The sequence below is a fragment of the Eriocheir sinensis genome, chromosome 46 (assembly GCF_024679095.1).
Source record: "Eriocheir sinensis breed Jianghai 21 chromosome 46, ASM2467909v1, whole genome shotgun sequence".
Taxonomy (NCBI): Eukaryota; Metazoa; Arthropoda; class Malacostraca; order Decapoda; family Varunidae; genus Eriocheir; species Eriocheir sinensis.
The window spans coordinates 10,814,532-10,886,620 of NC_066554.1; the positions used below are offsets into that span (position 1 = coordinate 10,814,532).

The following is a 72,089-nucleotide window of genomic DNA, read 5'->3' on the forward strand; positions in this document are numbered from 1 at the left end:
TACCTTACTCCTCTCATAACTCTCTCTCTCAGCCTTCACTGGGTGTAGAAACAATTGCCATCTTGTACGTTTGCGGAGAGGTTTGAGGTTTAATTTAAATGCCACTGCAGCACTAAAACTTCACTAGCCAGTGACCCAAAGCTGAACCTTGACCTTATAACATGCAGGGTGATTTTCTGGGACTTTTTTTTTTCGGGGGGGGGGGGGAAAAAGTGCTGTCAAATACAGTAGTTAGTGAATCTCCAAATTTAACACATTCATGTATATGATTCTAAGTTGTTCAGGTATTTTCATCTATTATTTTGAGTCTTGGATTTTGAAATGGGTGAACTTTTGTGGAGCGCACAGGAACTCATCTCAATGTCTATTATGGAATTAAATGGGAAAATTCACTTACATTAACAAATTTCTGCTTTACTACGAGCAAATGTTTGGGAATGGAAACCACTTCTGAATTTGAGACTTGGTGTAGTACATGTCTGATACTCATATCATACCCGTAACAATATGCCCCCCCCCCCACACACACACAGGGCCCCACTGGCAATCAGCCAGCCTCAGTGCATCACAGTCCATCTTCAAGTGTGCTGTGCAGCTATACAGACAACGTGCAGACAACATACACAGTAAAAATTCTATACTTACGTATATTAGGTTCATCGGTATTATTATACGCATTTTTCTTTTTAATTATCGCCGCTTATAATGGACTTTCGGCATTAACGGACGAAGTTACCCCCATTTAGTCTGTTGTACCTAGGGTTTATTGTACTTCTCTCTGTGACGATTGAAGCAGGACTGGAGTGAGATTGCTGGTGACATCTACACTGGTGGTTCATTATGGTCACGGTCTGGTCAAGATAACTTTTGAATGGATTGCTACTGAAGCATGACTGAACCGTGACTTGACCGTTCCTGCCAGTGTGGATCCTGCTATTCAAATACATGTAATAATACATGACGGGACCATGAATGAATGGTGACTTGATCATGACAATCCCTCCAGTGTGAATTGTGCTTTAGTTAACCCGTACTCTCATTGTTTGTGGATATTTGGGTGATGGTCTAGTTGTACCAATCCCCTCAGTGATCAGCAATCGTTAAAGTGCATACATACATACAGTAAAACCCAAACTATCTGGCCACTGGGTATCCAGAAACCCTAAAGATGCAGCAAAAATCTGGTTGGTCAAAGATTGAAAAAAATTCCAAGAAAAATAGTTGAAAAAGTATAAATATCAGGCATAACATTTGAAATACCTGCGCCACACTTCAGCCACCTCCAGAGTAGGCTTACCCTCCCTACAGTTAAGCCATTAGCCACACAGCATAGTGCATCGTTGCTGGTGGTCCATTAGCGGGCATGGGATCACCTATGGTGGCAGCAGCAGTAGCAAGATTTGCCAAGAGGCTGGCATTGGCTGGGAGCTGCACTGAGGCATTACTCAGGGGGATGTATGGTCGGTTGAACAGTGTTTGTATATAAGGGGGCCATCATGGTTGGTGTGTGTGGCCAGTGTCACTTAAGCTACATCTTACTTTCTATAAAAGTTTTGATCAACTACGATTTTTGTTTCCAGTAAAGGGTCACCTGTAAGAGCAGCGGAGGGAATATTGTTTGTGAGCTGTCTGTGAGACGTCAGCATTCTCTCCTGCCTCCATGGCAACCAGTCCCCACCATCCGTCACTCCCTATCTTCACTCCATCCTGCCGCCCTGACAGAGGGATTACCATTTGTGCCAAAATACAATTATGGAGAATAATTATGGTAAAATGAAGATGACTGTGACAACTTTACTTTGGAAATAGGTGTATTCTTTTTTTCGTAACCCATTTGAATCGGTAGTCTTGTAAGCCTTAAACCTTGATATATTTTTAACATTGCCACACCACAAAGTGTTCTCGCCACAACCCTGCTGTAGTTTTTGGATTGATACATCGCAACACAGCACAAGTAACATAACACTGGAGTAGGGGAAACACATTAACACAGCACATAACATTGAGCTTTGTGGGCTGTGTACACACAAAAACACTAGTTCATTATAAAAAAAAAAAAAAAAAAAAATTGTGTTTTGGCCTATGGCTCTGGTATGGTAGGCTTTCATGGTGGGGCCTGGTGGTTGGCCCCAGCCCGTTATTGCGCAGGCAAGTGTTTAAGTGGCACCATTTTGGCCCATGCTGTCCCCTGAAGCTCATCTTTGATCCTCATTTTGAGAGAATCTAGAGTTTGGGTTGATAGGTGGTCTTCAGGACAGCATGTGGGTAGTCTTAGGCCACTCAGCGATGACTGAAAAATTACCAGCTTGTTTGTCACAGCAGGCAGGACGTGAACCTGCATCCTCCTGGACACCACACTAACACGTTAACTGCTCAGTCACCCCCCCCCTACACACACACACACACACACACACAAAGTGTGTTTGATTAGAGCAATGTGTTAACATAGCACAGCACAAATAATGCAGTGCACTGGAGCACAGGAATTTCAGTAACACAACACAGTACAGTGAAGCTTGTGGGTTGTGTACATGACATGATGTGTCCACAACATAAGACTGTCGTGTTTAAACTCATCAGCACAGTACAGAAACATTGCTCAAGAAATGGTGAAACAACAGGAACAAGCAAACACTAGAGAGAATGAGAGAGAGAGAGAAGGGGGGAGTTGTCACCTTTATATCATACCAAAAGTCTCTCTCTAGGTTTGGATTATACCTTATTTCACTATGCAAATATGGGAAGTGCTCTAATTATATTTTATTGAGGGGGAGGGTGCTCTCATAAGTCGACAATTTAGTTAAGTCAGTAAGGCTACTGCCCTGATTATACCTACTGAGAAAACTTTTACTGTATTGTTCTTTTCAGGAAATCATTCACACTCCTATAAATCTGAATGTAATAATTTCTACACTATCTCTTACTTGACACTTTCATGCTCTCAACTCTTGGACCTCCACCTCAGTGACATTCTTCTGTTGTCCACTTCATCCATCGAGTCAGACATTGAAACACTTCTTCATGGCAAGCAGCACCACTTGTCTCACTGATCTGTATGTTTTTCTGTTTTCACTTTTTTTTTTAGGGTTCTTGTTTCTCACTCCAGCCCACGGCCTGCTGCTGAAAGTCTCATCTGGCCCTCCATTTGAAAAGGTTGCCTGCCCTTGGTCTATCACAACAGTTGATTTTCACATATTCACAAACTAAAAATGTGCAGGTGCCACATCTATCAAAATTCCCGCTTTGTTGGTAGACAGATGAAATTAACCCGTCCTCTGCGATTGGTACGGATCCGTCTTTCATTGGTACCTGGTTACTTATACTCCCAGGTTTTTCTCTGCCTCTGTGGTGGATAGTGGAGTGTTTCCCATGTGGTATTGGTATGCTGGATATCCTCTCCCAAGGTACAGGACTTTATATTTTTCCTCATTGAATTGTAGCAGCCACTTTTTGTTCTATTCCTGTAGCTTGGTGATGTCTTCTTGAGGGAAATCCGCAGTCAAGGGGTTAAATGGACTACTATAGGAAAAAACTCATCTAGCAAAATGGCAGCTATTTTTGTATGAACAGGTGTAAATGAGGCACAAAGTGTAGCATCCAGATAAAATTCATATAGAGGTAAAGTTGAGGGCATAGACCATAGCCCTGTGTGGCCTCGGTGCTCATCTGTCTCATGGACCCTGATCTTGTGGTAGGTAGGAACCCATTACCCTGGGACATCTGAGCTACCACAGTTTACCTTTCAAAGATTTTTCCCAGATACCCACTTATCAATCAGCCTGTAAGGGAGGGTGGGTAGCTAGGTGGGGTACATACTGACTACCCTGGTCAGGATTTGAACTTTGGCCCATTGATTCATAACTAGGCATGCTAACCACTTAAGCATGCAGCTGGATATTAACCCGGTAGCAGCGGGGATCATGTTTCTTAACCCCTAAAGGGCCGGAGGCGGCTATAGCTGCTTTTCCACTGAATTATAGCCGCTTTTTTTTTTTTATTTATTTATTTTCGCAATTTTGATGACCATTCGTTGGCAACACTGCCAGAGATATGTTTAGGCTACTGCTTCAGAATCTTGCCGCTCTCTGATTCTGCCAGCAGACCTGCCGAGACTACAATGACTCCCAAATATATATATAATTAGAGTATTGACTTCATTACGAATTAGAGCATGCAAGAGCCTCGCAAAAGTCTCTCTATTTCTCCAAAACCACAGCACATAGAAACGTTTTCATGCAATAATTAAAAAGAAGAAGAGTTGATGATGACTATGACGACAAAGTAATTTGTTATTGCATTGTAGTTCAGCAGAATCAAGTGTGTGAATATAGGCTATTTTCGGTGTTTGGTGCTGAGGTGCCGGTCCTGTGGATGTTGTAGATGACCACCCAGGCCGGCCCTTTAGGGGTTAATGGTCCCTCTAAGCGAGAAAAATGAGAAAAATTCACCTCTCACACAAACCATTTCATAATATATATCGAAGCATTTGTGACCAGTTTATGTATCATTTATTTTGGGGGGTTTGTATCGTGGCACAAATTTGGCCTGTCGCTGCTACACGGTAAAGCCACAAATTTGGCCCGTCGCTGCTACTGGGTTAAGCATGCAGCTGGATATTAATTCCATCCATATTGCATCCATACAGCTGCCCAAAGAATCTTAAAAAATTTTGAAGGTTTATTCAGCCTCTGTTAATGTGGAATAATAAGATTTTCATGAAAACTTCTCCACAGTTATTTTAAGTAATAAATCTTTGTTTTACATGATTTTTTATCCATTTTATGTAGCATAATAATTTTATCGGCCTCATGTTATTTTTATTTTATTTCAGGTGATCAGCTTCCAGGAAATCTACACAAAGAATTAGGACAAGTATACAGCAGTGCCGGAGAACTTCTTCGGCATTTCTGGTCGTGCTTTCCTCCTAGGACTCCACAACTACAGGAAAAGCTCCATAAAATGCATGAAACCCTCTGCCGTTACCATAATGTAACAATAAGACCATTCCAGGTGAGTGTTTATGATCTTCATAGAATATGCTTACAATACTCCAGCTATTCTCTTTTTAACCCCTAAAGGTCGGCAGGTTTGAGCTTGTACGAGTTTTTTCCCCCACCCGCGCGCTACGCTGGAGTACGGCTGGGTGATTGGAAATTGCCGATTTTCACTCTATTACCCACTGCGCTCACTCTCAACCTATATACTGTACTGACTTGAGAACACATCATTACCTACCTTCAAGTCTTCCTCTTCTGAATGAGGCCAACCAGAAGTCTCTGCCCTGCATGTGTGCAGAGATATGATGAGTATAAGTGTAGTAACTTTCCTGTGCTTGAGAACTTATGTGTTTGTTTGCGTGTCTTGGCTATGGCGACGGGCTGGTGCAGGGTGAGTGCTAATACCACCCGCCACATCAAGGTCTCTAAACGTGGTGAGAGAGAAAGAAGAAGAGAGGGAGAGAGAGCATTGCGTTCGTCGGGCTGAGGGGAGCGCAGCGATCCAAACGCCCGAGAACTTAAAAAATCACTAACTCATTATCACAAGCAGGCAGTAACTGGCTACTGAGCGGGGTGAGGTATTCATACCCACTGATAGGCAGTGTAGCCAATCCAGCAAAATAATGCTCGATTGGGCTTCAAATATATATTGATGGTATACCACGTCAGCTGACCTTCTAGCCCAGATGGTATACCACGTCAACTGATCTCTACAGGTTGACGGTATAGGAGGTGCTTAGGATGGGAAGGAGGCCTGCATGGAGACTTTCCTAGAGGGACCCCTGGGCTTGGCTTCATAGGGTGGGCGAGACAATGCACCCCCTCCAGTGTTGTGTTCCTGACTGTCCCCCTATTCCTAGCTGTCCTGTGAACTGGGCATGCTCAGAAGCGAATGTAAACAAACAAAGACTTGTTGATAAACAAAGCTGTTTTCATGCATCCTCCGACAGCATGGCTTTGCTCACTTCTCTTGCCCCCTACCCCCCCTCATAAACCCATGATGCCATCTAGCCCCCCCAAAATCTGCCAAAACTATGGGCCTGCATATGCACACCAAGACAGGTTTGTTTTGAAAATAGTAAGATGCTGTTTCCTGTAAATTTACCCATGAATCACTGCATGAAGGCTATTTATTGTCCCTTCACTTCTCTTATTACAAAAACAGAGCACCGTACAAAAACAGAGCACCGTACTGGATTCATGAATGTTTTTCAGATGAAAGAATAAAACAATATCCCTCCCGTGATTGAAAATACTGGGGGGACAGGAATGTACATGCGACCAGCTGCATACATGGGTCTGTGTTCATAGCAATCCACCTTTTTGTTTGTAAAGGGGGACAGCCAGGAACAGAGGGCAGCTAGGAACACAACACTTGTTTATGCCTCCATTTACTGATTGATATCCAGTCCATTGTCATGTGTTTACTTTGTTGATTGTGCAGATTAACAGAGGACATTTTGGTCAAAAGAAAGGTGTTACAGGCCACTTGGTAAATTTTTTGCATGGCCTTTTTGATCATATTAGAGGGGTATGGTAGACCCCACTGATGTAATTATGATTGTCATCAAATGATATTCACTTCATATGATCACTCCTTCCAACTTTATTAATAAAATACTTTCTCTTTTTCAGGAAATGGCAGTAAATGACTACAATTGCAATAGCAGTATCCTGGATCACTTAATAGAAATGTTTCACATTGCCAATACAAAGTTTGAGAATTGGAAAGCACGAAACTGCAGGTGAAATTTAGTATTATTCATTTAGGTAGTTTTAAATATTTATAAAGTTAAATTTTTAATAACGAACAAAAACTGACCTCTACCTCATATGGTGTCAGTGTCTTAGCTTACTAAATATGAGCAAAAATAGGCACTATTTTTCACCAGTTTCAAAAGAATGGATATGCTTGACTAAGGTGATCCAGTCTTGAGGAGAGGTGCAACAGTTTGAGCCTGTTGGTGCTGGTGTTTCCTTGGTCAGTATTTTACTCTTATTAACAATAATTCTGCAGCTGATGTACAGTCGGCCCCACACATTGTCCCCACTACACCACCAGGTTGTACTAACATGAAACCTCCACTGATGGTGAGCGACTGCTTCAGAAAACAATTTTTTCTATTAATAAAGGTAGCTGGACTAATATGTAACACACAAAAGGAGATAAAAAATAATAACTTTTGTGAACTTGCAACTGAAAATCACTCATTTAACAAGTACTTGAATTAGAGCCAAAAATCAGGTTTCATCACTAGTTTTCAACACTTTTATGTTACAGCCAAGCTCCTCCAAGATTATTAAACCTACAATATTGGCTGAGGTCTCATTATAAATAACATGAAGTGTAGATTGAATTAATCAAAATAAAATGTTTATCTGTTTAGGTTTTGAAGTTATGACCCTCTAAATATTGAGAACCCCAGCAACCCCATTTTTTAAAAGTATTATTTTGTACTCAAATATCTATCACTTTGAAACAAAGACTGCTGCCTAAAGTCTCGTTCATCAATAATAGCTTAAATTCTACATTGTTTCAAACAGAACCTCAACCATTGTTGCAGGTATAATGGATTTTGAATTTTTGTAGCTAGAGAAAAGCTTGTTCAAAGCCTTAGAAGTGTTTTACAAACAGATGTTATGTGCAAAATAAGCTGATTTTTACAAAGTTAGGGAAGCCTATTGGGGTAATTTTGCCACGGGTTATATTTTTTTATAATTTTGGCACACTGCTAGCTCAATTAGTGAAAATTCCGGGATAGTTTGACTTTTGATCTTATGAACTAGTCACTCCCCTTATTCTACACTTACTTTTCAAGTGTTTCTTGTTGCAAGTGGCTTGTGTCAGTGCTCAAGCAGCCTGATGTATGCATCATTGTTATACATCACATTTTTACTAAGGGTTGAAGTGTGGGGCCTCTGTCCAGCTATTGTTACCTCTGAAATGTGTAATTTTATGCTCAAATTTTCATGCTTTGGCACCTGTTTTGTATATGATTGTTGGATGATAAAAGTGGATGAAACTTGCAGGGTATAATAGTTTGTTGCTAGTCAGCTAGATTATTCCCAAGGTTTTAGTAAATTAGGTGTCTCTGATACTTAGAAAAATCATAAATGATATGCCATATGAAATTTTAAACAAAATATTATTTTTAAAATAAACTTTTGACAAAAATCTGCCCCAAAATCAGTACACCTAATAAAGTTCATTTTGATAAATTTTCAAGTAACCCAACCTTCCCCCCAAAAATAATTATAGATTTAACCCAGTCTCGTACACCTCTTCATGTATTGTCATAATTCCTTTTCCTCCAACACTACAAGGTTTTTATTTGCTCAGATTGGTAGATATTATAAGTAAGACTTTGGGGCAGATTGAGCCTTAATTCTGCCTTGAGCTCAGTGCAGTGGTGGAATAAGTGATTTGTGTGGGTGTGTATTCAAACAGGTAGTCCTTCATGGTGTTAGCTCCTGGTTGGGGTTGGATCATCAAAGGAAAAGTACATAACTTGGTTTATGGGGACGTCCTCACGGAACAGTTTACTAGCAATGTGACTGAATAACCACAGCAACCACATTCTTTATTCACTTTGTAATGCTTCAGGAAACACACTTCCCATCTTCAGACTATAAATATCAGGTCTTACCTCTATCAGCACCAGGCACCAACTAGAGGCAGTACATAATTTCCTGACATTGAGGTAAACATATCCAGTGGTTCCCTTGAATACTGGAAGAGAGGCGAGCAATAGGACTGGATGGAGTCTCAGGTTTTATATTGAAAGAATGCAGAAATCAATTGGTTGGACCGATATATGATATCATTAAATGCTCATTATCAACTGGTTAAGTACCAAAGGAGTGGCAGAGGGCTGAGGTGGTCCCTATATATAAAAGTGGGAAAAAGGAAAAACTCTGAACTACAGACCAGTTTCATTGACCAGTATAGTTTGTAAAATATGTGAGAAAGTGATGAAGAAACAATGGACAAAATTTCTAGAACACAATATTATTACAGAAAAAAACAGTATGGCTTTCGAAAAGGGTGTTCATGTGTAACAAACTTACTGAGCTTTTACTCAAGAGTGGCAGACATAACACAGGAGAGGGATGGATGGATAGATTGCGTGTATTTGGACTTGAAGAAGGCTTTCGACAAAGTTCCACATACAAGACTACTATGGAAGCTGGAAAATAAAGGAAGATTGAAAGGGAAAATGAAGAACTGCATGGAAAGTTACTTAAGGGGAAGAGAGACGAGAACAGTGGTAAAGGACATGAAATCGGAATGGAGAATTGTAGATAGTGGAGTGCCTCAAGGATCGGTATTGGCACCAATACTTTTCCTAGTATATATAAATGAAATGATATGCCGGAAAAAGTAAGCAGTTACAGAGCCTGTTTGCAGACGATGCGAAATTGCTGAGACATATAAGAAAGTAAAGTGTGAAATTCTGCAAGAGGACCTAAATAAGATTTGGGACTGGATTATGAAATGGGAGATGGAGTTCAATGTGAAGAAATGTCATGTAATGGAAATGGGAAAGAGTGAAGGGAGACCAAAATGGACATACAGAATGGGAGATGGAGAAATATTAAAAGTTCAAGAAGAGAGAGATCTGGGATTGACAATACAAGATAATCAACCGTCTGAGAGTCATGTAAATAGGATATTCGGTTATGCGTATTGAATGGTAAGAAATATAGAAATAGCATTCCACTACATGGATAAAGATATGATAAAAAAGATGATTACCTTTATGATTAGACCAAAGTTGGAATATGCAGAAACTGTGTGGTCTCCCCATAAGAAGAAACACTTAAAAAAACTAGAAAGAATACAAAGGATGGCAACAAAAATGGTTCCAGAACTGGATGGATTGTCATATGAAGAAAGGTTAAAGGAAATGGACCTGCCAACATTGGAACAAGAAGAGAAAGGGGAAACCTAATACAAATTTATAAATTATGGAATAAAATGGAAGAAGTAGACAATGAGGAGTTACTACTAAGAGAAGGAAGAAACACCAGCAACACACGAGGACACAGTTAAAAATTGAGAAAAGGAAGATGCTTGAGAGACAATGAAATATAGCTTCCTGCAAAGAAACATAGAGGTTTAGAACAGACTAAGTGAGGATGTAGTATCGGCGAAGTGTGCACAACTTTAAGGAAAAGCTGGACAAATACAGATATGGAGACGGGACCACACAAGCGTAAGCCCAGGCCCTGTAAAACTAAAACTAGGTAAATACACACACACACACACACACACTGTTTTCACCCGGCCGTAATGAAAGGGTTAATTACTGAAAAACCCGGGCTCATTAATGGCCCACTTGTTCCATACGACAGCCCCTTGTGTTCAGATATTCTAATTCTTAGGTTCCTGTGTGTTCAACCCACACACCCGATTTGGCAATCAGGACAACAAAACAAATAAACATCATCTGAGCACAAGTTGCTGGACAACCTATCTTTATATTTAAAAAAGAACCAATCATGTTAGAATTTGTAAAAATAAACCTAAAAGACAATTATGGAAACTGCTTGTGAAAAAGTCATGCAGCATTTTCCTAATTTTATAACTAAATTGTCCTTGAAATGGCAGTGTAAAAGAATTAAATATATAACATTAAATATAGCATATAACCAGAACTTAACAGCAATGAATCATCATTTAAATTGAATACTTTGGGTTAGTGTGGGTCAACAATTATTTTTATCGTGGGTTTTGCTTTTATTATCGTGATCTTTTGGTTATTGTATTCAATAATTCCTGTTTTGCAATGCTATGAATAAGGTCTGGGAATTAACATTATAATTTTTAGTTTCAGCTCTTTATTGTAGTTTTAAAAATGGAACCACTGGATCTGCTTACCTCAATGTTTGAAAATTATGTACTGCCTCTAGTTGGTGCCTGGTGCTGATAGAGGCAAGACCTGTTGTTTTTACTCTGCTTTTAACATTTTTCAGTCTGAAGATGGGAAGTGTGTTTCCTGAAACTTTACAAAAGTGAATAAAGAATGTGGTTACTGTGGATATTCAGTTACATTACTAGGAGGAGTACAGTATTATATGGTGTTTTGCATTAGTGATTTTCATAAATAATAAGCCAGCACTTGAATAGAACAGAGAACCAACAATTAGTCAGGCTCTCCAGTACAACTGCAGTGCCCCATGCAGCTTGCAATCACCATATTAAGAAAGGTATGTGTGGTGTGTTTGTCTTCCTTGGGCTCACCAGCTTACATCTTGAACTTGACTTCCCCCACCAGAATAAACAGATAGACTTCCCACTGCCAGTGACTTTGCCTGAGCCATCAATTGTTACCTTTCTTGCCTCCCTACACCAACAATAGTTCAGCATCTCAATTTACGAGTCAGTATGCCTTGTTCCTTTAAGAACTGATTTTTTAGAAAAAACGGAAATAAAATATTTTTGTAGAGAATATTTCTGTATATATTATTTGTATGAAATTTGCTTATAAACAAATAAACTATAAATGGAGATTTATATGTTTGATATACATTAGTTGGTAACTAGTTTTATGAGTTGCAGGCATATGCCTAAGAATGTTTTGTTCATATTATCTTTCTTTGGACAGTTTGTAAGGATTCATTCTAGTATCAAGTAACAAAATTAATGCTAAATGACATTTCATAACAGACATAGGAGCAGTTTCATAGCTATCAGCAAAATTAAATTGCGTTGGTTTTAATCCTCAAGGAGCAGCCAGTTAATTTTGAAAATACTTGACAAAAAAAAAAAAAAAAAAAAAAAAAAAAAGCTTTGTCAGATGCTGTTATGAGTGTGGAGTAACCAAAAGCCAGCTTCAAGGTTGAACAAAGCAGAGATGGGAGTGCTGATCATTGAAGGGAGGGCCTATCGAGTTATTTCCTTGAACCGGTAGGTGAGAAACTCAAATTTTGTTTAGCATCCAAGATGAAAATTGATATATCTTTAAGCAGGGCTTACATACATTTAGTATTTTTAGTACCTAAAGATGTTACTGGTGAAATTTCAAGGTCTTTTTTACCCTTCGTGTTACAGGAGAGTGACTGACAAGAGACTGACACCAGAGTGGAACTGTACCTTCATTACACTGTAGAACTGGGACAAAAAATGCTGTTGTCAGAAACCCTGACACTGACATCTTTATGATTCTTCTCTACCATGCTCACACCATCAAGCTAACTGTATACTTGGATACAAGATTTGGCAAACATCAAAAACTTTTTAACCTCTGAACTGGCACAGTCTATGGGTGAAGACCACTGCGCTACTCTTCTTGAGTTGTGTCTTTACTGGGGAAAACTGCACCAGTACCTTTAAAGGGGTGGGTGGCAAAGGCAGGGGCCCGGAAGAAGTTGGAGAATAGCAAACAAATATAATCAAACAAAATAAAACAGGTTTCACATTGCCTGCTGACTGGATGTCAAACCAATTTATTTGCCTAATGTACAAACAAAGTTGTGAGTCTTCTGTTGATGTGGTTCGTGCAAAGCTGCTTCGCAAGATGGTGGGGGGGACAAAAAACTCACATCAAAATCTAAGGTGGACCTGGCTCGTCTTCCTCCATATATATTGTATGAACCACTGCGCTGCCTTGTACAAGCAAGCTGCTGAAAATATTTTAAATGCCAAAACCCAATGATGATGGCCGAGGATGGATGAGGACTGAGACTGATGTATTGGAACCTGTGTGGTCTTGCAATCCCCTCCTACCTGTGTTGTTGATTGATTCTTGTGATTGTGAGGAGGAAGACAAGGAAGAAATGCAACAAGTGGATGAGGCTGACTGATGTATTTGATGAAAGTGATGACTACTTAAATTTTGAGGATGGCTATCTTTGGCATCATCATATTTTTTTACAATATATCTTCCTTGGCAGTTAACTTGTACCTGACCTTTACTTTGTGTTTAAGACAAGTATGAGAATAAAACCTTTTTAGAAAAAAACTGGAAAATAAATGACATAAAACTTATTTTTTCATACTTATCTAATATAATGAGGAAGGGCCCCCAAGCCCCTCTTTTTGTTTTGGGGGTGGCCGGGGTGGTGCAGAAGCTGCGCCCGCCCGCAGAACCAGGCCTGGGGTTAACCTTCGGAGGGCTCTTGCGTGTGGGCTCCTGAGACTCCTCATGGACTGCCTCGTGTGCCGGGCAACACCCGGCGCGCGGACTAGTGAATTTTATAAACTTTGAAAGCTGTTATACTTGAGGCCTTCATTCCTGCCTCACTGTGTGTGTGTGTGTGTGTGTTGATGACCACCCTCCACACACTGCTCTCTCTCTCTCTCTCTTGTGGATATAGTGAAAGTGAATGGACAAAGTAGTAGTAGTAATAGTAACTTATTATATACTTCTTCGTGGGTATTTTATGGGGCTAGTTAGGCTGTACGTGGGCCCACAGCCTCTAGAGCCCCGTCAGTGGTAGTTGTTATCAGGAGTCGTTTATTGTGTTGACCGTCCTGTCACCAGGGCGGGAGTTAGATCCTGTCGAGTTGCCCCGACTTCTGTAGGAAGGTTTGCGTGCACTTGAGGGCCTGGAAGGCAGTGTTACTTGATGCAGAACAAAGTTTGGAAAATATACGACAGTGTGCCTAAAAGAAGAGTAAGTAAAGACTATCTCATTATATATGTGTGTGTGTGTGTGAAAGAGAGAGAGAGAGAGAATTTTGTAAGGCTCGGATCAGAGGGAAAAAATGGTGGCCTGTGTGGTTCTCCCTTGAAACGTCAGTTACGCATCGTCAAGGTGGAATAAACGTCAATGAATCATTCAAAGGGGGCAGAGGACACAGATGGTGGTGAGGCCCCACGTACCCTACCTACAAGACCCGTCATTTGGCAACACTCAAGGCAGCGGCAGCGGCGGTCACGCGGGGACTTTAAAAATGGCGGGGGTAAACAAACACGTACCCTGGGGCTTTAAAAATGGCCTCCGGGGTACACACACGGGCTTTAAATGTGGCCGGGCATCCTCACATCCTCCCTAAGAGTCGTGTATCTCCACAGCCCAGCAGCACTACAAGATCCAGTGGCCAGTGACTCCCTCAGCAGCGCCTTCCCAGCCCTCAAGGCCGCCCAGCAGACCAGAGACCCCTGAAAAGACCTAATCTTGACGTTGTGTTTGTGATTCACGCTCTGGAAGTTCTGGTATGTTACACTTGCATGACTTGTGGTTGTGTTGCTGGTCGTGGTTGACGGGTTTGTTTTAGCTTTGGTTACATTTGGTTAGGTTTGTTTTAGTTTGGTTGGTTTGGTTGGGTCAGGGTAGGTTTGGAATTAGCGTTGGTTAGATTAGGTTTTGAGGTGGTATAGTTTTGTTCTAGGTTTGATTAGGTTTGGTTAGGTTTCTCTTTAGTTTGGTTGAATTGGGTTTAGCTAAGTTTGGTTTTGGCTTGAGCAGGTTAGGGCAGGTCGGTGAGGTGATTGTGCTTACTTTGTCACGTTTTGTATCTCTTGTCGTGTTAATTGTCACTAATGGCAAGGTGGTGACAGTCATGTTTTGCCCCGAATTCCAGTCCACTGTACCACGAATGCAAGCCCAACCATGCGCTGGCTCAATGCCGTAGGTGTCTGCATTCCTTATTGGGGGCCCAGGTTCGAATCCCAGGCAGAGTGCTGGGAGGAAGATGTGGTCTCCGGAATAGATAATTTTTCATGTGCTTTACTAAGTGGAAATAATGTAGCTACCTCCATGGCAGTTGGTTTTGAGTGAAGGTGTTAACACTTAATTCAGATTAGTTGTGTTTTGTTTGCTGTGACGGTAATGGGGCAGTGAAGTAGTATAATTTAACCCGGTACGAACGGGGATCATGTTTCTTAATGGTCCCTCTGAGCGAGAAAATTGAGAAAAAGTCATCACTCATACAAACCATTTCATAATATATATCAATGCATTTGTGATCAGTTTATGCATCATCTATTTTGGGGGGGTTATATCATGGTACAAATTTGGCCTGTTGCTGCTACATGGTAAAGCCACAAATTTGGCCCATCACTGCAACACGGTTAAAATAGTCTTGGAGCATTCATATGGGTAGTTTTCTAGTGATTTTAATATCTAAAAGCTCCTTCCTTTCTTTCATGTGCCAGTCTTGCTAAGCCAATGGTGCCCCTTTATGCTGCTCCATCGTCAAAAGTGTATGCAGACTCCTGTTCTTGTAGGTCTTCATGTCTGGGGCTGTAAAGTGCATGACTGCTCTTAACCCGGTAGCAGCGATGGGCCAGATATGTGGCTTTACCACGAACCAGCATATAATATAATGGTTTGTGTGAATGATGATTTTTTCCTCAATAACTCACTTAGAGGGGTCTTTAAGAAATATGATCGCCGCAGCTACCGGGTTAATCACTTACTGTTACTCACCAGCTCTCCTCACCTCACTGAGTCGTACAACATCACACTTTATATTCCCCTGCTCCTCCAAGAGTACTAACAAATCACCTTCCATTTTCAAAGTCCATGTTTTGTAGGTGCCAGGGTTCAGTAAGAAATAACAGCTTGGTCCATTACCCTGATTTCCTCCATAACCAGGCCCTTCTTTGATGCCAGATAGTAGGAGTTTGACTTTTCTTTATGGGAAAGGAGGCAGCCTAAAGCCACAAAAAACGAGGAAATAAAAAAACCTGCAGGTGCTGAATAGTTCTGAATAGTTTAGTTAAAGATGGCCAAAACAGAGGCTAGAATCACTTAGGGATATTGAAAGTTATGGTCATATTTAGGAGGGAGAGAGCAATTGCTCCACCCTGCTGGCTTAGAGCATTTTGGTGTGGGGGGAAGCACACTTTGCCAGGTTACTACTAATAGGCCCTTATAGTTTGGTTTCCCCTGTCTAGCTTAACCTTATTAAATATACTGACACACAACCTGTTCACCACATCAAGTTAATGGGTGGGGGGAGCACTTTTTGTCAGGCTACTATTAACCTGGTAGCAGCGACGGGCCAAATTTGTGGCTTTACCGTGTAGCAGTGACGGGCCAAATTTGTGCCATGATATAAACCCCCTAAGATAGATGATGCATAAACTGATCACAAATGCTTTGATATATATTTTGAAATGGTATGTGTGAGTGATGATTTTATCTCATTTTTCTCGCGTAGAGTGACCATTAAGAAACATGATCCCCGCTGCTACCGGGTTAAAAATCCCTTATAGTTTGGTTTCCCTTCTCTGTCCTGGCTCATCTAGATATCTGTAGCACTCTAGCCTGTTCACCACATCAAAGTGTTGCCCCATGAACAGGTTAAATATACTGTTGTAATATTTGTAAAGGCCCGTCCAGACAAGGGGCAGTTGCCCGCCATGCAAACACTGTTACCATATCATACTAAGCAGCGGAATGACGTCATAAGCACAGAAATGAAGGAAACAGATCTGGCAACAAACAGTGCTACCAGATGTTGCTGTGTGCCAGTCTCTACTCCGTTCACTGGGCAAAGACTGGGGGGCAAAGTTGTGTCCACACTAGGGGCAGTTGCCCGCCGGGCACTGCCCGTTGATCGTATATTCCTCACTTGTTTAGCAGGGTTACCAGGTCGAACAGTTGGTGGAGGGTTTTTGCCACTACCAGGCACACATAGCAGACTGGGCACTCCAGGGCAGGCAGCGGCCGATAGCACAACCGGACTGAGAGTAGCACAACACGGGCTACAGCAAGGGTGCTGTCTATATAGGTCAATTAATTGCACGGTGGCTTCCCTTGACCACACCTATTCTTTGCCACACGGGACAGACATGTTCTAGCGTCAAGTGTATAGTGGAAATCTGAAATTGACCGCAAAGGAGTTTCGCAGGTTAACTTTGTGTGTCTGGCAACATGCTCTCTTTATGCCAACCCTCAAACCAGCAGGCATTGCCTCGCCCACGGGCAAGGGCACTTGATGATTTGACCGTAGTTTTCCCGCCTCTGATGTCATCAGTTCTTCGCTCCCACCATCAAAACAGTTGAAGCAGTATGATATCTGGTAACAGTGTTTGCACGGCGGGCAACTGCCCCTCGTATGGACGGGGCTTAAGAGATTGATGGTGTGCAGTCAATCATCATTTATATTGAATCAAAAGTCTCATGTCTATAGATAAGTCACAATAATCACCTACGACACTGCCCTTTGCTTCCAGACTTGACGGTGGAGGAAACATCAAGTTGCTGCGCCTGAACTTGGTGATGCTGTAACAAGTCTTGGAAAGAGGAGAGTGAAGAAGAGAGTGAAGAGGAGCACCACAGGCCTTGGCGAGGGATGGTAAATATGAAAGTCTGTCTTCCAAGTTAAAAAGTTTATTTGCTGAGGTAATTCGATAAAGTTTGCATCCTAGCTAATCTTCCCACACAGCTTCACAAACAATATTAAGCACCTAGTAAGCAGTAATTCAGCCACTATATATAATGTAGGTTATACACTGTAATACATCTTTACATGGATAATTTATCACATGGAGGACTGCAGAAAAGCACATCTGCAGGAACATACTTAATTCAATAGATAAGAAAATTAGGAATGTACATAAAGGCCATTGCAGACATTATGTATGAACAAAAGATAAGTTTGAGAGGTAAATATCATAATTAATCTGTTAAGTCTCTACACCACACATATTTATAATAGTCAATTTGTATACCATTTTGTCTGGTGTTAGGGCAAGTCCTGCCAAGGCATAATTAATTAATATTGGTCACAGATCATTTGTAGTGTGTACAGGGTGGCTTCATGCTTTTCAATGTCACAGAAGGAACGTGGTTTTGTACAGTAAAATCTTGTCTCCACAGATCTCAGTTTCCCTGATAAGGTTCTAAGATATTTGAATTCCACTGCACCACCAGCATTTTCCTGATAGATATTGTTTATAGTTAGTTTCCAGTCCATTATAATTGCATAATCAAGGGTTTACTGTACATTCTTATAAGTGACAAGTCATTCATTTAGTTTATTCGTTTTAATATTACCATACTTTGTTTAATCTTGATATATCTTCAGTCATGCCTTCCTAACAGTCATCGAGTGGCTGGCTTGGCTGTATTCAATTCTATGAGATTATGTCAGCTCTTTTGGTAAGGCTGTAAGTGATACAGCCAAGCAAGCCATGTAATAGCTGTTAGGGAGGGGTGCATCATGGTTGGACAGACTATGTATTATTAAAGATCTTTATTGTCCGAGTCCTGAATATTGATAGATTACTTGTGTCATTTCAGGAGAGAATAGTAATTTTTGTGACCTTACTCATAATGTCTTGGGCAGGACTCCTGAATGGAAAGAAAGGGTTGCTAAAGATCAAGAATGACACTTTCATTGAAGGAGTTTGCCAGTTAAAGTTATTGCTGCCATTCGTATTCTCCAGTCACAGATAGGAGTGTGGTAAAAGGAAAGTCTAGTCAGATCTCATGAAATAATGACTATTTCAGACCCTGACGAGACCTCTTCAGTACACCGTTCCCCTCCACCCAAGAAGGAGAGGAAGACACATGAAGTCCTCATAGGAGCAGCGGCCCCTCAGTGCTTCCGTGCCTCAGCCAGGTTGTCGGGACACCTTCCTCGCTGCTGAGGGAAGATGAAGAGATCAGGTGAAAAGTATTTAAAGGTTTTTGGGACTCTTACATAGTTCATATCATAAGATTTATTTGGTAAACTAAAATAAGTTAAGGTAAAATGTACAGGTTAAGTTAATTCTTTGAGCTTTTTATTTCCACATTTATAGTATTCTGCACCTTCATCCATGACCACAAGTTTACCTCATCTATATTCCATTCACTTCAGCTGGGCCCTACCCAAGTAAGTGAGGGTGCTGTTGGTGGGCTGGGTGTCTGATGCCTCTGTCACCTGACACACTTGCCAAGGTTCAGAAAATATTCACATTTTTTTACTTAGCTCATCTGTCACACGTGATAGGCAACACTGCAGACATCATTAGATTAAGCTGTGATTGTACAACTATGGCATGACATTTTAAATAATATGGTCCAAATACAAAGTAATTACAGTGAGTACTAGTCAGAGATAATATCTGATGTTTATACCACTTTTTATTAGTGGTATAAATATTAAATGTTACTCTCAGACTTGAGTAGCCATAATTACCTGAAATATTCATCCTATTGAGTTCTGAAAATCATAGTGTAGTTGTACAGTCACTGCTTGGTCCAATGTTGTCATGAAAATTTGCCTGTCTGTTTCATGTACCATAAGAGGAAGTAGAGGAATGAACACTTTCTGAGCCTTTGAGAGTGAGTGGGGCGACGGAGACATAAAGCAACCTGAGTGCCAACAGCCAATCAGCAGTGGCCTTCCTTACTCAGCCAGGAGCCAGAGATCCAGGTGAAATGAATGGGACTATTTGAATGGGGGAGACTCACTCACTCTCTCACTCTCTCCACACCGGGTTAAGAAGAAACATGATCTCTGCAGCTACCAGGTTAAAGCCTTCCACTTCCCACCCTTTTGTAAACCTTCCTTGCACTATATTTATCATCCCTTCTGATACTCTGACTAACCTCTGTCACAACAATCTTACACTTTCCCGAGTACACTCGGTAAACTTTTAAATCTGTGCTAACTGCTACACACTAAAATTTCCCTTCCTAGAGTTTAAAGTTTCCCTTCCTTCTAAAGAGGCAATCATAACTTAACCTGGTAGCAGTGATGGGCCAAATTTGTGCCATGATATAAACCCCCCAAAATAGATGATACATAAACTGATCACAAATGCTTTGATATATATTATGAAATAGTTTGTATGAGTGATGATTTTATTCTCATTTTTCTTGCTTAGAGGGACCAATAAGAAACATGATCCCCGCTGCTACCGGGATAAACTCTAGCATTTTCATTTTAAGTTAGTTTGCATGACACAAATACCTACTTCACTATCTTACCATGTCAGCTCTCCTGCCTTCGTTCTCACCCTGTCCCTGTAGAAAACACCTACCTGCTTCCATTCCTAAGTATTATATGCTACACAATTGTTTCTCTAAAGCTTTTTCATTCCTTCGCTGCTCAAAATACTCTTTCTATATATCCTGAATGGGTTATCTATCTTCCACATGCATGACATTACTTAGTTTAACCTCTACATAGTTTGGTCACAGTTTCATTAATACCACTCAATATGTCCCTATATACCCAGTTTTAGTTTTCCTTTGCTGTACTTTCACATGTTCTCTTACATTTTACTGCTTTCCCAAGCCTCTTTTATTGCATCTAACGTGAAAGATGCAATATAAAGACTTTGGATAGCAGTCAGACAGGAGAGGGTAAGTGAAAACAGCTGAAGGAAAACAGTTATATGGTAAATTCAGTGATATTAAAGATGATTGATTTGCCAAACCATTGATTGTTACTACTCTGTCCCTTGCCATACAATTTCCTATAAGTTGCTGCCTGTAATCCACTATGTTGGTTCCTGTACTAAGTTACCTTCTGTATTTCCTATAAGCTGCTTTCTGTACCACACTATTCCTACAAGTTGCTTTCTGTACCATACTATTTCCTATAAGCTACTTTCTGTACCATACTATTCCTTACAAGTTGCTTTCTGTACCACACTATTTCCTACAAGTTGCTTTCTGTACCATACTATTTCCTACAAGTTGCTTTCTGTACCATACTATTTCCTATAAGCTACTTTCTGTACCATACTATTCCTTACAAGTTGCTTTCAGTACTACACTATTTCCTATACGTTAATTCCTGCACTATATGATTTCCTAAAAGGTCACCAGATTCACCTTGATGCATATGACCTCGGAGAAGGCTGGGTCCCGGTTGGACACGATGACAGTGGTGGAGTAGGCGGAGGACGTCTGCTTGGGGACCCACGTCAGGGTGGTCACGTATCTGGGGGAGAGGATTGTTTTAAAGGGCCAGTTTTACAGTCCAGTACAGTAAGTTTGTAAGCTCCCCAACCAAACACAAAATACGACGAAAATTCCTTGTATAGTGTTTGACGTTGCTATAAAAAGGAGGAAATTTTACGAAACTATACAGGAAAGTTCAGTAGCATCTGGTATTGAGTAGAAATAACGGACCAATGTGGAGAAGACAGTTTGGATTAATGACCCTGTGTTGGACTGTCGAACTGGGCCAAAGTGTGTTTTATACAACCTAGACTTAAAACTACAGTCAGCATGAATATGAGGAATAACCTATTTTCTGGGGGAAGGGATTGCTAGAGGGAACACCTATCAAAAGTTGACAATCACTTCAGTCACTCATTTGTGGTACATCATAACTAATGCTTACTGATATGATTTGAAAGGGTTGACAGTGCAAGACATTTGTTTCTGATGTAAATACTAGAGGGAACACCTATCAAAAGTTGACAATCACTTCAGTCACTCATTTGTGGTACATCATAACTAATGCTCACTGATATGATTTGAAAGGGTTGACAGTGCAAGACTAGTTTGTTTCTGATGTAAATACTCCAGTGTTAACAAATTGTATAATGTTCTACTGAAATGACGAAATAAAAAATACATTCATCTAAAATCTTTCCATCATCTTTTATCCTAACTTTGTGTTTTTTCCCTTCCTTTGCTTTTGAAAACTTTTGAAAACTGAGTTATGTTTGCAGAAAAATAGGAAAAAAAATAAATAAAAAATTCTGTGATATAATGTATTACTGTGGTATATCAATGTTAGTTCATAAATCAGAAATACCTAAATGAAAAGTACTAAAAGGTGTATCTTAAGTGGTCAAGCTAAGACTAGCATGTAGTATTAGATGAAGGGAACATTCAGCCCCAGCAACACAACAGAAGATTTAAACCAAAGATGGGGAAGTATTTAAACTAAGTCTGAAATATGTATCTAAAGCTAGTGTAACCATTTCGTGAGCTCAATAGACTATGATATGCTTAATCTTAAAACACTGGCAAAAAGAGCAAGTTAGTAATAAAGTCATAAGCTTAAAATCAGTGGTGTTCCTGAGCTACAGTAACTTTGATGAGGTTACAAATGATGAGTTTTATAATTTTGTATAGTGTGTGTGCTAAAGAAGCCAGTTGATCCATGCTCTAGTGCTCAACAACACAACATTTTATATACAGATAAATAAATAGCAATATATGAATAACACCCACACTGTCAGCCAAGAGAAGAATAATATAATTTACCAGAGTTTCTGTGTTGGCAGAGTCAACATAAAGTTTCTGGCAAACATACATCTTTCGGCTGTCAGTGTGGGTGTTATCAAAATACAGATCACGTCATGAGTGTTTATCTGAGTCTAAAATAAGATAGCTTAATATCCAGAAATACACAATGCATCATATGTGAGGTGTTCTTTCTAATACTCATCAAATTTAAGTGAAACTAAAGCAGAAAGTTTAACCCTGTCTTTTTAAGCACATTCCACGACTCCTGAGCACCGTTTTCAGAGGTATTTACCGGTTTCTGACGCCTAACGTTTGCCAAGAAACATCAAGAATTAACTATTTTAACGATAAATATAAATGAATCTCGTCATTGGGGCCCAGAAGAGTTTTGGGGTCGGAAGTTGGTAAATACGAGGCCGAGTACGACAATCTAGCAACGTTGCAGTCCCGAGTGAACAGCAGCCTCTGACTCATGGTTTGATCAGTATTGGATAAAGAAAATATACTTCTAGAAAATCAAACTAAAAATACACCTTGCATCATATGACAGGTGTTCTTTATAATATTCATCAGGGCGATATTACAAGACACTTTCACACATCAACTATTTCTAAAGGTCAAAGAGGGGGTCAGTCGGGTTCTAATGAGTGTTTCTTCAGGTTCACAGTACAGAGGGAGGGTCAAACTAGCAACAGGGTCATAAAACTACTCCCGGAAATGCCTACAACTCCTACGAAAGCCTTGTCAAATATGTGTTCTTGGGCGGCGAAATGTCTTGTAATACGACTCTCCAAATTGAAGCATGACTCGAGTGAACCGAGATCTGTGACTCATGGCATGATAAGTGTGGTGGCCGCCGCCCTTCCTGCACCCCTCACCCGTCGCTGCCGCCCTCAGTGACACGCATCCGGCTTTGTATGTCCATGGCTACCTACACACACACACACACACACACACCTATAAACACATATTTGACAAGGCTTTCGTAGGAGTTGTGGGGATTTCCAAGGGTAGTTTTATGACCCTGGTGGCACTGTGAGTCTTCTTCTGTACCATGAACCTGAAGAAACACTCATTAGAACCTGACTGACCCCCTCTTTGACCTTTAGAAATAGTTGATATGTGAAGCGAAAGTGTCTTGTAATACCTCTTGGCTGAACTGGTGCCTCGGACCCAAAATCAATAGCTCAGGACCACCAAAAAACGAAAATTAGGGCTCCTTTAAGCATAAAAAAGTGTAGGAGAGGAAAGGGAAAGATGATGAGAGAGGAGAGGAGAGATGAAAGATTTATTAAGAATGGAAGAGAAAAAAAAGGTCCAGACGAGAAAACAAATGAACGAGAGAAAGGAGATTTGAGGGAGAGGAAGAGGGAAGTGGGAGAAGAAAGGGAAAGATGATAAATGAGAGAGGAGAGGAGAGGTGAGAGAAAGGTTTATAAACAATGGAAGAGAAAAAAAGGGCCAGACGAGAAAACAAAAGAATGAAAGGAGATTTAAGAGGGAGAGGAAGAGGGAAGTGGGAGAAAAATGGGAAAGATGATAAATGAGAGAGGAGAGGAGAGGTGAGAGAAAAGTTTATAAACAATGAAAGAGAAAAAAAGGGCCAGACGAGAAAACAAAAGAACGAGAGAAAGGAGATTTAAGGAGAGGAAGAGGGAAGTGGGAGAAGAAAGGGAAAGATGATGAGAGAGGAGAGGAGAGATGAGAGAAAGGTATATTAAGAATGGAAGAGAAAAAAAGGGCCAGAAGAGAAAACAAAAGAATGAGAGAAAGGAGAGTTAAGAGGGAAGGGGAGAAGAAAGGACAAAACAAAATAACAAACAAGAGAGAAGGAGAGTTGAGAGGGAGAGGAAAAAGGCAGGAGGAAAGGAATGGGATAATTGAGAGGAGGTAAAGGGGAGGAGAGGAGAGAGATGACTGCTTGGTTGAATGACTGGTTGTTGGTTAGATCTCATTAGCGGGCCGGCGTGCGCGCGTCACCTGTTGCTGCCAGTCTTCTCGGGCAAGGCCATGAGCGGCGCGAGGCACGTCTGCTTGGGCGGCTTGGCGGGGAGCGGCGACGAGGCCTTCACGGGCGGCTCTGTCTTGGGCTTGCGGCGGATAGGTTCTGGAAATAAAGGTCGCGTTAGTAATTTGATACCTACGACTGATTAATCTACACTGAACTATCGCAAACAAGCAACTGGCTTCAAAAATAAATGTCTCGTTAGCGATTTCACTCCTACGACTGAATGATTTAAGAAGTAAGCAATCGTAAGCAATTGTGGCGGATAGGTTCTGGAAATAAAGGTCTCGTTAGTAATTTGATACCTACGACTGATTAATCGACACTGAACTATCGCAAACAATCAAGTGGCTTTAAAAATAAATGTCTCGTTAGCGATTTCACTCCTACGACTGAATGATTTAAAAACTAAGCAATCGTTAAACTTAAAAACTCAAATCAAACAATCTAACCTAACCTGACGTAATGAATGATATATAACATTCATGCACTTGCCACCCCTGCATCTATATTCACCTCAATACATAGGGTAAGGTAACTTTGATAAGCTTAAAATATGTTGAGCTGAATGTTAAATTAGAAAGTCTATCTACACTGAAGCTAGCCTAACTTGACCATGACTGATATATAACGATTATGCAGTCTTCACTTTTGCAGTTACGTTCAACCTATATACGTATAAAATCATTAATCTGTTGCGCATCAGGGTATGGTAACTTTGATAAGCTTCATGTATGCTATGCTGAATATTAAAATACTAGTTAGAAAGTTAGTTAGTATTCAAGTCCTATGCTTATAATTGGTTTACTGAGCGTCGTAAAAGAAAACTCTGTAAAAGGTTTCGATAGTAAAGCGCTAACAGCCATTCCATGTTCCAAGTGTGAGGAGAATAAAGAAATTGCTATCCTTCTCCTGCTCCTCCGCCACCGCCTACTATGTGTGTGTGAAGGGCAGAGAGCGTCGCTAATTAGTGGCCAGCGACAGGACCATCACTCTGAGGGGCGGGGCCGGTCACACACACATACACACACACACACACACACACACACACACACACACACACAATCTCAATAGTTCTTTTCATATTCTAATTGAGGGAGAAATATACAAAAACTGATCCCTTTCTCTTTCTTTATCTCCTCCTTCTCCTCCTCCTCCTACTACTACTACTTCTAATATTTCAACTACTACTACTACAACTACTACTTCAACTACTACTACTACCACTACTACTACTACCATTGATGCTATTCATGTTAAATTCAAACTTGCAATATTGAAAGATGAAAAATGCAAAAGAAATTAATCTAACCAAAATATAACACGGGGAAAGGGAGGTGAGAGAGCAGGGAGAGGAAGGGAGAATAGGTAAGGGAGGAAGGAAGGAGAGAAGGGAAGAAAGGAAGGGGAGGGAGAGAAAGGGGTTTGTTAGTTAGATTATCGATAGAAAAATATAAAGTACATTAACATAAGACAAATACACATTCCTTTATACTACTTGAGAGGACAGAAGGAGGAAAGGGAGGAAAGGAGGGAGAGAAGAAGGTGAGAAGGAAAGGAGGGACGGCAAGGGTGAGGGTAGGCAGGGAGAGAGAGAGAGAGAGAGAGGGAGAGGAGAGGTCACACGATACACTACATACGGAAGACTCATATGGTAGTTGGACGGCTGGTCGGGTGGCTGGTCTGTCGCGTCGCATTAATCTCTACATTCGCTCCCCATTCACTCGCTTTTATGGCACGGAGGAGGTGTTTTTGCGGCCTTGCTGACTGACCGACCCGCCTCACAAAAGAATCTATAGGCGACGCGCGAGAGCTCTTGAATAATCCGTCTTCCACTGCCGCTACGGACGAGGCGGAGGAAAGACACAGATGGGGAGGATTGTAGAGTGAATTGATGATGTTTCTCGATTCTGTGTGACGGTGTGGAAGCGGAAGGAACACGAGAGAGGAGGCTTGAGACGGAAAGAAGGAGAAAAAGAGTAAGAAGAAAAGGACACGGACAGATGGGAAGGTTTTTGGATGCTGCTTAGAGAGCGAAATTAATGTTGTTTCATGATTCTGGGTGACGGAATGGAAGGGGAAGAAACAGACGAGAGAGTAGAGGGCGAGGAGGATTGAAAGTTAGAGGAAAGGGAGGGAGAGAAAGAGCAGTTAGAGAAAATAAACGAGAAAAAAGAGATTTGAGAGGGAGAGGAAAGGAAAGAGAACACAAATAAGAAAAGGGAGAGCTGAGAGGGAAAAAAAAGGGTAGGAAAGATTATTATCGAGAGAGAAGAGTTGAGACGAGAAAAAAGGGAAAGGGGAAGGAGGAGAGGAAAGAGCAAGAGAAGACAAATAAGAAATGGTAGAGTTGAGAAGCAGAGAAAAGAAGCAGAAGAGAAGAAAAAGACAAGAAAGATAAAAAATGAGAGAGGAAAGGAAAGGAAAAGCGAAGAAGAACAAGACGATAAAATAAAATGAAGGGAAAATTTGAAAGGAAAAGATAGAGGAAAGGAGAAAAGTAGAATGGAAGAGGAGAGTTGAGAGGGAGATATAAAGGAAAAGGGATGAAAGAGAGAGAAAGGGAAGAAAAAAAGAGGAGAGAGAGAGAGAGAGAGAGAGAGAGAGAGAGAGAGAGAGAGAGAGAGAGAGAGAGAGAGAGAGAGAGAGAGAGAGAGAGAGAGAGAGAGAGAGAGAGAGAGAGAGAGAGAGAGAATGAATGGAGTTGCAGTATATAATCTTGACCCTGCAATCCTGACCCGCCCGTGACCTGCAACATAGCTCACACACATCCTTGGCACCCCGGCTAAGGAAGTGACCTGACCTCCTTTCACTGAGCCCCGCCCCCCCTCCTCCTCCTACCTTCTCCCTCTCTCGCCTTTACCCCCCCCCCCCACACACACACACACACTCGAGGTCATGCGTGGGCTGACCGAACCGACCTCCCGCAGCCCCCCTCCCTCCCTGCGCACCAAGAGGTCAACGTTGTGTGTGGCGCAAAAAAAAATCTATAGAAAAAAAATAGAAAAAAGGAAAACGAGAAAAAAAGGGGAAAAAGAAAAAAAGAAAACTATAGAATAAAAAAAGAAAAAAGAACGAGAAAATTACAGAAACAAAATGACAATACGAAATAAAAGAAAGCAAGTAGTTGTCTAATTATTTAACTAAGGTTCCTACTACTACTACTACTACTACTACTACTACTACTACTACTACTACTATCACCACCACTACTGCTACCACTACTACAACTATTACCACCACCACCACTACTACTACTACCACTACTACTACTATTGCTTTTGTGGCAACAGTAACAAATCTTGCCAATAGAAGAAAAAAAATCTATTGTTGGATAAATAACGATGTGGGAAAAAGAAAGGTCGTATGATAGAGTATGGAGATCTATATCTGGACACACACACACACACACACACACACACACACACACACACACACACACACACACACGTATAATACAGCATGTGAGAGGCGTAGGAGAGAGAGAGAGAGAGAGAGAGAGAGAGAGAGAGAGAGAGAGAGAGAGAGAGAGAACGATTGGAATGAAGGATGGAAAGAATATCAGTCTTATTTCTCTCTCTCTCTCTCTCTCTCTCTCTCTCTCTCCCTACGTTGGGACTACAAGGAGAAAGTATACATGAATTTAGGCCTTTGTGTGTGTGTGTGTGCGTGTGTGTGTGTGTGTGTGTGTGTGTGTGTGTGTGTGTGTTAGTAGTAGTCGTAGTAGTAGTAGTAGTAGTAGTAGTAGTAGTAGTAGTAGTAGTAGTAGTAGTAGTAGTAGTAGTAGTAGTAGCAGCAGCAGTAGTATCAGGGTGGTCCTGTCTCGTATGGTGGTCAAAATAATGATAATCGTAGAGAGAAAGTGCTCCTCCTCCTCCTCCTTCTCCTCCTCCTCCTCGCATCTGTAAGCTTGTGGGATTTACGGCAGATCAAGCCTTCTACGGGACGGACGGTATGCTAGAGCAGGAGGAGGAGGAGGAGGAGGAGTGGGAGGAGGAGGGGGGGGAGGAGGAGGAGGAGACAGGAGAGATAGGTCTAGTTAGCTGTCATGCCTCCTAACTAAAGCCGGGCATCATTTATTAGCCCTCTCTCTCTCTCTCTCTCTCGTAACATAGATTCTAGACGGAGATAAGTAAAAGGATTTGAAAAGAAACAAAAGAAAGAGATAAGAAAACAAATTAAAATAAAAATGAATAAAAACGAGGAGAAAACACAGCCAACTCACAAACCAAGCAGAGCAAACTAAAGGGCAAACATATAAACAGATTCACAGGCAAACAACCTTCCCCTATTTACTCCACCTTGAAAGAGGAAGAGGAGGTCAGAGAAGTGGTTTGTTGTGGAAGCAGTGATGGTTGTTGATTGTGGTTGGTGGTGGTAGTGCGGTTATGGTGGAAGTGATGAGGGAAAAAGGAGAAGGAAGAAGACGAGGAGGAGGAAGAGTACACCACCTTATCATACACGCGGACTGAAACAATGAATAAAACTGAATGAAATAGGATCCACTCTGAAGGGAGACTAGGGAAGGTATAATATAAGCTTCAGAACATGCCTGGGAGGATAGGAAAGTTGCCCCTAATAAGGTTCCTCATTTGTGAAGGGTACACCACCTTATCATACACGCGGACTGAAACACTGAATAAAACTGAATGAAATAGGATACACTCTGAAGGGAGACTAGGGAAGGTATATATATGCGTCAGAACATGCCTGCGAGGGTAGTAGAGCAGCCTCTCATAAGGTTCCTCATTAAATTTTGTGAAGAGTAGGACGAAAAATATATACTAATTATCCATACACAGCACTGAAATTTTGAAGAAGGGAAGGAGGTAGGAGGAGATGGAAAGTAAATGTAGAAGGAAAAGGAGGAGGAGGAGGAGGAGGCAGGGTTGATAAGAGCATAAAAAGTCTGCAAGAAACTGGTAGGCCTATACAAGGGCCTACCTGTAAACCTAACGCCACCTTACCTCATCATCCAGGAATTTAACCCCTTCTTCAATGTTACCTATAGCATTGCCACTCACCACATGACTGCCGAGCCTGTTCCACTCATCCGCCACTAAGTTCGTAAACCAATTCCTGCCTGTCTTCGTTGAATCTGAATTTATCCAACTCTAAAGGGGCTATTACACTGGGCAAATTTTCCGTGGATCTTCAGTCAAACCACGATTTCCGCTGGCGTGGTTCTCGTATTTCCGTGGTTTTCTGACGTGTCCACGATCTTCCAAAGCTACGATAGATTTCACCGAAGGACGACGGTATTACTCACCATCACCATCATCATCAGCAGCAATAACAAGAAAAATGATAAACACGCTAGCGGAAATCGTGGTTTGACCGAAGATCCACGAAAAATATGTCCAGTGTAATAGGCCCTTTAACCCGTTGCTACGTGCCCTACCTACCTCTCTTACACCAAAACCTTATCAGCTTCACCCTTATTAAAATCGTTCATCCATTTATAAGCTTCCATCAAGTCTCCCCGCACCCTTCGCCTTTACAGAGAATGCAGATGTTTTCGGTTAAGGCAGGAAGGAAGGGAGGAATGTGGAAGCTGCTGGCGATGGAGATGCTTGAATAAGGAGAGAAGAAGGAGGAGGAGGAGGAGGAGGATTGGAGGCTGTTGGCAAGGCATGAATGAAATGAATAAGTGAATGGCGTGTGAGAGACGAACGAGCGAGACTGAAGATGAGTGAGCGAACTGATGAATAAATTAGAGAGAGAGAGAGAGAGAGAGAGAGAGAGAGAGAGAGAGAGAGAGAGAGAGAGAGAGAGAGAGAGAGAGAGAGAGAGAGAGAGAGAGAGAGAGAGAGAGAGAGAGAGAGAGAGAGAGAGAGAGAGAGAGAGAGAGAGACGTTGGGGGAGGATGTGAGGGTGTGTGTTTACCTATTCCTGACAGGTGGGCAGTCGAAGGAGGAAGAGGAGGAGGAGGAGGAGGAGGAGGAGGAGGAGGAGGAGGAGGAGGAGGAGGAGGAGGAAGAAGAAGAAAGAAGGAGGAGGGCACAGAAGAGGGCAGTAGAGGGGGAGAGAAAGGAGGGGGGGGGGAGGGGGGAGAAAAAGAGGGAAAGAAGGGAAGAAGGAAGAAAAGGGAAAGAGGAGGAGGAGGAGGAGGAGGAGGAGGGGGAAGAAGAGAGGAATAGTGGAGGAGGGGAGGAAAGAGGAGGGGGGGGAAGAGGAGGAAGGAGTATAACAAGGATAAAAGGGAGAGGAGAAAGGTAGAAGAGAAGGGAGAAAAGAAGTTAAGAGTAAGGGAGGAGAGAAGAAAGGGAGCAGGGAGAAGAGTTGAGAAGAGTAAAGGAAAGAAGAGAGAAAGGGAGAAGAGAGAAAGGGAGAAGAGAGAAAGGGAGGGAGGAGAATGGGAGGAGAGAAGAGAGGGAAAAGTAAAAGGGAGAAGAGAAAAAAGAAGAAAGGTAAAGGAGGGGATAGAAAAGGGAAGGAAGGGAGAGAAAGGAACATTGAGGTAGAAAGGAGTAGGAAAAGGATAGAGGGAGGAGGGAGGGAGGGAGAGAGAAGAGAGAGGGGGAGGGAAGAGAGAGGGGGGGAGAGAAAAGGGGAGGAAGGGATAGAGGGAAGAACATGGAGGTAGAAAGGAGTAGGACAAGGATAGAGGAGGGAGGGAGGGAGGAAGGGAGAAGAGAGAGGGGGAGGGAAGAGGGAGGGGGAGGGAAGAAAGGGGGGGGGAGAGAATTAAAGGGTGGTTGGAGGATGGAGAAGGATGGGTGGAGTCTGTTCCTCCAGGTGTTCTACTGACGTCACCAACACACACACACACACACACACACACACACACACACACACACACACACACACACACACACGAGGGGGAGGGGAGGGGGGGAATGTCCGTGCCCAGAGCAAGGTCGCAGAAACATGGAGGAGGGGAAGAAGGAGAACAATGATGATGATGATGATGATGATGAAGAGGAGGAGGAGGAGGGTGCGTTGGAGGAAGATAAGGGAGCCTGGAGGAGCTGGTAACAAAGTCTAATGGCCTATAACGAGAGTGCCTATGAGGATGGCTGCTTTAGTGATTTAATTGGTCCAGATTCTCAAACATTTCGGAGCTTGCATACCCACATTTGGTAAGGCCTTGGTATAAGTAATGTTAGTACTTCCATGGGTAGTTTTATGAGCCTAGAGATAGTTTTACGAGCCTGGTAAGAGCTATAGTTTGACAAGGCGCTGGAAGAGGTTGTCGTGGTATCTTCATGGGTAGTTTTATGAGTCTAGTGACAGTTTGACAAGGCTTTGGTAGAGGTTGTGTTAGTATTGCCATAGGTAGTTTTACGAGCCTAGTGATAGCTACAGCTTGACAAGGCATTGGAAGAGGTTGTCGTGGTATCTTCATGGGCAGTTTTATGAGTCTAGTGATAGTTTGACAAGGCTTGGGTAAAGATTGTGTTAGTATTGCCATAGGTAGTTTTACGAGCCTAGTAATAGCTACAGCTTGACAAGGCATTGGAAGAGGTTGTAGTGGTATCTTCATGGACAGTTTTATAGGTCTAGTGACAGTTCGACAAGGCTTTGGTAGAGGTTGTGTTAAAATTTCCATCGGAGGTATAGTTTTATGACCCTAGTGATAGTTTAACAAGGCTTCTGCATCATGAATAAACAAACAAACAAAAAAAAACATTTAGAATCCGACTAATCTCATTGGTGGCCTTGGGAATTTTTTTGTTGAGTTGTGACATAAAAGCGTCTGCAAATACCGGGCAATATGTTCTTAAGTTCGCATGGCTGAACAGATTAAAGCGCTGGTTGTAGGTAACATGCGCACGGGAACCTTAAATTCATTCCAGAAGCAACGAAGTAACGATCAATTAGACTATTAAACGAACTGATCATTTTCGCATCGCCCACTTAACAGGAATTTGATGCTAATGACGGACGACTTGTGCAAGAAGGAGATAACCGTCAGGGAGTATTCCATCCCTCCATTTAAATCAGTATACCATTATTTTTGCTTAATGGATTATATGAAGCTCAGATAACGCTATTCATCTTGTCAGGTGCTTTAGAAATCTTCAAAAACTAAGAAATATTTGCCTTAGTAGAGAAAAATTGAAACGAAACGGTGAAGTTGACAAAGAACTTAAAGAACTATCCATGTAAGGACACATTAAATACTTATACAAATAAAACAACCCAGAAGTGAATTTTGACAAGATATTAGTGCGATGGAAGACTTAAATCATATCTTTCCACAGTCTTCTCAGCGTTAATAAGTTGAATCAATCGAGTCTTTCTTCATATGGCATAAGAGGGAGGAAGGATAGGAAGAGGACAGGGGATAGAGGGTGAAAGAGTATACGAAAGGGGGAAGATAGGAGAGAGGGAAGGAAGAGCAATGGAGGAAGAAAAGAGGAGGAGAAACGAGAGAAGAAATGAATGAATAGGAGAGGGAGATTTAGCAGGAGGAAATGAGAAAACAAAGGAGAGAAAAATAAAGTGAAGAAGGGAGGAAAGGAAGAACAATGGAGGAGGAAGAGGAGGAGGAGGAGGAGGAGAAGCAACGGGAGAAAGATAAATAGGAGGGAGAGGAGGAGGAGGAGGAGATTTAGGAGGAGGAAATGAGAAAACAAAGGAGGTTGAGGAAAGGAGGTTATGTTTGGAGAAAGAATGAGAGGAGGAGGAGGAGATGGATGACGATGACTCGGTAGTTATAGCGGTGTGGTCTAACCCTTGTACACACACACACACACACACACACACACACACACACACACACACACACACACGTTGACAATTAAAACAATCCTCTGTCTTATATCACCACCATCACCACCATTACCACCATCATCACCACCATCACCACCACTACTACCACCATCACTACCATCACCACCACCACCACTACTACTACCACCATAACCACCATCATGTCCACCAGCCTTTTCTCTCTATCCTCTTCACTACCACCATCACCACCCTCACCTCTCTCTACCTTGTTGCTCTCACGTTCACTACAGGTAAGAACGGACACAACACACACTTACTTTCGTACCTCACGCCTACGGAACGCCCACTACCACCACCATCACCACCACGACCTGCCCAAAATGCCTGAGCGCAGAGAACTGGGACTTCTCTCTCTCTCTCTCTATCTTAGGTTGGTTCGGAAACGTGGTTCGAAACGGCTTCATGGGTTTCATTAAGCTGTTGTTGTTGTTGTTTTTGTTGTTGTTGATGATGATGATGATGATGTTGTTGTTGTTGCTGTTGTTGTTGTTGTATGATTTCGAAATACTATAGAGTTTCCTTTTGTTTTCGTCGATTATTCCTTTTGTTCTTTTCTTTTATTCGTGTTGTTATTTACGATCGCTAATTCTTTTCCTTATGGAGTTTTGCGAAAGTCTGGAGGCGAAAAAAAAGGTGAGAAGGGTAATAATGTGTGTGTGTGTGTGTGTGTGTGTGTGTGTGTGTGTTAGATAGAGGGAGAGAAAAAAAAGTGGAGGAAGGATTGAGGGAAGGGGTTTGGGGGGAGGAAGGGAAGGGGAGGAGGAAGGGAAAGGGAGGAGAGATGGAGGTAAGGGAGGAGCAGGTTACATGATGGAAGAAGTAATTAGAAGGGGTGAGAGAGTACGTAAGGAGGGAAGGAGGGAGCGAGGGAGGGAGGACGCGAAGGAAGAATGAAGATAACCGTGAGAAGAAGGAAGGAAGCGAAGAATGAAGGAAGGAAGTAGACTAGGAGGAAGGGAGCTAAGTAAAAAAGAAGAGAACAGGGCGAAGGAAGGGAGCGAAAATGTGATAGAAGAGGAAGGAGGACGAAGGGAGGAAAGGAAGAAAGGAGGAAACAAAGTAGGAGGAAGGAATAGAGCGAATGAAGAAGGGAGAGAAAACAAGAGGAAGGAGAATGAGCAGAGGAAGAAGGGAATGAACAGGAGTGAAGGAAAACGGAAGAGAACAGGGAGAAAGACAAGGAAGGTGAAGTGACCCCAAGGAAGCCTCTACAAGCCCAGCCAAGCCCGTACACTGAACCACGGGAGTCTGGCAGTGAAGGGATGACGAGGTACATACGAGTATACAACATGACGCCTAATTTTATAAACGTCATATTGGTCTTCGTCAACACCACTGTGGCTGACTCGTCCTCCTTGGCGCGTTTTTCAAGACGAGGTGAGCTGGTAAGAGGAGAGAGAAGGAGGGGAAGGAGGGAGGGAAAGGAAGAAAGGAGGAAGGGGAAGGAAGGAAGGGAAAGAAAAAGAGGAAAGGGAGAAGGGAAGGAGGAAAAAAAGAAGAGAGGAATCTTATTAGAGGCATCCGGTGTTGATTTTACCAGCACATCTGACAGTCCAGTTTGTGTGATGTCGGTAACCACTCCCACGGCGCCCCTAACAAGGCTATTATCGTTGTCACTGTGTATGTACCACGTAATAAACTTGTATTCTCTCAGTACATCAAAGTCTTTCTCTGCTTCCACCTCTTCCTTCAATCCCTTATTCTCTTCCTTCCACCGCTTCCTTCATTCCCTTCTTCCATCTCTTTCCATATTCCCCTTTTACCACCTCTTCCCTCTTTCCTCTACCACCATCCCTTCCCAGGCTTCTTATCCCTTTACCCGGAGAATCAGTCTGAAGGAGGAGGAGGAGGAGGAGGAGGAGGAGGCACTAAAGCTGTGGTTCCCAATCTTTTTTTCAGGTAACCCCAATCACGCACCTCTAGACATGACCGCGACCCCGCTAATTTAGTTGTATATGTGTTATTATAAGACCCCTTTTAATATTTTGAGGTCTTGGCCCCAGGAAAAAATACTTGGCGACCTCACTTGGGATCGCAAAGGGGTACGAGAGGAACAAAGAGGAAGAAGAGGAGTACAAGGAGGAGGAGGAGGAGGAGGTGAAGAAATGATGGGTATATAGATAGATGAGGTAGAAGAGAGAATAAGAGAAGAGAGGGATAAGAGGAGGAGGAGGAGAGGCAGTGATCGAGTTATGTAGTCAGAGAAGATTCGAATATCTGAGTGAGTCAAGCTGGAAATTATAGTGCAGTAGAGTATCACACTGGGGAAAGATGAATGATATAACGCCAATGACAAGCAGTGTGTGTGAGGAGCGAGAGACCATGAGGAAGAGCAGCCGTTAAGGGGCGGCACAGCAGTCAACAGAACAAGACCAAGACCAAGACAGGACGTAAACAAACACATTAAATATTTAGGAATAATAGTCAATGACAAGAGGAACTGTTTTCAAATGCAAAAGGAAGAAATGTTCAGGAAAGCGAGAAGGCTAGCAAATATGACATACAATGTAACTGAAAAGAGCTGTTCAAGAATGTTAATAGGAAAGACTTATTGGAAAAATGTTGCGCTGCCATCCATCCTGTATGGGGTAAATATAATAAACATCACAAAGACAGACATAAAAAAGTTGCAGAGGATAGAGAATGGGGTGTACAGGAAGATCTTGAGGGCACCAATGTATGCACAGGAAGCAGCACTCAGGGGGGAGATAGGAAGCTCCAGTGTTAAAAACAGGACAAGGGAGGGACAGTGGAAGTACTTAAGGTATGTTCTTGTGGAAGGAAACGATTTGGTGAGAAGGGTGGGAGAGGAGATGATAGAGAAGAGACAAAGTAGGTGGGTGAAAGATTTGTTGAATGAACTGAGAGCAACAGAGGGACTGAGTGTGAGTGTGAGGAATGAGACAAAGGAGAGTATAAAGCAGAGAATGAGAGAGGTGGATACAAGAGAGTGGAAGAGGCAAATGAATGAGAAAGCAAGCCTTAAGATATATAGAAAATGGAGACAGGAGTTGGGAGGACAAGAGGAGGTATACACCAACAACCAAGCCTCAGAAGTGTTATTCAGATGCAGGACAAACAACATGCAACTAAAAGACAGAAACAGACACCGGCAAGAGGAAACCAAGTGTGACATGTGTGAAGCTGAAAACGAAGACCTGCGACACTTTCTGCTCTGGTGCCCGGCCTATGCAGAGGAAAGAATAAAGTGCGTGAGGCTGCAACAGCCTTACGAGGAAGAAGAGGACGACACCATTGGAAATTTTTTATTTGAAAATGAACACACCGAACAAACGAAAACAACAGTACACAAGTTTTGGACAATAAGAGAAAAAAGAACGAAAGAAAAAGGAAAATAATAGACCCAGACAGTAGACACATCAGGGAGTGCCGTTACAAAGGCAAAACTCCCGACCGACTACTACTACTACTACAACCGCACGTGTTCAGGGGGTGAGTACGAGTTGTTTGGCTCATGTTCATTTCATTCCAAGACGAAGAGTACGGGAGATCTGATATAGAAGTATTTAAATGGGCCAGACGTTACAACAAAGGTGATATAAGACGATACAAGACAAGATACGATATAGGACGATACAAGACGAAGAATGCGGGACATCTAATATAAGGGATAATATTTACGAAATCCTTGCCACCTCAGGCAAAGTTAATACTTACATCATGGATTTCTTTTCGGTCCCTGAATGCAGGGACCAAAATGCAGGGTTCCGTAAATATTCCCCGATATAAGTATTTAAATGGGTCAAAGGTTACAACAAAGGCGATACAAGTAAAGCATACTGAGAATTAGCCAGCAGGATAGAACACGCAGTAATGGGTTTAGATTAGAAAAGTATAGATCTCAATTGTATTCTCTCCTTGATGTCCTTTTTAATGCTGTCTGTTCTCTGGTGTGGTTCTGCCCCTTCTTGGTTTGCAGTTTCCCTTTTCCTGAAGGTCTTTACAATGGGCTCTTCAGCTGCCTGCTGCATGGTGCCTCCAAGAGAGAGAGAGAGAGAGAGAGAGAGAGAGAGAGAGAGAGAGAGAGAGAGAGAGAGAGAGAGAGAGAGAGAGAGAGAGAGAGAGAGAGAGAGAGAGAGAGAGAGAGAGAGAGAGAGAGAGAGAGAGAGAGAGAGAATAAGGAAAAAAAATCATATTACACACTCTTACTCTCTCTCAGGCAGTAGCATTATATATAAGGAGTGAATTCATTACTCTGGGTCTATTTTCCCTCAGTTTATTTGGTGTAGTTTTCACAATACTGAGGTTGACAGCAGTAACTGATATGCTTTGTGGTACATTTTAGGAATTTGCAGCTGCTTTTTATTTTGAATCATGTTTCTATGAGGAGGTGATCTTTGTGTCCCTACAGCCCTGCCGGCACTGGTGCTGTGCAGAAGTGAGGGTCTGAGGTGGTGCTGTGCTCAGCGCTCCCTGTGTCCTCGCTGCCACTGGACTCTGTTCAAGTGGAGGCTGCAAGGCTGGGCAGCAGCCTGAGTGACCAGGACCAGCAGGAGCAGACTGTCTCTGGTGTGAGGATCAGGGGTGATCAGGAGAGCCACCACCACCACCACCACCACCTTGCTGCTGGCATCTCCAGTCATAATGGAAAGGGAAAGTTTGAGTGCAAGAAGACTCGAGACTGAGAACAGGTCCACTAGACACAGCCTTGCACACACTGGACACCATGAGTGCTAAGAGTGTGGGAAAAGACTCCCTAGGAAGGGTGACTTCACCAAGTACACCCACACACTCTGGAGAACCTCATGAATGCCGTGAGTGTGGCAAAAAGTTCAGAAAGAAGAGTAACCTCAACAGACACACCCTTACACACCCTCATGAATGCCATGAGTGTGGCAAAAAATTCAATACAAAGAGTAACCTCAACAAACACACCCTTACACACACTGGAGGAAGACCTCATGAATGCCGTGAGTGTGGCAAAAAGTTCAGTAGGAAGAGTGACCTCAACACACACACCCTTACACACCCTCATGAATGCCATGAGTGTGGCAAAAAGTTCAGTAGGAAGAGTCACCTCAACACACACACCCTTACACACACTGGTGAAAGACCTCATGAATGCTGTGAGTGTGGCAAAAAGTTCAGTAGGAAGAGTGACCTCAACATACACACCCTTACACACACTGGTGAAAGACCTCATGAATGCCTTGAGTGTGGCAAAAAGTTCAACCAGAAGTGTCACCTCAACAAACACACCCTTACACACACTGGTGAAAGACCTCATGAATGCCATGAGTGTGGCAGAAAGTTCAGCCAGAAGAGTAACTTCAATAGACACACCCTTACACACGCTGCACACACTGGTGAAAGGCCTCATGAATGCCATGAGTGTGGCAAAAAGTTCAGCCAAAAGAGTGTCCTTAACACACACACCATTACGCACACTGGTGAAAAACCTCATGAATGCCATGAGTGTGGCAAAAAGTTCAATACAAAGAGTCATCTCGACAGACACATCCACACTGCACACACTGGTGAAAGACCTCATGAATGTCATGAGTGTGGCAAAAAGTTCAGCCAGAAGAGTTACCTCAACTCACACACCCTTACACACACTGCACACACTGGTGAAAGACGTCATGAATGCCGTGAGTGTGGCAAAAAGTTCAGTAGGAAGAGTGCCCTCACCAGACACACCCTTACACACACTGGTGTAAAACCTCATGAATGCCATGAGTGTGACAAGAGGTTCATTTCTATGTCTATGCTGAACAAGCACATCTTCAGACACTCTGGCCTGAGAGAGTTCAAGTGTGATGTTTGTGGGAAGCATTTCAAGACCAAGTCGGAAATTGCCCGGCACATGAAGATCCACTTCCCCTGAGGTGCTGTGTTGTGCTGCTGTGTGTGTTATGCATGTACGTGTGTGTCCACCACCTATTATTATCATTATTATTATTATTATTATTATTTGAGTGACAATGATTATGTAATGTGTTAGAAGGAGGTGTGTAAACAAACATACAGACATACAGACGTACGTACATACACACACACAAACAGTTATTTTGTCTTTGTAATAAATTCTTCAACTTGAGGAACACTTGTTATTTTTTTCCTTTTCTTGTTTTTCTTTTACCTCCATTTTCCTTAATTTCATACTTTTTAATGTTTTCCTTCTATTTCTTTTCTTTTTCCTTCCTTGTTTTTTTATTTTTCCTTCATTTTCATGTTTTTTATCACTGCATTTTTCATTTTTTTCATTTCAGTGTTTTATTTTTCACTTCATTTTCTTCTTTTTCTTTATGATTTTTCTATATTTTCTTTTAAGTTCATTTTTTCTATTTCTCCATTTTCTTTCTTGTTTTCCTTCCATTTTCATTTTTTTATATCTTTCTACTATCTGTAGCTGTCCATTATACATATATATATATATATATATATATATATATATATATATATATATATATATATATATATATATATATATATATATATATATATATATATATATATTTATATGGGTCACTACATCATAAATACCTTTACCTTATCATCACCAGTATTATAACAAAGTCACTCACATACATAAGAACACCGGTCCATCAGAATTGTAAGTATTATTGTGTATCGACTTCTGTAAATATTTATTCGCCGTTCACAAAGCATATTTAGTCTCGCAATTAAACTTCCTCGCTGAAGGAGCACCAACCAGGCTTCAAGGATTTTCCTTAACCTAAAGAGACAGCTTTAGCGGACTAGACACTGCAAAACTCTCAGCTTCGTTTGGCAGCCTCGGTAGCATACAAGCAGCAATGCTTGGCTTGGCGGTGGCTGAATGGTTAGCGTGACGGCCCCGCGTTCATGAGCTCTAGGAGGGGTAGCATGAGCCAACACAAGATGGCGCCACTATAAACACTCGCCTGTGCCAGAACGGGCTGGGCCGACCATCAGGCCCCACCGGGAAGAAGCCTTGGGCCGACCATCAAGACCCACTGGGAAGAAGCCTTGGGCCGACCATCAAGACCCACCGGGAAGAAGCCTTGGGCCGACCATCAAGACCCACTGGGAAGAAGCCTTGGGCCGACCATCAGGCCCCACCGGGAAGAAGCCTTGGGCCGACCATAAAGACCCACTGGGAAGAAGCCTTGGGCCGACCATCAAGACCCACCGGGAAGAAGCCTACTGGCGCAATAGGCCGCGATGTAAAAAAACAAAAAAACAAAACAAAAAACGAAAACAAAAACGTTACAAAGGGAAGGAACAGAAAGAGGTAGGAAAGAAGGGAGCAAAGAAGAGAGCCAAGTAAGAAATGAGAAAACAGGAGGACGAGAAACAACAATAAGTCGGGAGACAGAGGAGGCACGCAGGGAGGGGAGGGAGGGAGAGGGAAAGGCAGGAAGGAAAGGAGGGAGGGAGAGATCGAAGGAGAAGGGAGGAGTGAAAAAGAAAGGGAGGAATGAGTGGTGGAAACGAAGAAGGGAAGGGGAGGAGAGAGAAAAGGAGGGGAGAAATGAAAAGGAAGAAAGAGAGGGGTGGAGAGAAGGGTAGGAGGGAAGGGGAGGAGTGGATGAAGAAAGGAAGGATTGGAGGAAGGGGAGGAGGAAGGCAGGAAGGTATAGGGAAGGAATGAGTGGAAGAAGAGGGGGCTGGTGAGGGGGGAGGGAGGGAGGGGGTGAGGAGGGGTTGAGGGAGGGAGGAGTGGAGGGTGGAGAAGCTGCAGGTGGAGTGTGGACCAGATTGGGCATCACCTTATACGCCGCCTCACCGCCGCTGCTTCCATTATTTCTCGCGGCGAATCTTATTGGAGGCTGCGAGATGCCTTCTGCCAGGTGGAGCCCCGCTGCTAGGCCGGCCCCGCCCCGCCACGCCCCGACCCCACATAACACAGCTGGCAAGATTCTTCGGTCCGTATTCTCAAGACGCTTTGGGCTCGCACAACACTCATTTCCCAAGGCCACAAAGGATTGATTGATTGATTGTTTATAGTTGCAAGTAAACAACAAAGGAGAAGGGAGGAGCATGCCATCCCAACCCCCAGGCAGTACAGAGTGTGATTATACAACTAAGGATACATGTAGAAATAGCACCAGGAAACTAAAAAGATACAATGGTACTACTATTCTATCTATCTTCTGTCTTCCTCTATCTTATCTTTATCTTGTTTTCTTCATAGGAGCAGTACATTGCAGGCTTTTTGGTTTTATTATTCTCTTTTAGCACTTGATTCTACTCCTTCACCGCTAGAACAAAACCACCAACAAAAAACAGCTGAGCCACGGAACACAGCGACCCGAACCCGACCCCACGCTGATTTGATTAAAGGCCTGATGAAAGGACTCTTAATAGGGAACACTGACCTTATCTTCATTATTCCATTATATCTGACACATGAAAGGCGAATTCAATCCTTATAACGTTACGGTAGTTGAAATATCTAAGAAAATCAATTGATGGATGAAAAAATAAATTATCGTAATCAAACACTCTTAATAGGGAGTTGAATGTCCCTTATGACCCCAGCTAACCTTGATCCCAACTAAATGAGGTGAACGAACGATGAAAACTATTAATAAGGGATTGAATGCATCTTAATCCCAACTAAATGAGGTGAACGACCGATGAACACTATTGATAAGGGATCGAGTGCATCTTAATCCCAACTAAGAGATATGAATGAAGAGTGAAAACTATTGATAAGGGATCGAATACACCTTGTCCTAACTAAGAGATATAAATGAACAATGAAAATACTATTGATAAGGGATTGAACACAGCTCGTTCCAAATAAGAGAGAGAAAAAAGAACGATGAAAACACTAATGATAAGGGACTGAATACATCTTGCCCCATTTTAAAAAGGGATTGAATACATCTTGACCCAACTAAGAGATATATACACGAACTATGATCCGAAATTGACTTCTCTTTTGGCCTTTCATTCTTATTTTCTGTGACTGAAGCAGCGCATAGAGAGCTTACTTTTGTCTTATGTTTATTTACCCTTAATTAAGCCGCCTCTCTCGCTGTATTAAAAGAAAACACTGTATTCCCAAGAGACCAAAACGCCCTGATCCCAAATAACGGAAGGGAAATGAAGTTAAGCACAGCCACATACCAAGCAAAAGGTTAAGCTGAACTGTATCGCGGCGAGGCGGAGAACAATATGACCTTCAGAACCAACCAGGTAATCCCCGAAATTACGTGCGTGTCTGTGCGTCTGAAGTGGGCAGAAAAAACAAAACATGCGTGTAATGGTCCCGCATCCCTTGCCTTGCCTCCTCGGACCCAAGACTTGCTACCTCCTTACCACGACCTTCACATCAGATATACAGAGAAAGACAGAGAGACAGACAAAGAACTAGTTACTTGGTTCTCGTGGACACCAAGACACTAGTTACAGGGAGAGAGACAGACATCAAGAAAGTAAGTGCAGTAAGTTAAGTAAAGAAAGAATGTAAATCCGTTCTGGCTATATTTGGCTGTCGTGATGAAGGTTCTTGAAAGGCCTTGTGTTGTGTCCTCAGGTAAGACTAACCCTAGATGGTGATGATTGGTTCTTAAGGTGGTGCTGTGTTGTGTTGGATTGCTTTTCCGTGTTGTTATGCATGAGTCTTATTCACCCCAGATAAGACTCACCCATAACTTTGACGGTGTTGTTCTGTGTCTTCCTACTTCCTTGCTGTCTGTAGTTATGGATGTGTCTTATTCACACCAGATAAGACTCACCCATAATTTTGACGGTGTTTTAATCTAAAGGTGTTGTTCTGTATTTTCCTTTCTCCTTGCTGTCTGTAGTTATGGATATGTCTTATTCACCCCAGATAAGACTCACCCATAATTTTGACGGTGTTTTAATCTAAAGGTGTTGTTCTGTATTTTCCTTTTTCCTTGCTGTCTGTAGTTATGGATGAGTCTTATTCACCCCAAATAAGACTCATCCTTAACTTTGATGGCGTTAGTCTTCCTTTGCAGACGATACAACTTTCATAACAACCTTTTTCTGCTTTTTCGGACGGTACGACTTTATCGACAGCCTTTCCTTATTTCTTTTTAATCCTGATAGTCCTTTTGATTCTTTATTTGCGTTGGTCAGGGTCAGCATCCCACCCCGACAGTTAAGTTAGGGTCAGCATCCCACCCCGACAGTTAAGTTAGGGTCAGCATCCCACCCCGACAGTTAAGTCAGGGTCAGCATCCCACCCCGACAGTTAAGTTAGGGTCAGCATCCCACCCCGACAGTTAAGTCAGGGTCAGCATCCCACCCCGACAGTTAAGTTAGGGTCAGCATCCCACCCCGACAGTTAAGTTAGGGTCAGCATCCCACCCCGACAGTTAAGTTAGGGTCAGCATCCCACCCCGACAGTTAAGTCAGGGTCAGCATCCCACCCCGACAGTTAAGTCAGGGTCAGCATCCCACCCCGACAGTTAAGTCAGGGTCAGCATCCCACCCCGACAGTTAAGTCAGGGGCAGCATACCACCCAGAAAGTTAATTTAGGGTCAGCATCCCACCCCGACAGTTAAGTCAGGGTCAGCATCCCACCCCGACAGTTAAGTTAGGGTCAGCATCCCACCCCGACAGTTAAGTTAGGGTCAGCATCCCACCCCGACAGGTAAGTCAGGGTCAGCATCCCCACCCGACAGTTAAGGTATGGTCAGCATCCCACCCCGACATTTAGGTCAGGGTCAGCATCCCACCCCGACATTTAGGTCAGGGTCAGCATCCCACCCCGACATTTAGGTCAGGGTCAGCATCCCACCCCGACAATTAAGTCAGGGTCAGCATCCCACCCCGACATTTACGTCAGGATCAGCATCCCAACCCGACAGTTAAGTTAAGGTCAGCATCCCACCCCGACATTTACGTCAGGGCCAGCATCCCACCCCGACAATTAAGTCAGGGTCAGCATCCCACCCCGACAATTAAGTCAGGGTCAGCATCCCACCCCGACATTTACGTCAGGGTCAGAATCCCACCTCGACACTTTGGTCAGGGTCAGCATCCCACCCCGACATTTACGTCAGGGTCAGCATCCCACCTCGACACTTTGGTCAGGGTCAGCATCCCACCTCGACACTTTGGTCAGGGTCAGCATCCCACCCCGACATTTACGTCAGGGTCAGCATCCCACCTCGACACTTTGGTCAGGGTCAGCATCCAACCCCGACATTTACGTCAGGGTCAGCATCCCACCTCGACACTTTGGTCAGGGTCAGCATCCCACCCCGACATTTACGTCAGGGTCAGCATCCCACCTCGACACTTTGGTCAGGGTCAGCATCCCACCCCGACATTTACGTCAGGGTCAGCATCCCACCTCGACACTTTGGTCAGGGTCAGCATCCCACCCCGACACTTTGGTCAGGGTCAGCGAGGCTGTTCTGGCTGTCTTGATGTTCTAGGAAGTTTGTGTTGCGTCCTCAGGGAAGACTAACCCTTGATTTTGACGACTGGGTCTAAAGACGGTGTTGTGCAGCGTGTTTTCTTTGTTATGAGTGAGTCTTATTCACCCCAGACAGGACTCACCCACATTGTTGAATGTGTCTGCAGCTAAAGGTGATGTTGAGTATCATTTTTTCCCTTTTCTTTGTTGAGTGTTGTTATGGATGTGTCTTATTCACCCCAGATAAGACTCATCCATAATGCTGAGTGCGTTAGTCTTCCCTTACGGCGATTCAACTTTCATAACAACCTTTTCATCATTTTCGGAGGGTACAACCTCACCGACAGCACCTTCTCTTCTTTTAAGTCTCTTTCGTTTTGTAACGGGCTTGTCGGGGGGCGTTTAAAGGGTGTTGATTAAGACTTCAGCTTCCTAAGGCGAATTATATTCGTAGCCTTTATGTACAAGAAGCGACGGAGCGAGAGCGACTGTCGTTGTGTGTCAGTCGGACTCTCGTGAAGGAGTGGCGAGTTACAGGTTGGAAAATAATTGTTACAATCGGTCACGTATGTCAAGGTGACCTCCACGCACCATCGGAGTGCGAAGTATACAAAACTGAGACGGTAAACACTGACGGACGACATTCCTATAAGGTGGCGTGATCTATCTGTCGTGGGTTTTTCCATTGACAATTGTATGCCTAATTCGTGGTGATATTAAATAATAATAATAATAATAATAATACATTGATATCCTACTATAACAATTTTCTCTTTTAAGTCAGGGTTAGCAACCCTCTCAGTTCTTTCATTCTCTCTTTTAAGTCAGGGTTAGCAACCCTCTCAGTTCTTTCATTCTCTCTTTTAAGTCAGGATTAGCAACCCTTTTAGTTCTTTCATTCTCTCTTTTAAGTCAGGGTTAGCAACCCTCTCAATTCCTCCGTTCCAGCAATACCGGGGCAACATATATGTTGCGGGCATTTAGCGTTGCCGGCTCTCGGAGCGCCTGCAGGGGCCGGGGACCTCCTAAAGGTCCCCCGGTAACCTCGCCTCGGCCGTGAGGGGGCCCAAGGCTTCCCTCTCGGCCCCCGGCCCCGGCAGGAAAATTGTCAGACTTCAAGAGAAGTCTAGACGAAAAAAAAATATTGTGTTAGTGCTGAAAAATCGACTTCATCGGATCTAGGATGGTGGCTGGGGTGAATCCCGCCCGAGGATCCGGCATGGAAAAAATCCTCTCGCGGCGCCTTCCGGCAGAGTCCTTCCTTCCTTCTCCTTTCTATCCCTTCTCCTCCTCCTTCTTCTCTTTCTTTCGCTCCCTCTCCCTTTCTTTCCGTCCACCAATTAGTCACTTGTATTCCTTCCATTGCCTCCCTCCCCCCCCACCACCATTACCACCATCTATGCCCCCTCTCGTCCCCTCGCCTCTAGTGTCTTGGCGGGAACAAGTCATCGGCGGGGTGGAGACGGGAACATACATCTCCATTATCTCCACCTGTAACGTTCCTATAAGCCGTGGAGAATGCGATTTCATACGTATTTTGCAGAGTAAGTTGGAAGTCGTGAGAGAGAGAGAGAGAGAGAGAGAGAGAGAGAGAGAGAGAGAGAGAGAGAGAGAGAGAGAGAGAGAGAGAGAGAGAGAGAGAGAGAGAGAGAGAGAGAGAGAGAGAGAGAGAGAGAGAGAGAGAGAGTGGGGGTGGAGGAGGAGGAAGAGGAAGAGGAAGATGTGGAGGAATAAGAAGGGGAAAACGAAGAGGAGGAGGAGGAGGTGTGAGAAGAAGAAGAAGAAGAAGAGGAAAAGGAAAAGAACGAAGAGGAAAAAGAAGATTTGGAAGATAAAGAGGATGGGCAAAAAAAAAAAAAGGGAGGAGGTAGATGATAAATAAAATAGATTGCTTATGTTAGTAATTACGAAAGATTTTGCAAGAGGCGAATAAAAAATGGAAGAAGGAGGAGAAGGAAGAGAAGGAAGCGGAAGAAGAAGAGGACGATAAAAGGGAGGAAAAGAGGAAGGAAAAAAAAGGGAGGAGATAGCGACAGAAAAAAAAATATATTGCTTATGTTAGTAATTATGGAATATTTTGCATGAGGAGAAGAAAAGGTGAAGGACGAGGAGGAGGAGGTGGAAGAAGAGGAAGATAAAACGGAGGAGGAACAGTAAAAAAGGGAGGAGATAGCGAGGAAAAAAAAAAATCTTAATGTTAGTAATTACGAAATATTTTGCATAAAGAAAAAAAAATGGAAGGATGAAGAGGAGGAGGAGGAGGAGGAGGAGGAGGAGGAGGAGCAGGGGAAAGGGAGGTGGTTAGCAATTATAAAATATTTTGCATGTGGAGGAGAAGAATAAAAAAAAAAAAAAAAAAAAAAATGGAAGAGTGAGACAGAAGAAGAGGAAGAAGAGTGGGAAAAAGAAGAGAAAAGAGAGGAGAAAGAGCAGAAGAAGGAGAAAGTAGTGAGAGAGAGAAGTATAAAGACTGCTCATGTTACTAATTATAAAATATTTTGCATAAGAAGAAAGAAGTGGAGGGAGGAGGAGGAGGAAGCAAATGAAACGGAGGAAGAGTAGAGGATCAGAAAGAGGAGGAGGAGGAGGAGGAGGAGAAACGAGAGAGGAGGAAACAACAACAACAACAAAACACAGACAAAAAAAAATACTTGATCACTTACGAAAAAAAAAAGAAAAAAAGGGAAAATATCTCGTTCGTCACTTATAAAAAAAATGTATATGAGGAAAAAGAAGTAGAGGAAGGAGGAAAAATTATAGGAAAAGGAGGAAGAGAGGATAAACAAAAGAAGAAAAGCAGGAGAAACGAGAGAGAGAAAAAAAAAACGCGAAGACAAAATAGAAAAAAGAAAAAAGGAGGAAGAAAAGATAATCAGGAGAGTGAGCGAGGGAAAAGAGAGGAGGCAAAAATGATAAAAAAAAAAACCTTGATCACTCAGGCCATCATTAAGACTTTATTTGTTTGTCTCCTCCATCATTCCGTCAAATCCTTCTGTATAATCTTCCCTCCTCAGCTGCACACGCCTGAGGAAATGAACTAACTTGGCTCTATAATGACAGGCTTCACACACACACACACACACACACACACACACACACACACACACACACACACACACACACAAGAAGAGGTTTTGCTGCAGGACGAATAACCAAATAACCACCTCGACCACCACCAATATCACCACCTCGACAACCACCTCCATCAGTACTACCACCTCTGCAACCAACATCACCACCAGCAGGAAGACTAAACACCACCATCACCACCACCACCAACACTTCGATCATCACCACTACCACCATCAAGATCACTACCACCATCACCACCACCACCATCAACACTAGCGACAGCCTCATCACCACTATCATCACCATCAGCACTACCATCACCAAACACACGTAAGGTTCCATTGTTTTGGGGCCATTAACCACCTCCACCACCACCATCACTACCATTAACATTATAGTACGAAGTGATGAAAAGGAACAAAAAAGTGAATGTGCAGAAGGAATATAATGGAAAGAATAACTACTACTACTACTACTACTACTACTACTACTACTACTACTACACCACCACCACCACCACGCATTCCTACCACACTTAACATAACCCTTACTTCTTCACTCCATACCCTCCCAACAGAAACTCAACCAGAGCAAATAAACTAAATAAATAAAAAAAATAATAAAACACCTTAAATGGTATACACTCCACTTCTTGCACACCTGCCCTGCCCGAGGTGAGACAAGGTGAGTCGGTATACCTGCGGGGCGTTGGTTGATATCACTGCGGCGTCACTGAACGTAATTGCGAACGGGGGAGACAGGTATGAACAAGGCGGACAGGTATGAACAAGGACAGGTGGAGACAAAGACACAGGAAGTCGCCGATTATGAGACTAACATATTCACCCAACAACAACATCAACAACAACAGCAAGTGTGGAGTAATAAAATAAATAAAGGTAGGATATAAAAAAAGTAAATTGTGTCCTTGATAGAGGTTGAATTCCATTACGAACGCTGCATGTTGTATTGTATAGGTGTGTGTATGTGTGTGTGTGTGTGTGTGTGTGTGTGTGTGTGTGTGTGTGTGTGTGTGTGTGTGTGTGTGTGTGTTTAAGGATTACATCACTTCCCTTCTCGTTATCGTTTCCGTGTTTACTGGGTCGTGGGTGGATGTTAAGTTCCCATTAGTTTGCGGTACGTGTGGGTTAAGGCAAATATTGTGAATAGGGTCAGTAACAATAGTCCTTAACACAGATAGACAGACATAGATAGATAGGAAGGCAGATAAGTAGATATACGGGTAGATAGATTCGTAGATAGGTAGACAAATAGATATATAAAGATAGATGTTTACTGACCACACAAGTACCCTAAACTGGAAACCCTTTGCAGAAAGAGCATTGCCAGCATCACCACCACCATAATCAAAGCAATCGACCACCATAATCATTTCATCCCATCGCCATAACCACCACTGCTACTACTATAAATTCCGGTAGCTCAGTGATTGATGCTCTGCGCTGCCAGGTCCCAGTCTGGCAGGCGGAGATTCGAATCCCGCTCATGCCGGGATATTTTCGCTGACAAGGAGTGGTTACTGTACCCCCGTTGAGCAAAGGGGTGTGTGGTGTGTGCAATACCCAGAGGAAGCTTGCTTGGGTCGGGACTACTTCGGGTACTTCCCTAGGTACGTAATAGCTATCTTCTGTAGTTTTACATTGGGTACTTCCTGGCGATGACGAGTGCCGTGGTGAATTACACACGCACACACACACACACACACACACACACACACACACACACACACACACACACACACACACACACCACCCCTCCCGCTCTGACACACCAAAACAAGGACGGCACCAACGGAGACCCCTACGGCATGCCACCACCACCACCACCACCACCTGCATCAAGCCGCCCCGGAAACTCTAACACGTTTTTTGGCCATCCGAGGACTTGTTTTTCCCTCTTGTAAGTCAGTACGTGGTCGGGGTAACGCCACCTGCCACGCCTCGAGCTCTCCTTCGGGCACTTCGCGGGCGTGGCGGGGTCGTGCGAGGTGGTGATGGTGGTTGTGATGATCAGTCGGTGCGTCTTAGCTTCGAACTCCGGGTGTCTTGTGGTTAGTTTTTGTGCCATGAAGGAAGACGTTAGTTATGTTATTGTTACTGCTATTATCATTGTTACTGTTATTGCTTTTTATAACACGTGGGATGATGGATGTTAGTTTATAGATATTAATGTTGTTATTGTTTTTAGTACACGAGGGAAGATGTTAGCTAGTCTTATTTTTATTATAATTGTTTCTAGCGTGGTTATAGATAGATAGATGAATAGATAGATAAAGATAGATAGAGAGAGATGCAGAGATAAATAAAAGTGCCCATTCACTTTAAGTTTTACAATGAAAGGAAGCAATTCATTCTACCCTGAGAGCTGATGCCATGGTAAGAAGAGAAAAAAAAAGGAAATAGGACTGTGCGTTGCTCGTAAATACAACAAAAATACAGAAAAAAAGTTGATGTGCTTTTTTTTTTGCATTTTATAAACAAAGGAAGCCATCATTTATTTTTGAAGAGATGAGTTCAAAACAAGAATGTAAAAAAAACAATAGAACCTGTGAGTTGCCGGTAAATTTAGGTAAAAAAAGTGGAAATACAGGTGACTCGGTTTTTCATCTCATAAACAAAGGCAGGTGTCTAGTATTTGGGAAGCGGTTGAGCTCGGAGCAAGAATTAAAAAACAAAACAAAACTGCGCGTTGGTAGCATATTCAGAGGTAAGTAGAAACAAGTGCAATTTTCTTTACTAAGTTTCCTGATTTTTATAACACAAGGGAAGCGAGCGAACCACTTACTGTTTTGGAAGAAGTAAATGCAAGGCAGGACTGAGTGAAAAAAAAAGAAAAAAGAAAAAGAAAAAAGAAAAACAACAACAACTAGAATCAAGTGCAAGTTATTTTACTTTTTAACCCACACAAACAAACAAACAAACAAACTGCGTGGTGCCGGTAAATAGGAAAACAGACTAGAAGAAAATCAATACTATTTTACTTTCTAACACACACAAATAAATAAACAAATAGACATTTTTTTTTTACAACAAAGGAGACAGCTCAAGGGGACAAAAAAAGGAAACAATAATAAAACAAAAGCCCGCTACTCGCTGCTCCTAAAATGAATAAATAAAACGAGCCTGCCTTCGTGGAGCAGTGGTTAGCGTGCCTAGCAAAAATCAACGGGGCCGGGTTCGACTCCCAGCCCGGGCAGTTGGCGAGCATCCTACCCAGCTGTTCATCTTCTCCTTCGGGCTGGTCGATAAATGGGTACCTGGGGAAACCTGGGGGGGGGGGGGGGGAAAAACATTGGTAACCCGGATGTCACGCTCGCCCTGTGTCGGGTTAAGGGTTCTCTCCCACCACAGCTAGGCTTAAAGGGGCAATTTTATCGTACCTTCACTCTGTTTACTTCAACCTCGTTTTTTATCTTCCTCTCATGCATTTGATTTGTTTAGCTTAGGTTAGGCTAAGTCAGATGTATGTACCCTCCCCTCCTCTGTAAATACCCCCCCTCTTTTCTCAATAAAAATCTGAAATCTGAATCCCACCACAGGCTTAGAGGGCCAATGGGACGGAGATGAGCACCGAGGCCACGCGCAGGTATAGCGTATGCTCCTAACTTTTCCTTTACTATGTGTGTGTCAACAAGCCTCTCCTTCTCTTTGGTTGTCAGCGCGCACACACACACACACACACACACACACACACACACACACACACACACACACATCACCACAACCCCCTGCAAATCCACTCACAATCTTCAACTTTTCTATCTTCAATCACTTCTATCTGTCCACTATCCATCCATTATACGAAGTCTTTGGGACACGCTAACTCTATCCTTTTCCACGGCTGTCAAGATTTCAGATTTCAGATTATATTTACAGAGAAGAGAGGAGAGGAGAGTCACAGTTACAAATGGTGGAGTGTTACAAAGGGAAGGGAGGGCAGTTACAAGAGGGGAGGGGGAGAGTTACTAAAGGGACGGGAGAGTTACACAGAAGAGGGAGCAAGATAGCTACAGAAATACAGATACAACGTTACAAAGAAGGGAAGGGACAGTTAATAATGGGAGAGCGTAGGAACAAAGAAGAGAGGGCAAGATACAGACACAGAAATACAAGAAAATACAAGAAAAATATAGTTGCCGGTCAGCAGGAAAGCAAAGACACACACAAAAGCTCTCAATCGCAGTAAAAGCGTTCGGATCCTCAAAAGGCGCCTCTGACATGCTCTTAAAACGACTGTAAAGGCGATAGATGGCGTTGGAAAATAGCGAGGGCACAATAAAATAAAGGTTCGGGTATTGCTTTCTTTTTCTTGTTAACGTGTTGGTGTTTTCGAGACCTGAGAGACAGAGAGAGAGAGTGGGTGTCGGATCCAGTTCAGAGCTCGGCGTGAATGAGTGTTTTACGAGTCAAGACTATATACTGTTAACTCCTAATGCTTGGTCTTGGTCTGTCTGTCTGTCTTCTTTTGTGGTACTTTCTGGATCACTTTCACCCCTAGCAGTGTAAACAGAAGGTGAGGCTGCTAAGTATACAAGCTAGAATAAGTTAGATGACGTGATTATAGTTTTGCCAAGATCTCGGCAGCAGCATCCGGTTCTATCATTTACTTGTTGGCCTAATGCTGGTTTGTTTGTTGATCTGTTTGAGTTATATTTCCAGCTCTCTCTGTCTGTCTGTCTGCCTGCATTTGAATCTGTCGCTTTGTTCTGTGTCTGTTAGTCCATTTATCTACCTACCTATCTATCTATCAAGTCTATCTTTATGAATATTTTCCTGTCACTCAACATATCTTTCTGTGTGGGGTAGTGAGGCTGAGGGGCCCGTATTCTCTGACGTTTTCGGCTCTCACAATCAATATTTTCAAAGGCCACAGAGATGAGTCAGGTTCTCAAAAGTGCTTTCCACATTACTGGTGCAGAAGAAGCCTTATCAAACTAACACTAGAACTACCAATGGAAATGCCCACACAACCTCTAAGAAAGCCTGATCGTTTGTGGGTGTGTAGGCCCTCTCACATCACCTATTTCCAAAGGCCCAAAAGGAGATCAGTCTGGCCCTCATGAGTGGTATTATAGGTTCATGGTACAGAGAAAGGGTCAGACTACCACCAGGGTCATAAAGCTACCCCTGGAAATGCCCCAAACTCCTAGGAAAGCCTTGTCAAATATGTGTGCCCGGGTGCCGAAATGTTTAAGAATAGAGCCTCAAGAGGGAGTGATTAACGCCGCCTGCTCCCTCCCCGACACAAGGCATTAGAGACCATCCTGGAGGCTGCTGGGAAACGCTTGTTCGTTCTTTATTTATTCGTCCCATTACTCAAAGCGGCCAGACAAGGCGGTCAGGCCATATTACCCTTATAGCAGCCTGGCCACACCCTCGACCACACCACTTGTTATGTTCCTCTACGCGCACACACACACACACACACACACACCTGCTCTTCATCCCAGCCACACCCACGCCCACGCCACCTCCCCAATACCATAGCTACGCCCATACCAGATTGTTAGCCTGCAACGTAAATGAATTATAACAAAACGACGTCAAAAAGTTATTAAAGAAACGAAGAAAATGAGAAATGGACGAAAAATAAACGTAAGGTGGACAAAATGACATAAAAGTGAAAGAAAAGAAAGAGAAAGACAAAACAACGTCGATAAGTTTTAAAAAGAAACGAAGAAAATGAGGAAGGGACGAAATAAAAAAAATATAAAGAAGGAAGATAGGAGAGTTACAAGAATAGACATTTAAGCGTTAAGGAGACGAAATGAGATGAAGTGAAAGAAGTGAAAGAAAAACACAAAACAACGTCAATAAGTTAAACATGAAAAACGAAAAAAAAGGAAGGGACGAAAAGTAAAAAAAAAAAAGAATGAAAAGTTACAGGAATAAATATGTGTGAGTTAAAGAGACAAATTGAGATAAAAGTGAAAAAAAAAAACAACAAAAAAAAAAACACGTCAATAAGTTAAAAGAAAAACGAAAAAAAAAGGAAGGTATGAAAAGATAAGTGAAAGTTAAAGAGACAAAATGAGATAAAATTGAAAGAAGACAAAGAAAGAAAGAAAAAGAAAAAAAAGAGATCACACACATACACACACACACACACATTCATTTGCTCTACACCACACCCACACCCACACCCACGCCCACCTTCCCAGCACCATAGCCACGCCCACGCCTCTATGCCAGCCCTCGTACCACGCCCATACTACCACTTTCTTAGCACCCGAGTCATACCCACGCCCACGCCTCCCTTATCAGCACGCCCGCCACGCCCACCTCCTTTTTTAACAGCCCAGTTGCACCATGTGTTTACCTCGCTCTCCCCTCCGCCCGGGACATCATTAATCGTCAAACACCTGTCAGCCTACCTAAGCCTATCTAAGACTACCACGGCCTATTACATCCTGCTATACCCTACCAAAGCCTACTAACCTTTCACATCTTAGGCTACCACAGCGTACCAAACCTACCACGGCCTATTACAGCCTACCAGAGCCTACCATGGCCTATTACATCCTACTACACCCTGCCAAGCCCTACCAAAGCCTACCGCAGCTTACAAACCTTCCATAACTTACAACAGTGTACCAAAACCTACCACAGCCTATTACAGCCTACCAAAGCCTATCCCATCCTACCACTACCTTTTACAGCCTACCACACCCTAATGCAGCCTGCCACACACTATCACAGCCTACCTACAGCCTACCATACATAGCACATACCACATACACACATACATACATACCACCTACATACCACAGCCTGATACAGCCTACCAGAGCCTACTACAGCCTACCCAAGCCTACTACAGCCTACCAGCGTCTCCCTTTATTCCTACCTACTACCATCACCACAAAGAACACTTCATCATCATCATCAGCAACACACATCCTATTAGTCCTCATTATAAAACACACACACAGCACTACGATTTCGTCTTTATATTCATTGCGGCGATTCAGCATTGAACGGGAGATGACTCAATGATGGCGTGTGTGATGTCATGACCTGGTGTGTAATGTGTATGTTGATCTATTCTTCGCGGTATAGGGTTCGTTAGGGTTGATTGAGATCCATAACAAACCCTGGTGGTAATACTTTGACCCAATACAAGGATGGAATGAAGAGGTTGATGGATAGGTACGGGAGGACACACACACACACACACACACACACACACACACACACACGCGCCACCAACACCTCCTCCAGCAGTTCGCCACCAAACTCCTCCACCACCCACGACACAGGAACCTACTGCCCCCGGTAGCTCCCCCTCCCCGCTACAATGTCCGACACCACAACAAGCTGCTCCCCATACATGCACGCACAGACAGGTACAAGAAAAGTGCGATGCCGACAATAGTGGAAATCCTTAACACATAGACACTCTACTCGTACGTTAATTTTAAGTTTGGAATTTTAATGATTTCCATGTATGTATATTTTCAGCTCTCGAGCTGCTCATCCCTAAATAAACCGTATATTATTATTATTATTATTATTATCATTATTATTACACACACACACACACACACACACACACACACACACACACACACACACACACACACACACACACACACAAAATCAATGAAGAAATAGTACAAAACTGATCACAGTGGAAGAGGTTCATACACAACAGAAACGATATTAGGGTGGGAGGATAATGCTCAGAAGAAGTAGAGAAGGAAAAAAACAAAAAAACAATAAGAATAAGTAGAAAATGACGGCGAAGAACAATAACAAGAACAAGACAAGAAAAATAAAAAGTAGAACGAGAATAAGATGAGGAAGAAGAACAAGAAGAAGAAAACGAACAACAACACGAAGAGCAAGAATAAACAGAAAATAAGTAAGGGTCGTAGAAAAAGAACAAAAACAAGAGGATGAGGAAGAACAAAAAAGAACAAGAACAAGAAGAACAAGAGCAACAAGAAAATGAAGAACAAAAAACAAGAACAGAAACAACACGCTGCTCCTGTAAGACACACAAATACCCCAAAGCTCCAAAGATCAGTTCTCTCGAGTCACACCTTAGAGCCCTCAAACACTCACCCTTCGGCGTCTCCGGCGGATGGTGGTGACCCGCGCCGTGCCGTCGGGAGCAACCACAGGGGCGGACCTTACTACGCGCCTCCGTGGCCAAGACAGGACCTTGGGCACACGTGACGCTCTTCCCTGGGGGCGTGGAGGCCTTGTTCACACCGCCTGTCTTCTTGGGCACAGGGGAGCGCGCTGGGGACGGCCTTCCTGACGAGGGTTTGGACGGCGGTGTTGAGGTTACGCCGAGTGAGTTGGGGCGTCTATTCTTGTTAGCGCCTCCTGACGGGGGAGACGCCGCGCGCTGTGGAGGGGACGACGGAGAGGCTTTTTCAGACCCCATGGTGGAGGAGGGAAGGGGTGGAGGGAAGGGAGGGGCGGGGCGGGGCTCTGGGTTCGGGGTTCAAGGGTCGCGGGGCAGGGCACACCGCGGGGCTCCTCACCTTCACACGCCGGGTCCTCGCTAACACTAACTCACCTGTCCCACGCCGCGCTGTCTGTAAGGCTCGCAGACTCCGGAACCCATAGTATCGTACTCACCACATGGACATTCTCGTGTATTTTCGCACACTCGCACGCTTCTACCTCCAACACTTATCACGGTAATGAATCAGACTAATTAGCAATACCTCAAACATTAATATATTCATACATGTATTTTGGGGGTAAATCAACGTTTCTACCAACTGTTCTTAACTGCTAAAGCAAAAAAGATAGGAATAGTTTTAGTAGCTGTCGCAGAATTGTATCCCGGTGAGTCTTGCGTCTGCACTGTGCTTAGATTATTACTTCAAGACACTTATGTATGAAAACTATCGCATTATCGAGTGTAAACTATCGCCTATAGAACCATGTATGTGTTCTTGAAGTTCTGCTTTTCTTCCTTACTTATGTGTCTCTTTTTTTATTCTTCTATCCTTTCATCTATCTTTAAGTTATTTTTCTTGTATTTATGTTTTTCTTCCTAACTTATGTGTCTCTTCTTCTATTCTTCTATCCTTTCATCTTTCTCTTAGTTATTTTTCTTGTATTTATGTTTTTCTTCCTAACTTATGTGTCTCTTCTTCTATTCTTCTATCCTTTCATCTACCTCTAAGTTATTTTTCTTGTATTTATGTTTTTCTTCCTAACTTATACATCTCTTTTTCTATTCTTCTATCCTTCCATCTTTCTCTTAGTTATTTTTCTTGTAGTTATGTTTTTCTTCCTTACTTAAACGTCTCTTTCCTCCTTCTCTCCTTCCATCTTTCTCTTATTTTTTTTCTCGTAGTTCTGTTTTTTTTTTCTTACTGTATATTTCTCTTCTTCTATCCTTCCCTCCTTCCATCTTTCTCTTGGTTATTGTTCTTGTAGTTCTGTTTATTTCTTTGCTTCTACGTCTCTTCTTCTGTCCTTTTCTCTTTCTGTCTTTCTTTTGGTTATTGTTCACTACTTACTTTACATTTATTTTTCATTCTATCTCTCTCTCTCTCTCTCTCTCTCTCTCTCTCTCTCTCTCTCTCTCTCTCTCTCTCTCTCTCTCTCTCTCTCTCTCTCTCTCTCTCTCTCTCTCTCTCTCTCTCTCTCTCTCTCTCGTATATGTTCTCGCCCCTACCGACGCCCACACCCCATAGTAGCCTTCCGCCACGCCCCCACACGCCTCCACGCCTGCACGGGGTCGAGGTGAGGAAAAAAAAAAAAGAGCTACAAAACATATAAGTCTGATGACCTTCCTTTCGTAGTCAAGGTTCAGACCTACTTGTACCCACGCGCGTGCACACACACACACACACACACACACACAAATGAATGAATGAATGAGTGAATGAAAATAAATTAAAAAAGGACTGAATAGAATGTTTTACTAAATTAAATTGTGCCCCAAAAAAGTATAGATTAGGATCAAGGGCCAATGTGACGGAGATGAGCACTGAGGCAACGCGCAGCTTCCCCCTAACTTTGCTTTACCTTAATAATAATAATAATAACAATAATAATAATAAAATACAAGACATAAAACCTTAATACTCCAATGACACACACACACACACACACACACACACACACACAGGGTCGGGCCGTCGGTCATGTGTAAACAAAGCCAACAAGATGTATTATGGAGGAGACCCTGAAGGAGACGGACACGGGTGACGGATGTGGCCAGGGAGGAGGAGGAGGAGGAGGAGGAGGAGGAGGAGGGGGAGAGAGGACGGGGAAAGGGAAGGGGAGGTAAGGGGAAGGAGGGGGAAGGGGAAGTGAAAGAGGATGAATAAGGGGAAGGGGAAAGGAAGGGGAGGAAGAATGGGGAAGGGAAGGATAACTGGAAGGGGAAGGCAAGGGGTGAGGGAAGGGGTAATGGGAAGGGATGAGAATAGGGAGAGGGAAGGGGAGAGGGAATGGGGAAGGGAGGGGAAGGGAACGGGAAGATGAAAGGGAAAGGAAAGAGGTAAGGGATGGGGAAGGGAAGGAAGGGAAAGGGAAAGTGAAGGGGAAAAGGAAGAGCTACAGATGCTGGGGTGATAGGATGGGGTGTAAGGATGCTGGGATGGGGTGTAAGGATGCTGGGATGGGGTGTAAGGATGCTGGGATGGGGTGTAAGGATGCTGGGATGGGGTGTAAGGATGCTGGGATGGGGTGTAAGAATGCTGGAATGGAGTGTAAGGATGCTGGGATGGGGTGTAAGAATGCTGGGACGGCGTGTAAGGATGCTGGGGTGCTGGGATGGGCTGTCTGGAGTGAAGGAGTGATGGGGTGGAGATGGATAGGTAGAGATGGTTAGGGGACATGGGTAGCACAGGGGAAAGAAATAGGAAAGCTAGAACAGAGGAAGGGAGACAAAGGGAACGCACAGATCACCGAAATGGGAGACGTACGGTTAAAATAAGAGAAAAGAAAGGTCTAGGAAAGAGAGAAAGACACATAAAAGGAGATCAAGGAGGGAGAATAAAGGAGAAGAAATGGAGAAAGAAAGCTGACGAGGAGGGAGGAAAAAAAAAAAGAGAAGAATGGTCTAAGTATGAAAGACACAAATATGGAAATCCAGGAGAAAAAAAAGGAGAGAGAGAGAGAGAGAGAGAGAAAGAGAGAGAGAGAGAGAGGAGGTGCACTATCAGAAACAAAAAGAAGAAAAGCATTACATGGGATAAAAAATAATATACAGTAACGAGAAGAATAAAAATATTGTCAAAAGTAAATATTATCTTCCTTAGAGAATAAAAAAAAAGGAAATTAATGATAAAAGCAAAAAAATAAAAAAGACAAGGGAGAAAGAGCCATGATTAAAATGTCTATGTCTAAGTTTATGTAAAAAAAAAAGCCTATATTGACTAATCTCATTCAAGCCTCGAGCCAATGTTGATCAAGGAAGTAATTACCGGTAAGATTATGTTTGGTCTTTGTGTTCATTTTTCTCCCGTTCGTTTGTCGATAAACATAGACCTTCGCCTCCTTCTCAGCCGCTCTTACTAACAACGTGATCATATATAGAGGGAGCGTTAGCCAGCTCGTACGCGTCACCTACTTACTGCACAAAGCATTCTGATCGCCTTATTGACATGGTGACACATTACAACACTATTCAATTAGACAACGAGTCCTATTTACATATACACACACCAAAAAAAGAAAAACACACACAAAAAACACGTGTCTCTTAGTGAACGAGATTAAAATATGAAACACTAACTAATGGGGAGCATACGGAAGGAGGCGCGTCGCTTCACTCCCTCGCCGTCCTTACTCCCGGCTGTCCCCCTGAGCAAGTTCCCATGAAACGCGATGTAATAAAACAGCTATATATTTACAGAGGGTTATAAATGAATACAGTTAAAAGAATAGCACTAAATTATTTAACAGAATACGCTTATATAATATTAATCCTAAAGAACAATAATAGAAGTTAGGAAGAACAATCCCACTGCACACTTTTAATAGAATAACACAATAATTACATACACTGAACGCTATGATTTAAAATACAATCACAACAACAACAACAAACAAACAAACAAACACGTATATCACAAAGGAAAACGCAGACTCATTCTATACTAATTAATTATCGATACAGTTTTTGTTGACACTCGATCATCATTATATATTATCATTATTATTGTTGTTGTTGCTGCATTCATAATTATCGTCACCCAAAAAGTGGTCCTATCAAGGCACCGAGGAAGCGAGTCTCACCAACCAATCCGACGGGCACCAAGACGCTTATACTCCCTCTCTGTGTGCTTAGAAGGGTCATATTCATAAACATTGTGACGCCCAGATATTCGACACGGCTTTCGTAGGAGTTTGGGGCATTTCCAGAGGTAGTTTTATGACCCTGGTGGTAGTCTGACCCTTCTTCTGTACTATGAATCTAAAGAACACTTACTGGAACCCAACTGATCTCCCTTTTGACCTTTGGAAATCGTTGATGAGAGGGGTGGAAGCGTCTGAAAATAGCGACCGTAGTGTGTCCTCGGGCGGCGGTGCTGGCTGGTGAATGACAAAGGCAGACACACACACACACACACACACACATAGACAGACGGATATGCAGGCGGACGCTCTCATGCATACACACACGCACACATGTTTATAGAAATAGTTTTGCGCATTTAAAAGACCTGTATGCTCAGACGCTTTCGGTTCTCACAATCATTATTTCAAAGGACACAAAAGGAGATTAGTCGGGTTCTCATAAGTGTTTTCACGTTCTTGGTACAGCAGAAGCCTTCTCACACTATCAGTAGCCTCAGAAAACTACCCATGGAAATAATACTAACACAACCTCTACGAAAAAATAGGCCAGTATTCTCAAATGCTTTCGGCTCTCACAATCATTATTACAAAGGCTACAAAAGGAGATTAGTCGGGTTCTCATAAGTGTTTGGTAGTACAGCAGAAGCCTTGTCACACTATCAGTAGGCTCAGAAAACTACCCATGGAAATAATACTAACACAACCTCTACGAAAAAATGGGTCTGTATTCTCAAATGCTTTCGGTTCTTACAATCATTATTTACAAAGGCTACAAAAGGAGATTAGTCGGGTTCTCATGAGTGTTTTCACGTTCATGGTAGTACAGCAGAAGCCTTGTCACGCTATCAGTAGGCTCAGAAAACTACCCATGGAAATAATACTAGCACAACCTCTACGAAAAAATAGGCCAGTATTCTTAAATGCTTTCGGTTCTCACAATCATTATTTACAAATGACACAAAAGGAGATTAGTCGGGTTTTTCACATTCACGGTACAAAAGAAGCCTTGTCAGACTACCACTAGGCTCATAAAACTATTCCCCACTGCAACACTATTCCCAACACGTCTCTACGAAAGCCTTGTCATATGCGGGTGTGTGCCCCGAAATGGTGAAGAATATGTGTCTTTTACTTTCATAAACCTATTTGTTACGTTTCTATTCTAAAGATACATTCGTTACGTTATTTGCGGATTTTTCCTTCTCGGTTGATTATTTTATGCATTTTATTTACGTTGATTTTGCAGACTTTTCTTTCTCGTGTGGTTATAGTTTCATGCATTAACCTTTTATAATCCTATTCGTTAAGATTCTATTAAAAACATATTCGTTACGTTATTTGTAGACTTTCCCTTCTCGTATGGCTACTAAGTGGAGTCAGCCGGTGAGTGGAGCAACGCACCTCCTGATGTATGCTCCCCTCTAGCAGCAGTTAGCTCGTACGGTTAGCTTTATAGTTATATGGATTTACCTTTCATATAAAATCACATTCGCTACCTGGATAATTAGTCACGTGTAGGGACCTGTCTGGAGGCCAAACTCTCTCATCTTTTTCCTCCTCCTTCTTTCCTTTTTTTCTTTTAACAGTATTTTTCGACCCTGAAGTTGTTTTCGTCATTAGCTCCATGCATCACCGTCGCCTTTTTCTTTTTTTTAACCTCAAGAACTCTCAGGGTCGTATTTTAAAACATTTCGTCGCCCAAGTTCACATATTTGACATGGCTTTCGTAGGAGCTGTAGGCCTCTCCAGGGGTAGTTTTATGACCCTGGTGGTAGTTTGACCCTTCTTCTGTGCCATGAACCTTAAAAAACACTCATGAAAACTCGATTGATCCCCTCTTTGACCTTTAGAAATAGTTGATGTGAGAAGCGATGGTGTCTTAAAATACAGCCCTGGGGCCAGATTCATGAAGCCACTACAAGACCGGTCGTTGGTAAGTCTTTTAGTAAATCTGTCCTCTACGAATGATCCTTGAGTTTAGGCCGCTCCGATGACAATGAATGCAGTACTGGCCTGGTCGACACTTCTGTCATTGGCATTGGAGTCACCTTAAGATCAAGCGCGTTCCTAGATGATGGAGTTACTAGAAGACTTACCAACAACAGGTCTCGTAAGTGGTTTGATGAATCCGCGCCCTGCTCAGTTTCTTCTTGCGCTGAGAGGAATGGGTTCGGTTTTTCCCCGCCAGAGGGTCGAGGTTGCAGGCTGTTATTCCTCCTCTCCGTTACTTGCTGCGGGCGTTGATTTTTTTTTCTTCCGAATCTTAATAAGTCTGCGATATATATATATTTTTTTTTGCTGCTTGGATTTTTGTATACGTTTTCTTGGCTGTCAAATGTTGCTTTCTTTTCGTTATGATTTTGTTTTGTTTTTCTTCTTTCCTTCGCTTTCTTATTATTTTGTTTGTTTATTTACTTAGATGATTCACTGGTTTAGTAATAATAATAATAATAATAATAATAATAATAATAATAATAATAATAATAATAATAATAATAATAATAATAATAATAATAATAATAATAATAATAATAATAATAATAATAAAAATAATAATAATAATAAAAGAAAGCGAGAAAAGAAGAATAGAAGAAATGATAAAAGAAAAAAAACGAAAAAATGAAGATACAAAGAGAGAGAGAGAGAGAGAGAGAGAGAGAGAGAGAGAGAGAGAGAGAGAGAGAGAGAGCCGTCCCAGCTGACCATGAGAGAAAACGAAGGCTTTTTAGGGTAACTTATATAAACAACACCTCCCTTCTTATTTCTTCCTTCTTTCTCTTGTCCTTAACCTCACATATTACCCTACAAAGAAACACTAAGAAAAAGAGCTTTCGATCCTCTTAGAGTGAAGGAACTAGAAGAAAATAAATAAGGATGAACTAATCTATTCTTTCTATCCACTTTTAAGAGCCTAACACATTTCCAAACACAAACAAACACACAACAGAAAAACACACAAAGACACTAAAATTATCTGGCTCACTAATCCTACTAATATACCTCTCCCCCTCCTTCTCCTTCTCCTTCTCCATCTCCTCCCTCCTCTCCTTCTCCTTCATCTTCGTCTACATCTTCTTACTCTACTATTACTACTACTACTACTACTACCACAGTTCAGCCAATCTCCTTCTGAACAGGCGGGAGGAGCTTGGAATGAAGGATATATATGTACCACTAAAGAAAGGGAAGGGTAGGGAAGGGAAGGGAGGGGAGAGGAAGCAAGGGCAGGGTAGATAAGGGAAGGGGAGGGACAGGGAAGAGAAGGGAAGGGGAGGGAAGGGAGGGAAGGGAAGGGGAGGAGAGGAAAAAGAAGGGGGAGGGAAGGGGGAACAAAAAGCATTATCGGGAAAGTATAAGAAAAAAACTATGCAGTGAATCTTGAGCTGTCCAGAGAGAGAGAGAGAGAGAGAGAGAGAGAGAGAGAGAGAGAGAGAGAGAGAGTGGGGGGAGGGGGGATTAACCAGGGGCGTGTGTAAGAGTGAGATAAAGGGTCGCGAGGGAACGGCGGAGAGAGAGAGAGAGAGAGAGAGAGAGAGAGAGAGAGAGAGAGAGAGAGAATGAAATAAGTAGATAAATGAATAAAGAAATAAGCAAATAAGTAAAGAAATATAGAAGAGAAAACAAAATATATATCCAAGCCGACATATACAATACAAAACGTCTATGTTGAAAAAAATAAAAAGAAGAACAAGAAGAACAACTACAAGAACAACAACAACAACAACAACCCTCGCAAAGTAGTAAAAAAAAAGAGCCTCAACAACCACATAAAAATCACCAGTAACAACAAAACAATAACAACAGCATATCTGGCGCCACTATAAAAAATTGCCTGCGCCACGATGGGTTTGGGCTGACCATCTGGCCCCCGGTGCTATAGGCGGGGATTAAAAAAAAAAAAAAAAAAAAAAAAAAAAAAAATCACTAAGACTAAAATACCAATAACCAGCTTCTTCCTTCCCTTCCCTCTCCTTCTTTTTCCTTCTCTTTCCCTTCTCTTTCCTCAATCCCTCTTTTTCCCTCTCCTTATCTTCCTCTTCTTTCCTCTCTTTATCTTCCTCTTCTTCCTTCTTCTTCTTTTCATTTTCTTTCCTTTCTTTCTCTCTTTCCTCAACCCCTCTCCTTCCTTCCTTCCCTCCCTCAATCATGCATCAACTCTAACAACACGAATATAACCAGCCTCTTCCTCTTCTTCCGTCTCCTTTCTTTCCCTTCTCTTTCCTCAGTCTCTCTTCTTGCCTTCCCTCCCTCAATCCCTCACGTCGCCTTTCCTCTGATCTGTCACCATAACTTGCCCGACCAGCCGTAAACTATTGCCTCTGCCCTTGTCCTCCTCCTCCTCCTCTGTCCCTTCCTCCCCCTTTCCTGCTCCCCTTCAGAGGCTGTGTGTAGGCTTAGGACATTCTCCAACATTTCCTACACACCCACATTCGATAAGGCTTTCGTAGAGGTTGTGGTGTTAGTATTTCCATTAGAGTTAGTTTTATGAGCCTAGTGGTAGTTTGACAAGGCTTCTTCTGCACCATGAACGCGATAACCACTCATGAGGACCCGACTAACCTCCTTTGTGGCCTTGGGATATGGCTGTTGTGGGAGCCGAAAGCGAATACGGGCCTAATCTGAGACGCTCGCTGCCTGGGCCGAGGGGAAACGCGGGGAAGTGAGCGGTGAACCAAATGTGTATATAGGGGTCAGAGATGGGTGGGAAAGGAGAGGAACAAGGTGATAATGGGAGGAAGGAGAGATGAAGAGGGGCTGAGGGGCGAACAAAGACAGGTCGGGAAGGGGAATAACAAGGTGGAAAGGGGAGGAAGATGTGTACAGGGGTTAAAGATGGGAACATTGTGATAAAGGGGAGTAAGGGGAGGCAAGGAAGAGATGGGTATGAGAAGGAGGAGGGAAGGAATAGAGAGGAAGGGAAGAGAGGTTTCAAGGTATAAGAGGAAAGAGGAAGAGTCATACGAGTGAGAGGGATGAAGTGAATTATGGGAAGGAACAGAAATGGGAGAGATGGGTAGAAGCAGCCAGGCGTTTAAGGGGGCACTGAACGAAAGGGGGACGCATTATATTAAGGAAGGGAATGACTAGGAAGACGAGAGATGGGTAGAAGCAGCCGGGTGTTTTAAGGGGGCACTAAACCAAAGGGAGACGCATTATATTAAGGAAGGGGTTGAATAGGAAGCCGGGAGATGGGAAGAAGCAGCCAGGTGTTTTAAGGGGGCACTAAACCAAAGGGAGACGCATTATATTAAGGAAGGGGTTGAATAGGAAGGCGGGAGATGGGAAGAAGCAGCCGGGTGTTTTAAGGGGGCACTAAACCATAGGAGGGCGTGATAAATAAGCCCATTGGCGCCAGATGTCCCACGCGTGAGTGAGTCCCAGCGACGCGAAATGTCTTAGAGAGAGAGAGAGAGAGAGAGAGAGAGAGAGAGAGAGAGAGAGAGAGAGAGAGAGAGAGAGAGAGAGAGAGAGAGAATATCCAACTCCCCTAAGAAAAAAAAGGGAAATGTATTGTCTAAGTGAAATGGTGCAGGTTGAAAGTAATGAGGAGGAGGAGGAGGAGGAGGAGGAGGAGGAGGAGGAGGAGGAAGAGGAGGAGGATGTTGCGCTGTAATGAAGTGCTGTTTGGTGCATATCTAAAAATGTGTTAGAGAAGTGTTCCAAAAAATAATGTGTTGGCGCTGCTTTCGTAACAACAACAACAGCAACAACAACAACAACATCATCAACAACAACAACAACAACAGGAACAACAACAGCAACAAGGAAAATGCCGCTTGCGTTTCAGAAAAAAAATGTCATCATGTTTTAGAATTTTGCAGTCCACCCTGATGGCGAGATACACACACACACACACACACACACACACACACACACACACACACACACACACACACACACACACACACACACACACACACACACACACACACACACACACACACACACACACACACACACACACACACACACACACACACACACACACACACACACACACACACACACACACACACCGAAAAGAAAAATCATAAAAAAATGGATGGATGAAGATATAGATAGATAGATAGATATAGTATTAAATAGGTAAATGAATAAATATCTGAATAAAATTAACGTACATTCTTCATCGTTGAGTGAATATAAGATAATAATTAGTTATAGCTTTACTATAAAAAAAACAACAACATAAAAAAATATATTAATGTACAGAAAGAACCTTCGCAGCTTATCTCTTTGTAAATATTATAAAACCTTAAAGATAAATTAGTGTGGAATTTCACTCCCCAAAAAACACTTACCTGATAGTTATTTAAAACACTTCACAATTTAATTTAGATGAAGGTATTTTAGCCCCGAATTTCCGTAACCATAAAAACTAAGCTGATGACTCAAAGATCTACATATTTGATGAACGGAGGTATTTAGTAGTGTTCAAAATTCAAGGCTGGTATTACAAGACACTTTGCCATACCACATCAGCTATTTCTAAAGGTCAAAGAGGGGGTCAATCGGGTTCTAATGAGTGTTTCTTTAGGTTCATGGTACAGAAGAAGGGTCAGACTACCACCAGGGTCATAAAACTACCCTTGGAAATGCCCACAACTCCTACGAAAGCCTTGTCAAATATGTGTTCATGGGCGGGGAAATGTCTCATGGTACGACCCCTAATCTCTTCCAATGCGTAGTCACTGATCATGGTGGTAATGGGAGATAAGGGAATGTGAGAAGTTGGAAGGGTGAGCAACATATATATAGGGGTCACATGAGGGTAGGGAAAGGGAGGAACAATGATAAGCGAGGAAAAGAAGCTGGAAAGGTGAAAAAGTTGTATACAGAGGTCAGGGAGAGGTAGGGAAGGGGAGGAACAATATAATAAGCGGAGATAAGGGAAGAGAAGAGATTGGAAGGGTGGAGCAAGCATGTCGTGGAGATGTAAGGAATTGGACGGGTGAAGAAGTTGTATACAGAGGTCAGGGAGAGGTAGGGAAGGGGAGGAACAATATAATAAGCGGAGATAAGGGAAGAGAAGAGATTGGAAGGGTGGAGCAAGCATGTCGTGGAGATGTAAGGAATTGGACGGGTGAAGAAGTTGTATACAGAGGTCAGGGAGAGGTAGGGAAGGGGAGGAACAATATAATAAGCGGAGATAGGGGAAGAGAAGAGGTTGTAAGGGTGGAGGAAGGTATGTCGCGGAGATGTAAGGAATTGGACGGGTGAAGAAGTTGTATACAGAGGTCAGGGAGAGGTAGGGAAGGGGAGGAACAATATAATAAGCGGAGATAGGGGAAGAGAAGAGGTTGTAAGGGTGGAGCAAGGCCTGTTAGAAGGACAACTAAACTAAGCTGATTACACAAAGATCTGCATACTCGTACTTAGTGAAGAGAAATATTTAGTAGTGCTTGTGATTCTGAAATTTCAATGCATAACCACTGAACATATTTAGAGTATTACGGGTTACAGGTATTACACAAAGATCTGCATACTTGATGAAGAGATATTTAGTAACGCCTCTGATTCTGGACTTTCAATGCATAACCAGTGAACATATTTAGAGCATTACGGGTGATTTTAGGATTACACAGAGATATACATACTTGATGAACGGACGCATTTAGTACTGCTCATAATTCCGAATATTCAATGCGTACCCGCTGACCAGATTAATTATTAGTACTTGGAAACTGATAATAATTCAAAATATATCAGACAGCGAGAGACAAAAGGTATTAAATGTTTGAAATGGTAATCTTATTAAAACATTATGCTTCCCCTTCCCTGGAACACAATACAATACACAATAACAACAACAATACTGATAACAATAGCCAACAAATTTAGGGTATTACGTGCGGCTTTTCGAAACTCAACTGACCTGATTTCACAAAGATCTAAATACTTGATGAACAGAAGTGTTTAGTGGGACTCGTAATTCAAGGCTTTTAACCAGGTAGCAGCGGGGACCATGTTTCTCAATGGTCGCTCTAAACAAGAAAAATGAGAAAAAAATCATCACTCACACAAACCATTTCATAATATATATCAAGGCATTTGTGATCAGTTTATGTACCATCTATTTTGGGAGGTCTATATCATGGCACAAATTTGGCCCGTCACTGCTACACGGTAAAGACACAAATTTGGCCCGTCACTGCTACACGGTAAAGACACAAATTTGGCCCGTCACTGCTACACGGTAAAGACACAAATTTGGCCCGTCACTGCTACACGGTAAAGACACAAATTTGGCCCGTCGCTGCTACCGGGTTAATGAGTAGCTCTGACCAAATTAGATTATTACTGAGGGCTTTTGGAAACTGATTATGATTCGAAATATATCAGACAGTGAGAGACAATATGATTAAGTGTTTGAAGTGCTAAACTCACTAACAAACTAATGCTTACACTTCCCTAAAACACAATACAGTACACAATAATAACGATGATGATAACAACAGTAATAACAACCAACGAATTTGTATTTTATTAACAACTTAGTATAGTGTAAATTAGTCTGTTTGTAGTGTATTATGAGCAAACTAGCATATTAGTATTGAGCTGCTCCCTACATTGTAAAAAAAAAAAATATACTGACTGGCTTTTTAAGAATTCTCACAAGGCTTTTTTTTAATCTTAAGACTTCACGAACTGACAACTTTCCATTAACACATTAAACAACAACGAAAACAACAACAACGAGCTTTTCTTTTACCCTTGAGATGCTTCCTTTACCGTAAACAACAACCACAACTACAACATCTAAACCCTATATAACAAACTAATATTCACTAACTGGCTGGCTTTACAAGAATTTCTATCGACCACTGATGCCAAGCTAAACTACTCCTCTCCTTTTACCCTTGAGATGCTTCCTTTACTGTAAACAACAACCACAACTACAACATCTAAACCCTATATAACAAACTAATATTCACTAACTGGCTGGCTTTACAAGAATCTCTATCGGCCACCGTTCTTCAGCTTCGAGACCACTGATGCCAAGCTAACCTACTCCTCTCCTTTTACCCTTGAGATACTTCCTTTACCGTAAACAACAACCACAACTACAACATCTAAACCCTATATAACAAACTAATATTCACTAACTGACTGGCTGGCTTTACAAGAATCTCTATCGGCCAACGTTCAGCTTCGAGACCACTGATGCCAAGCTAACCTACTCCTCTCCTTTTACCCTTGAGATGCTTCCTTTGCCGTAAACAACAACCTCAACTACAACATCTAAACCCTATATAACAAACTAATATTCACTAACTGACTGGCTGGCTTTACAAGAATTTCCATCGGCCAACGTTCTTCAGCTTCGAGACCACTGATGCCAACCCGCCGACCCGCTAACCTCCTCCTCTCCTTTCATCCTCCCCTGAGAGAGCGGGCGCATGTAAAGGCCCAGCAAACCGTGTCTAACAAACTTCGCTGTAACTGTCACTGTATTTTGAGCTCAGAACATTAAACTTTGCGTGAGTGTATATGTAGTGTGAATGTGTGTGTGTGTGTGTGTGTGTGTGTGTGTGTGTGTGTGTGTGTGTTTTATTAGTCTTTCACGGACGGCTGGACACACACACACACACACACACACACACACACACACACACACACACACACACACAACCCCCCCTCCCCCTCCCAGCCCCACCTAATATATACACCTGATGCCCTATTAAGCACTCCATTGGCCAGGTATCTGCAAATATAGCCAAAGATTCAACGTCTATATTTTAACCTGACACACTTTCTCTCCCCTCCCTTCCGTCACTCGACCCTGCGCCAACTCTTGTTTTCTGGTTGGCAATCCTTTACGCTTTTCCGCTCTTCTCGTGGCCTCTCCACAAACACATTTCCGCTTCAGTTCCTGTCACGTTATGGTAAAGAATTCAAAGACTGTTTTAATTCATCACGTCGCCTCCAGCCCCGATCTTGCGCCAGCCCTTGCGTTCTATTGCTCGCTCTTGCTTTCTCTCTCTCTCTTTCTCTTCCTCGTATATTCTTCCGCGCTTCCCACAAACGTATACTCACACTCCGCCTCTTGTCACGCTACGAGAATATACATACGCTAAAACTTACTCCACGTAACATTAAATACTGCAACTAACGCATTTATTTCGCGAGGCGTGTGTACAGCGACGGCGAAAATTGAATAGATGAGATTTGGCTATTTGCACGGTTATTTTTTATTTTGTGTTTGTGTGTTTTTTACTCTCAGGAAATGCAAACACACGCGCGCGAGGGACCAGCGTGTTAACTTTTTAATGCAACACGTCAGTCGTTTTAATTATAGGTGTGTGTGGGTGGGTGGGGGGAGAGAGAGAGAGAGAGAGAGAGAGAGAGAGAGAGAGAGAGAGAGAGAGAGAGAGAGAGAGAGAAATCCCCCTCTTCTATATCCCTTTGTCTCTCTCCTCTGATCTTCTCTCTCTCTCTTACCCTGTCCATCATCTTCCCTTTCTTCTTGTCCTCCTCTATTCCCCTTTATCTTCCTTTGATCTTCCCCTCTTTACAATGATCACACGCTCCTGCTCCTCCTCCTCCTCCTCCTCTCTCTCTCTCTCTCTCTCTCTCTCTCTCTCTCTCTCTCTCTCTCTCTCTCTCTCTCTCTCTCTCTCTCTCTCTCTCTCTCTCTCTCTCTCTCTCTCTCTCTCTCTCGACAGCCTCTCAAATCATCTCCCCTCTCCCCTTCTTTCACCTTTCCCCTCTCCATCCATCTGTTTTCTCTCCCTTTCTCTCCTCTCCTCTCTCCTTCCCTCCCCTCATAACCTATACTGCCATACACTTCATCTCTCCTCTCTTTCCTCCCCTTTCCCTCTCCTCCCCTATTCTTTCTTCCCTTTTTATCTATATCCTTTAATCCTTTTACTTTCCCTTTTATTCTTCCTCTCCTCTCGTCTATCCTCTCTTTCCCCCTCCCCATTTTCTCTCCTTTATCTCCACTTGCCTCCCTCACGAACTTGCCTTTTTTTCTCTTTCTCACCTCCAATCTTCCCTTCCTTAACCTGATCTCACTTTTCTTCCCTTCAATTCAACCTCACGTCTCCTTCCCTCACCCCAACCCCCCTGTCTCACCTCACTCTACCTCTGTCTCATTCTGTCACTCTTCTCTCCTTCCCCCTTTCTTACCTCACTCTTCTCCCCCTTCTTAACCTCAACTCACTCTTCTTCCCTTCAATCCAACCTCAGTATCCTCCCCTAACCCCAACCCCCCACTCTCCCCTCACTCTACCACTGTCTCATTCTGTGTCATTCTTCTCTCCTTCTCTCTTTCTTCCCTCCCTCCTCTCCCTTCCCCTCTGCTCCCCCTCCCCCTCAAAATCTTGTCACAGGTGTTGTCCAAGTCCCATCGGGCTCGTAACTATTCCTATCCTGCTGTCAACCTAACTCACACGTAGGCCTATATATCTTTTTTTTTTTTACCTTTGCGACCTTACCTTTCTTTACCTGAGTGTGATTGTGACCCGCTCAAGGAGATTCCGCTACTGTGCTGGGTGTTGTTTTTATTGTTTGTTTGTTTGTTTGTTTGTCTGTATGTGTGTGTGTGTGTGTGTGTGTGTGTGTGTGTGTGTGTGTGTGTGTGTGTGTGTGTGTGTGTGTGTGTGTGTGTGATTGTGTCCCTTGGCTTGTCTATGTGTGTGTTTATGTGTCTCTGCTTGTGTCTGAATGTCTGTCTGTCTTTGCTTGTTTCTGTCTGTTTGGTTGTTCTGTCTGTCTCTCTCTCTCTCTCTCTCTCTCTCTCTCTCTCTCTCTCTCTCTCTCTCTCTCTCTCTCTCTCTCTCTCTCTCTCTCTCTCTCTCTCTCTCTCTCCACCCGAAATTGACCCCTCTTTCGGCCACCTCTTTGGATTCTTTTTAGGAGCAGCGAGTAGCGGGCTTTTTTTTTATTATTGTTTCCTTCTTTTGTGCCCTTGAGCTGTCTCCTTTGTTGTAAAAAAAAAAAAATGTAAATTCTAAACCATTTCATCGGTTATCAATCATGACTAGAAACATCTCACGTGTATGGGATGGGATTAACATTGGTAGAATCGCCTCTGTGTCGCATCATAGCTTCCTTTCTCTTCATTCATGTCTTCATCTATGGTATAAGAGGAAAGAGGAAGAGTTAGAAGAGAGGGAGGGAGATATGAGATGAATTATGGGAAGGAACAGAAAGGGGAGAGATAGTATATGACTTCTGATCCCTCCCATAAGCTACTGAATCCTATCACCCATACACTTACGATTTTAGGTTTGAATAATGGGATTGACACTGAAATTATAGTTATGTGTTGTATTCAAGCTGTTTTTCTCTCTTTTTTTTTTTAAGTCTGTCTATGTATTCTGATACCTCCCATAAGGTACTGAATCCTATCACCCATACACTTACTATAATAGGTTTGAATAATGGGACTGACACTGAAATTATAGCTTATGTGTTGTATATAAGTTGTTTTTCTCTCTTTATTTATGTCAGTCTATGCATTCTGATCCCTCCCATAAACTATTGAATCCTATCACCCATAAACTTACGATTTTAGGTT

The 72,089-nt window shown here is 42.7% G+C and overlaps 3 protein-coding genes across 4 annotated transcripts in view; 2 read left to right on the top strand and 1 right to left on the bottom strand.

Moving 5' to 3' along the window:
* Positions 1-11,510, top strand: part of LOC126981108 (general transcription factor IIH subunit 1-like) — a 28,546-nt gene extending 17,036 nt beyond the window's left edge. Inside the window, exons 10-11 of one of the 2 annotated variants that reach the window (XM_050831813.1) lie at positions 1,581-1,768; positions 4,832-4,877. In XM_050831813.1, the coding sequence (XP_050687770.1) occupies positions 1,581-1,597 (17 nt within the window). In that variant the 3' untranslated portion in view covers positions 1,598-1,768; positions 4,832-4,877. Of the gene's footprint in view, positions 1-1,580; positions 1,769-4,831; positions 5,011-6,632 lie in introns of those variants that run through there. The other variant, XM_050831812.1, reaches the window with a different exon arrangement.
* Positions 11,511-17,269: 5,759 nt separating this feature from the next.
* LOC126980936 (uncharacterized) lies at positions 17,270-56,944 on the bottom strand. Its single transcript, XM_050831394.1, has 6 exons — positions 56,940-56,944; positions 55,777-55,846; positions 55,349-55,637; positions 24,078-24,204; positions 20,727-20,835; positions 17,270-18,543 (listed from the first exon to the last, which is right to left on the bottom strand). The coding sequence occupies exons 1-6, from the start codon at positions 56,942-56,944 to the stop codon at positions 18,496-18,498; spliced, it is 648 nt and encodes a 215-aa protein (XP_050687351.1). The 3' UTR covers positions 17,270-18,495.
* On the top strand, positions 35,535-39,169 carry LOC126981109 (zinc finger protein OZF-like). Its single transcript, XM_050831814.1, has 2 exons — positions 35,535-36,294; positions 37,214-39,169. Exon 2 carries the CDS (start codon positions 37,529-37,531, stop codon positions 38,687-38,689), a length of 1,161 nt encoding a protein of 386 aa, XP_050687771.1. The 5' UTR covers positions 35,535-36,294; positions 37,214-37,528; the 3' UTR covers positions 38,690-39,169.
* Positions 56,945-72,089: the final 15,145 nt, after the last annotated feature.

Bases quoted from the DNA above. Each gene is read 5' to 3' on its own strand.
- LOC126981109 (XM_050831814.1), top strand. From the start codon at position 37,529: ATGAGTGCTAAGAGTGTGGGAAAAGACTCCCTAGGAAGGGTGACTTCA.
- LOC126980936 (XM_050831394.1), bottom strand. The intron at 55,638-55,776 runs GTGAGGAGCCCC...TCCCCTCCACAG, and splicing joins CGAGGACCCGGCGTGTGAAG to CGCGCGGCGTCTCCCCCGTC. The intron at 20,836-24,077 runs GTGACGCGCGCA...CCTCTCCCCCAG, and splicing joins GAGAAGACTGGCAGCAACAG to ATACGTGACCACCCTGACGT.